The 72,089-nt window shown below is 29.3% G+C and overlaps 1 protein-coding gene and 1 long non-coding RNA gene across 2 annotated transcripts; one reads left to right on the forward strand and one right to left on the reverse strand.

Moving 5' to 3' along the window:
- The first annotated feature begins 646 nt into the window (after window positions 1–646).
- Window positions 647–12,683, forward strand: ppk15 (pickpocket 15). Its single transcript, XM_065498491.1, has 8 exons — window positions 647–650; window positions 7,547–7,649; window positions 7,736–7,960; window positions 11,209–11,371; window positions 11,435–11,571; window positions 11,633–11,717; window positions 11,777–12,240; window positions 12,389–12,683. The coding sequence occupies exons 1-8, from the start codon at window positions 647–649 to the stop codon at window positions 12,681–12,683; spliced, it is 1,476 nt and encodes a 491-aa protein (XP_065354563.1).
- An 11,230-nt stretch (window positions 12,684–23,913) lies between these two features.
- LOC135963547 (uncharacterized) lies at window positions 23,914–24,363 on the reverse strand. Its single transcript, XR_010576850.1, has 2 exons — window positions 24,265–24,363; window positions 23,914–24,185 (listed from the first exon to the last, which is right to left on the reverse strand). It is a non-coding gene; the product is annotated as an uncharacterized LOC135963547 (long non-coding RNA).
- Window positions 24,364–72,089: the final 47,726 nt, after the last annotated feature.

Genomic DNA, 72,089 nt, shown 5'->3' on the forward strand with positions numbered 1-72,089 from the left:
AATCTACAATTATTGTTATAAATAAAAGCAGGCCCACAGTGCACTGTTTGCTTTAATACTATTGCACGAAGCTTCTTACGCTGCTTGTTATTTTCAATGGATTTGAGAGAGTGAATACATATGTATACTGTGTGTGTGCATGGGTGTGTGCATGTAATATTGTTGACAATGTTTGTTTGTTTGTTGTAACTACTAAGAGATTATCATTTCTGGGGCTTTCATCCTTTATTTTATTATGATTTCGTTTCAAATTCTGTAACTATGTTTCCTGTGTTAGTTTCAAATTCACGAACACGCACACGCACATACACATTTCCCCTTCCTTGAATGTTGTTTTATTTTACCAAATAAAAATATGAGAATGATCTAGAAGAAAGACACAAACAAATATTATTTATGAGATTAGTCTGTGTTTTGTTAACATTTGTGTGCTGCTGCTGAAGCTGCTTATTTTTCCTTCATGATGATGGCACATTCTTATTAAAGACATATGTCAGCTTCCTCCAAAGGTCCATAATGTTAAATTTATTTCCATTTAGTTGCAGCAGCTACAGATACCAAAAAATAGTGTTCCAAAATTAAAACCACTGTCATGGTTGAGGTCGGTGGGGTTTTTATGTGACAACTTCACATATAACCCGGTAAAATGAGTAAGTTTTGTTCGAAAATCTCAACAAAATGTTTTATGATGAATCATTAAATTTGTGATTGAGGTGTAAAAAGGTTAGCGCTGTTAATCCAGTGGATTTTGTAGGGTTTATTAGTGGTTATATGCTAATGAAGAGCAGCTGCAAATTGAATATGTTTATGACAGGGATTTACGATTTATTATTTAAAATTCAGCTGCAAACATATGTAATATGTAACAGAATGAAAACATATTTACCTTTAGGTATTTAGCAATTAACATTTGCTGTTTTCCAGTTAAATTTGGCACCCTTTGCTAATGACATTCGAATTTACTCTGAATCGCTTAACAATTTTATGAACATTTTGCACACTTGCACACAAATCTAATGGAAAAATATTTATTATTAATTTCAAATGCATATGCAACCTTAAACACACAGAAACTACTACTTACCAGCGAGAGAATTGAACATAACTATTACATTAACAAACAAACGACTGGCTGGCTGGCTGTGTGTGATTTAATGCATCATGCATGCATGAATTAGTTAGTTATTCGCTGCAGCGATGGATGATGATGACGTTGATAATATTGTGTAGTTGTTGTTGTTGATTGTCTAAATGTAAAATGTTTTAATGAGCTTATAAGATACACATACTCGTTTAACACACACCTGCTTATGCACCATTAAATTTAAACATGCAAACACTTTTATACGTTATTCGTAACAATTTCTCCCTGTGTTTGCACCCTGAGTACTACACTAAGTGCGAGTAATGTCAACAAAAAATGCATTTTTCAATTAGTTTCTAATTGTTTTCGAGTGGTTGTACATGTTTTACACACAGAGTAACAAATAATAACGTTTTAATAGAAATATTAGCCACATACGTGGGTGATTTCAAGAAATTATTGAACTGCAAAGGATTTAAAGGATTGAGAACCTAAAAGGCTCTGGTATCTACAGCGATCTTCAGTTATCCAACGGTTTTTGTAAATATCACCCATTTTACTCACAATAGTTATTTTTGCCAACAAAGCCTGAGTCATATGCGGGAAGTTATGCTTAACTTCTTTAATTTAAAAACAAGTAAGAAAGTATGGTCGGTCAAGCCCGACCATATAATACCCTACACTAAGTAAAAGAGCAAAAAAAATTTCTTTTAAAATTTCAATAATTTATATTTTTGAGTGATTTTCGGAAGTGGGCCTTATATGGGATCTATGACCAATTATAGAGCGATCATCATGAAATTAGGTCGTGTGATTTATGTCTATATTAAAGTTAACCATGTTGAATTTTGTGTGTATACCAAAATGTTTAAGCGATTTATACACGTTAAAGTGATTTTCGGAAGCGGGTCTATATGGGAGCTACGACTAATTATGGACCGACCGTAACAAAATTTGATGACATGAATTTTGTATATATAAAACTTATTTGGAGCGAAAATTGTGGCGATACCTATATAAATTAAACATTTCTGACCGATAAAGTCCAATTTCGGAAGGACATTTATATGGGGGCTTGGTGAAATAATGGACCGATTTCAGCCAGTTTCAATAGGCTTGGTCCTTGAGCCGAAAAAAGAATATGTACTAAAGTTGATCGAAATATCTTCAAAATTGCGATCTGTACTCTGCGCACAAGTTTTAGATGGACAGTCAGACGGACGGACGGACGGACGGACGGACGTACGGACATCGTTTAATCGACTCAGCAAGTGATTCTAAGTCGATCGGTATACTTTAAGGTGTTAGACTAATATTTTTGGGCGTTACAAACATCAGCGCAAATGCATTATACCCTCCCCACTATGGTGGTGTAGGGTATAAAAAAGTGCCGCTTATAGAAGTGTTCCATAGGTTTCAACGTGCGAGAGATGATTTGTTCGGTTCAGAAGTGGTGGCCAGCCAAAAAAGTTTGAAGACCAAGAATTAGAGGCATTAATACATGAAGATTGTTGTCAAACTCAACAAGAGTTTGCAAAATCATTGGGAGCTAGTCAAGCAGCATTTTCAAAACATTTGCGAGCAGCTGGATTCATCCAAAAGCAGGAAAACTGGATACCATACGAATCGAAGCAGAGAGACTTTGAAAGAAGATTTTGCATGCCCGAAGTTATGCCTGAACGCCATAAAAGAAAATCATTTTTGCACCGAATCATTACTTGAAAAAAACATATTTTTTTTGGAAACTTGTGTTATCAATTTAATGGTTATTTAAGATAAACGGTTAATTTTAACTAATCCTCTTATCCTCTTCGACTTTTTGATAAATTCCCAATGCATCCTCCTTTTAAACAAACTTACAACGCTACAATAGTGTAAATATGTATATGCTAGTACATCAAGCACCAGTAACAATTTGAAGTTGTACAAGTGCATGTGTGAATGAATGTAAAAATACATACTCACGCACATAAAATGAAAACAAGCTGCTTGATGTATTGTTTAGTTGCAAGTTGTTTCTCTAGATTTAATTGCATAATTGCATTAAATTGTGTTGTTGCATTTATTTCACTCACTCTCCCTCACTCACACTCTTTGGTTTCATTCTGTATCCTCGAATATGGCAAAGTAATAATTGCACACCCTGACATACAAATATGCATTTGTTTGAACATACCCTGCAGTTTTAAAGGGTTGCATTTGTTAACATTGCGCTGGCTATTTCGCTACTTAGACAGTTATGCAAGTGCATGAAATAGTTACCTCTGCATTACTCTTTTGCTTCTAAATCGCTAAGTGTTTGACCAATAAAGGAAAGGACACCTGTAAAACAGCATTCGGTGGTTGAATGGTTTAAATAACCCACAGCAAACAGCATTCGGATTTCGCTACTCCGATTTTAAAGAAATTTATCACAGTTATTGTGCATTGCAAGTGTTTATCAAATCATAGACTTTTTGTCTCCACACCCTTTTCGCTCCAAAAATAAAAAGTCTTGAAAATATAAAAAAATTTTAAAATTTCACAAAAATTAACAGATATAACTGAACATAACGCTTAAATCATACAATGTCCAACATTAACCCTTGGAGGTATAACCAGGTCTGTGCAGACCTTTTGCATATAAAAGTGTTAGAGACAAATCCTTTCATGACTTCCTGGAGCAACATTCTCCAATCACAATGAGCAAAAAATCAAACCGACTGTGGATCCGGGTTCGGCTTAATCCAGATTTTCCAATGTTTTGGTTCAAACGTCATAAAAAAAGGAAACTATACATACGGTAGCTCTTTTCTATGTATAATGTAAGGGGTTTCACACATTAATAATGCATGTACAGCATTGTGGTTCCAAATAGGATACCTGACTTTGTATTTCCATACAAATCCCATATAGGTCTGCACAGACCTGGTTATACCGTTTAACGCTAAATAATCCCTATACCTCCGAGGGTTAAAGCTACTTTTACAATGATGGACTACTCCACTCTGCAGCAAATTATACTTCTTTCTCTTTTGTATTTATTGGATGTAAAATTTGGCTGCCTAGTGCTACAGGGTATATTCATTAGTACAGGAAAGGCAGAAGAAATAAACCTCATGATTATTTTCATGCAGCTATAATTTGCATTTCTATAGCAATAAAGGATATTACCATCACCAATGAGTTAATCATAAAGTTCTAATAGATTTTCCATTTTTTCCAGGTCACAAAGAAACATTGAAATTATTGTTAACATTTTCCTAATTAGAGAAGAAGTCAAAATTATAACTGGTAATTAGAAAGCAATTAGTAAGAATTTTATTTGATTCGCAAAAGAATGAAGTATAAAGTTTCTTTGACTTTCCCCTAGTTGTTAAATTATTGGGTTAAGGAAAAATTGTATTTTAATTTTTTTCAAAACTGCAGAATTCAAAACATAACATAGTTGTGGTGAACATAAGCGATCCGTGTTATTACATAGGTCAACAGCAAAAAAGGCTTGAAAAACCATTATAAAGATTTGATGCATAAGTACAAAAAATTGCAAAAAAAAAGTAAAATTATAAATTTTGTTAGACGTTTCTTCACATAATTAATGATAACTCAAAATGGATTAATCCGATATTGTTAAAGTAAACTTAGAAAAATTGAGATTTACACAGCCTGAAATCCATTTATATATTATATTTCAATCGGCTCAGTAGTTTCAGAGTTATAATAACAAATTGAAGCTAAAAATATATTTTTTATGTGAAAATAGCAAATTTTTTTGTCATGAATCATGAAAAATCGAAAACGGCAGAAATTGTTTAGATTTATTGCTTTATCGCAAAGCCACATGTAATAGGAACAAAATGAGATATCGATCATAAATATCAATTTATTCTTTTCGAATTTATTCACAATTAAGTGAATTCGCTCATTTTCACAAAATTTTAGTTTTTTTTTTGGTATACAAAATTGATTAGTTAATGTTCTTCTTCCGATTAATTGAATTTTGAAAATATTTTCCCCATGCTATGTACAAATTTTCGGAGTTATAATAACAAATTGAAGAAAAAAAATATATTTTTTATGTGAAAATAAAAATTTTTTTTGTTTTAAAAAAATCATGAAAAATCAAAAATGGCAGAAATTGTTTAGATTTATCACTTTATCGCAAAGACACATGTAATAGGAACAAAATAAGATATCGATCATAAATATCAATTTATTCTTTTCTAATTTATTCAAATTAAGTGAATTCGCTCATTTTCACAAAATTTTATATTTTTGTTTTATATACATAAAATTGAGTAGTTAATGTTCTTCTTTCGATTGATTGAATTTTGAAATCATTTTCCCCATGCTATGTACAAATTTTCATATATATACATATTGCGTTTCAATCGGGTCAGTAGTTTCGGAGTTATAATAACAAGTTGAAGAAAAAAAATATATTTTTTATGTGAAAATAAAAATTTTTTTTGTTGAAAAAAAATCATGAAAAATCGAAAATGGCAGAAATTGTTTAGATTTATTGCTTTATCGCAAAGCCACATGTAATAGGAACAAAATGAGATATCGATCATAAATATCAATTTATTCTTTTCGAATTTATTTACAATTAAGTGAATTCGCTCATTTTCACAAAATTTTAGTTTTTTGTTTTATATACATAAAATTGAGTAGTTAATGTTCTTCTTCCGATTAATTGAATTTTGAAAATATTTTCCCCATACTGTGTTAAAATTTTCACATATATATTACGTTTCAATCGGCTCAGTAGTTGCAGAGTTATAATAACAAATTGAAGCTAAAAATATATTTTTTACGTGAAAATAGCAAATTTTTTTGTTTTAAAAAAAATCATGAAAAATCGAAAACGGCAGAAATTGTTTAGATTTATTGCTTTATCGCAAAGCCACATGTAATAGGAACAAAATAAGATATCGATCATAAATATCAATTTATTCTTTTCGAATTTATTCACAATTAAGTGAATTCGCTCATTTGCAAAATTTTTTTTTTTTTTTTTTTGGTATACATAAAATTGATTAATGTTCTTCTTCCGATTAATTGAATTTTGAAAACATTTTCCCCATACTGTGTAAAAATTTTCACATATATATTGTGTTTCAATCGGCACAGTGGTTTCGGAGTTATAATAACAAATTGAAGAAAAAAAATATATTTTTTATGTGAAAATAACAAATTTTGTTGTTAAAAAAAATCATGAAAAATCGAAGACGGCTGAAATTGTTTAGATTTATTACTTTATCGCAAAGCCGTGTGTAATAGGAACAAAATAAGATATCGGTCATAAAAATCGATGGATTATTTTTGAATTTATTCACAATAAAGTGAATTCGCTCATTTCACAAAATTTTAGTTTTTTGTTTTATATACAGAAAATTGAGTAGTAATGTTTTGGCAGTCATAAATATGTTCATTATACTTTAGCGAAAATCGTGCAACATTTGTCCCAAGTTCCCATACAATATCCCCTCTTGTAATGTGAGTATGATCATGTAATATCATATTGTAGTTATATTATAATTATGTTATCGTTGTAGCACAACCATTATATGATTGAGCACAAACATATTATGATTCCAACTCAACCATATCGTCATGGAAATATATGTTTTTTTTCGTATTATGGTTGTAACATAACTATAATATGATTTAGCCTAACAATATTATCATTTCAGCACAAGCATGTTTAAAGTGAATATTGCACACTTTGCGAATTTTCCCAAAAATCCTTTTCAGTCTGTGTTAAATGAAACGACATTACTTCCTCTCCCAACCAATAATATAACTAAGTGTATGTGAGTGTTTGCAATGTGGTAACTTTGTCAAAAACAGTAATAAAATAAATAAAACAGAAAAAAAAATGAAAAAAACGGCATCAAGTCATTAGTTAATTGTTATTCTTTTCAAACTCTACAGGAGAGAGTTTCATAATTTGTTGTGCTTTTTTGTGGCTCGAGTAAGTATTTTTAGAAATATGTAACTAGTAACTTTTGCCATCTAAGAGTAAGTATAACAAAAACAACAACATCAGCACATACCAAAGGGAAGTAAACAATTTCAGACATTGTGAGTAATTAAGCTCATAAACACTGAGAATTTAGCATCCAAACTCCACATAATGTTGCACATAAACACACACTAACATTAAAGTAAACATGCTAATTGTTTTATCAAAAGTTTATGGAGACGTGTAAAAATATATTTGTATGTATGTATGTAAGTATAAGAGTGAATGAGTTGAGTCCTTGTTTGAGAGAATGTGTGTTTGTCTATAAAATTAAATTAAGAGTAAAAACAAAACTATGTGTAATTATATTATGACACCTGCACTAAAGTAAATACTTATTTAAAAGCCTTTTTAAAGCATACTCATATACAATTAAGTATTTAAGTATTTACTTACTTATAGTATAATTGTGCACGTTTAATATTTAACTGTCCTGTTCGTATTTAATTTTCCAGCAACCAGCAGCATTATGAAGCAAGAAAATAAATATGTTGCCTACTTAAAGGATTATTGTGCTAATTGTACTTTGGCCGGTTTCAGTTATATTGCCAACACAAAGTAAGTACATAGTTATTAGTACTTTCATGTAAAACATGAATAATTTATGTTGGTAAAATTTAATTTGTAATTCTTTCTCTTTGTAGCCTCCACTTTATTGAGCGTATATTTTGGTTTATTTGTGTGGTCATATCGGCTTTTGGTTCGTATGTTTTGATCAGTCAGTATCAGCGAGATTTTAATAGTCGTGCTGTCAGTATTGTCTATGAGAGTCTGCCCTCGACCCAAAAAGTCGTGTTTCCCACTATAGCAGCCTGTGATATGTACAATAAATATGAGGCATTGCCGAATTTGATAGATTTTGTGGAGGAGTAAGTTTGATTTTTAATTTTTGACAATTATGTATTTTAAACACAAGTAAAGATGTAAGATTCTACTTCCAAAATTAAAGAAAAATTTAGATTGGCTGTTATGGGTAAGCTACCGTTATCGAAATAACTGCAATTACCTAAATAAATAACACTGTCCAACAGATTAAGACTTTTTGATCGGAACAGAATAGCGACCCTAATTTAATTTTTTTATCGAAGGAAGTATAAAACTAAATGAAACAAATGTTGTTAGTTAATGTCTGAGAGAATTCTTATAGTTAGAGTTGTATTGTGAAATTTTATGGCGATCATTTTTGTGAAAGATAATAACCATCTAGCTCCTCTCTTAAAGGATCAATTTGACACTTTTTCGAGAAAATCAAAAAAAGTCCTTTCAAAAAGGACATTTAACAATTAAAATATTCTACGAAAATGTTTCAGAGGGGGTCACCCAAGATAATTTGCAAAATTACACGCCACCTTGGGTCACACATTTTTGAAAAAAAATCGGCGAAAATACATTTATGATCCAAATGAGCTGAAATTTAAAATATAAATAGTGAATGAGAAGATCTACAAAAAACCACTTAGGTTTATTTATTTATCGATTTTTTTTCGATAAAAATATTATAACTTTGACCCACTACACTATAGTTCAAAGTATCACTTTTTCCGTGCGAAATTAATTATTATTAAAGTATTCTACTGTTTGATACCAAAATTGAACCACAGGTAGAAATACTTATATTTTCAACAAATTTAAGAAAAAAATAACCCTTTGTCGACCATTAACCCATCAGGAGTAAAATAAAGTAAATTCATTGCTTTTGATTAGAAAAAATGTATTTCATATTAGTTTTCAGTCAAATTAGTTGAATCAGTAATTCATTTTGTAAACAAATTTGATTCAAAATATTAACTGAAGTATCAGATAAAATTTCGCACTGTGGTATAGTAAAAAAAGAGGGAAATAAATCTGTAATTTCTAAATCCTTAGTCCTTAGTTAGATTTGAATGAAATTTGACATGCGCAAAGAAGAAGTGTTGTCGAGTTTAAGTTTTGAATTTTGACCGCATGGGCCGACCAGGGGTGCGGCCAGGGGCCCCCATAGTAGGACACCTTGGGTATGTTCAATTTTTAAAACGATGCTATTTCTTCGTCTGTGTTTTCTATCATCTGCTTCGAATGTATTAATACCTTCTGTACTGTGGATGTCATTGGTAACCAAAGATACAAATCTGAAAGCATATACCACCATTAAGCCATATAGTGTTTTCAATTCGAAAATTATCTTCCTTTCTTCCGCATTTTTGACATTTTACTTTTAAATAATTGTAGACAAAATGGCGGACTTTTTCATCCAATAATTTCTTACAACCCTTAGGAATAACAGGAGCACTAACTTTTTTCACAGTATATTTAATAATAGCATAATACTTTATGTATTTTGGGCGTTCTTTTAGCCAAATTTAAAAAAGTTCATTGTTTTATAGCACAGTAACCTAGAAAAAATTAAATTACTCAGAAAGCGCAAAAATGCGCAGTATGAAATAAAGTGAAATGAATTCACAATATTTCAATATATTTATTTCTTTTTATTTAAAGTTAAAATTTTTTTAAAAGCTTCTATAAATTTAAAGTTTTTTAATTAAAAGAAATTACTTTAAGGTTATGTTTAAAAATTGTAATTTTTAATATAAAGGGAAATATTTTCCAAATATTTGGGAATGAGAAATTAAATACTTAGAAGTCTCGTTGTTTTCCATTTAAAAAAAAAATTATTTAAATTATTTACACACTTTCCACAATTAACGGTTAAAAGTTACAATATTGTACTTATTGATATTGATTCTATTCACAAGTTTTTAAAAATTTATCGAAACTTTGACTTTGAAGGAGTGCTGTGAAGAAGTATTTTGTATTTTACAAAAACCAATTGCGAATTTGATTGCATTGGAGTTTTAATAAAAAATTAATTAAGTAACAACTTCGAAATTTGAATTTCGCACGGAAAAAGTGATACTTTGAACTATAGTGCACTATAAAAAAACAAGTAAGAGAGCTATAATTGGCTGTGCTGAATCTTATATACCCTTCACCAAATTATAATTTGAAATAAAATGTTTAAACATTTCTACGTAATTTCTTTTTTATTTTCGAAATTGTTTTTTAATTTATTTTAAAAAATTTGTTTCCAAATTTTTTTTTAATTTTTAAACATATTGAAAAAAAATGTTTTGGTGAAAAAAAAAATTGGGTTATAAAATATTTTTCCCGATTTTGACCCATCCAACTTACTATAGCCTTATATACATAGTTGCAATTTTCCATATTTTATTTTATTTTATTTTACAAAATTTATCTACTCAACATCATGTTATCAATGGCTTTCAATCACAAACTATATGACACAGCTTGTTCCAATTTAGGCAGTAGTCAACTAACAACTCAACAGATGCTAAGAGGTGGGAAATTAAAAAAGTCACGGAATTATTGACCCGAACACATATGAGACATATAACTTCTTTAAAAGCTTGTTCTAAAAAAGATATTTTTGTGAGACAATAAATTTTTTAATCAACAAAAGATTTTTTAAAAACTCACCAAATTATTCTTTTATATTATAAAAATTTTAAAGGTAAACTAAATTTAAAAAAAATATTGTTTCCAAAATTTTTTTATTTATAAGTGAAAAAATTTTAGGGCCAAAAAAAAACAATTTTTTGAAATTTATTACTGAAAATTGTATGACAAAAAAATCGAGTTAAAACGTATGTTTGATGGTTTTGATCCATTGTAGATCCGACTTACTATGGTCTTATTTACGCCGTTGCAAAGGTCTTTGAAATATGTATCATTAGATATCTGTAATGTTTATATTAATAACTTAATAATCCAGATAAAGATCATAAATATTTAAAAAACCGAGGTTGTCTTGGTTTTTTCTTTTGAAGATTTTTTTTAACAAAAACAGCTTTTTGTGAAATAACGTTTTTTTTAAAAAAATAAACATATTTTAATCGTGATAATTTATTCGAATTCTTGTATTTTCTAACTTTTATTGATTGATTACCAAATACTATTTAATTAAATGAAATATTTAGAAAAGTTACAAACGACACAATTCAGTAAGAGAACAAAAAGCTATTTGTATTTTAATTTTTAACTCTTTTTAAAAACATTTCCTCCTTTGTGTTTATTTTCAGTTAAAAATTCTATTCACTACCAAAATTTCTTTACTTCGCAGATTAGATGGCCCCGATGCCAAGGACTATAGTTATGAGATTGAAAATTTCATAAGCTTCCTGGTTTATCCATATATTTATCGGGAGGGCAACATAAAATCCTGGTGCAAAGTCAAATGTTGTACAGAGTGTCCCAGCGATAATTTACGGGGTTTATATCACAGAGTATGTATTAAAAAAAATGCTCTTGAAATAGTTGTTAATTAAAACAAATGTCCTTTGAAACAGTTTAAAACCAATTGCAGTGACTTTTTTGAATCTTGTGAATTTTCTCTGAAACCCTTTGACTGTTGCAAGCACTTTCTGCCCTTGGTGACACCGCATGGCAATTGTTTTATGCTGAATTCTTTGTTGAACAACAAAAGGTTAATAAATATAAAATAAATTTAAACAAAAAACAGTTTTCTAAGAAATTAAATTTTGCAGAGGCAGCCCAACTTGGTTTAATAGTGAAATAGATCCCATGACAGATACAGCGAAATTAAAAATTGTTACTAAAATGCCAACACAGGTATTACAACTTTTATTATGTATTTCCAAAATACTTTAGTTTATCAATTTAATTTAAAGGTTTCCATTATGAATGAGGAAGATGTGCCTCATGATGCTTTGCCGGGCAATAAAATCGAGGCCAATAAACCCGGCCAAGACAAGACCTTTCAAATCTTCATGCAATCCATGATAAATGATCCCGACGTACGAGATATTGCTCCGGCCTTTCGTCAATGTCGTTTTCCCGATGAACTATTGCCTGATACCTCCTATCGGGCCTATAGTTTTAGCACCTGTTTCGTTGATTGCCTAAGAGTTTATCAAATGAAAGAATGCAATTGTTCGGTGTTCTCTGTGATGCCAGAGCTGAATTCAAACTATAAAGATTGTGATTTGGAGGGTTTTCTGTGTTTGGAAAAACTGATTTTAGTAAGACCGGATGGCAGAAATTTACTACCCTGGGCCAAGAGCAAATACACCTGTGAGTGTTTGCCTTCCTGCACGGAAAGTGATTTTAAGGTGGTATTCGATTATCAGCTAAAGTAAGTTTTCCCTGCTCTTGAGCTTAATTATGAAACTTTCTCTAATTAACATAAAATTGTACGATAACCTGCTCTTATGCAATTTTATATTGTATTATTTATATGTTTAATCTCTACCCTTTCTTGTTTCTTTTTTTGTTGAATTTAGAATTAATGCATCTAATCCTTATCTAACCATCTCTGTAACGATGCCAGAATTTGCTACCGAACGTTATAGACGTCAGGCTTTGCGCACACGTTTGGATGTGGTGGTGACCATTGGTGGCATATTGGGTTTGTTTTTGGGTGCCAGTATTTTAAGTGGCATTGAATTTTTATATTATTTTACCTTAAGATTATGGAATAATTATAAAATGGAAAAACGCCAAAAACGACAACAACAAAAGCAGCAATTGCAGCAGCAACAGCTATACAACAGAACAAGGCAACAACAACGTTATTAAAATATAAAAAAGCAACAAATGAAAAGCTGGTAACAAAACATTTCTAGGGAGTAGAAAAGCCAGTACCTACATACAAGGGAGTTGCTGATTTTATTTATTAAAATGTTTAAATGCTATAAACGTGCAGAAAAAGCTTTTAGTGAAGCAATATATAAAGCTTTTTTCTCCCCATTTTAATCTTTATTGACACTTAAAACAGAAAACCCTTCACCGCCATTTCTTTCTTGTTATTTACCCCCGCAACACACAGACACAGTCACATTACATTTTGTGCTAAACTACCTGTCGTTTACTTTTACGACAAACTGTTGAAATTATCAAATATTTATACGAAGAACATTTAATAAAATTTTAAAATTAAAGTACTGCACCATAAAATGAAATCTGTGTCAATTGCTAAAGGAACACAAAACCCAAACAAATTTATTAGGCGCTGGACATTTTGCTGGAGTTGGAGTTTAAAGTTTTAAACAACAAACGTATTTGGTTAAAACTTTGACATTTTTTCGTATGATAATTCCCAATAGGTTATGATATAAAGTAACAACAACAAATATAGGAATATTTGTGTCTCCTTGTTTTTCTAGAACAATTCGTTTCAGCTTCTTCAGAAAAGGATTTTTTTGCACCACATCAAAAGTACAACAAAAAGTCAAACTCTTCCGAAATTTCTGGGTTTATAGTTATTTAGTAATTAACTTGAGAAGAAATTGGAAAAAAGTGAATTTCTTCTGTTCATTAAGCCTTATTTTTTGTTGAAAAAACTGTCTATGTTAATCTGCACCATTTATTTCAATGGTAAAAAGTGGGTTAATTTCGGTGTAGCTGTACAAGCATGGAAGATACCGAACGTTCTATAAGCCCAGTTTAGGTCTCTACAGCTGAAACAATTGAAACAAATTACGATATGGTCTTGAACGATGGGAGATTGCGAGAGATTGTGGAAGCCATAGGCATCTCACATGGCTCAATGGATTTTCAATGATCACTTGGGTATGATAAAGCTTTCCGCAAGATGGCTGTTGCGTTTGCTCACAATCGGCTCACACATGGGCAGTTTTGATGACAAAAATCCATAAATTAGGCTACGAAATGCTGCCTCTTCTGTCATATTCTTCGGATTTAGGCCCGAAATATAATAGAAAGTTCCAATTCGGCCTTTCAATGAGTGTATGACTTAAAAATGCGGGATGGCGTATTTTTTCAACGCGGTTTTTGTTTTTAATATCTTCATCTCACTTAGTTATTGAACATTATAGTGTAAACAACAACATTTTGTTTACTTTGAAAATGTCGAATTTTATACCAACAAAGTTGTATGTGTGGTAAGTTTTGCTTTAATTCTTCAACCCATTTCGCTCCTAGATACAATTATTATTTATTTAAAAAAAAAAAATAACTTTTTTAGGGTAATTATAACCTCCTGATTGCAAATATCTGGTCAAACAAATTTTTCCGATTTTTCGTTTTCCCAGAAAAGCCAGTTCAAAATTTCGAACAGTTAAGTTTAAACATATGTGATGTCCCGCATTTGCATGTAAATCATGGTTTTTATGTTTTATGAAACAGTTACATATGTTGGCAATAATTCCTCATGTTTATTATTTTAATTTTATTTTGTTTACTATTTTTAAAAATTATTTTAAAAAATGTTTAGACACTTTTTTTTATTTAATGTAATTGACGAAATTTGCCCCTAGCAATGAGGGGGAGGGTAATGGTCACGTCGGTATATAGTTTTTTTTATTAGCTAGAAGATGAGACTTAACATTCATACCAAAATTTTTCAGAAATTCCACCTTTTTCACATATAAAAATTTTTTTTTAAATTTTATTTTTACTGTTCGAAAAATCGAACAGCGCACACTGTGGTAAATCACAAATCTAGCTGGACAAAATTAAAAAATAAATGTCTGGCAACATTCCTTCTGATCATTTAATGAGTTTCTCAATACAATAGGGAACTGTAATTCATATTTTGTTTTTTTGGTTTTTAGCTCCGATTAGGAAAAACTAAGCTTTAAAGTCAGTTGTTGTCAACAGGTACATTAAGATTTCAAAGAGAAGAGTATTTTTTGTGTGACTTTGGTTTATGATTAAAAAGGCTACGGTGATTTTATTTTCATAATTTCTCTATTTCAAGGAAATATGCAACAATTTTCATTTAATTATTTCCATTGTAACTATTAAAAAACTAATTTTTGTGAGAAGATCAGAAATTGGAAAAAAATTAAATATTTCCTTTTTTCAAGTAGAGTTAAAGCTGTTTATTCCGCATAGTTCCGCTGTAAAACTATATTTGGGTTAATCTGTCAAGTGTTCACTTTAAGGTAAATCAAAAACATCTTGCGCATTTCTGCGACCGCCATACATTTTTTTTCACTTTTCCAGTATGACCTACACAAAGAAAATATAAAATATTTCCTTTTTTCAAGTAGAGTTAAAGCGGTTTATTCCGGATAGTTCCGGTGTAAAACTATATTTGAGTTAATCTTTCAAGTGTTCACTTCAAGGTAAATCAAAAACATCTTGCGCATTCTTGCGACCGCCATAAATTTTTTCACTTTTCCAGTATGACTTCTACTTTTTCACGAAAGAAAATTTTTGAAGAATGGGTAAAAACTCCCAAAATACATCGCGAAAAAAAATGTTTTTTTATAATCGTTTATAATCGTTTTATAATCGTTTATTTGAACTAATTTTTTATATGATTCATAAGTGAGAAGTGAACCCAACGTGATTTATTAATTTGTCAAGTTAGATTTGCGATCTACCACACTGTGCAGCGGAGCGAAATGGGTTAATTTGAAGAAAAGTGCCGCTAGCTTATTGTGAATATGTTTCATCAGTTTGTTCGGTTCAGTAGTAGTTCAGTAGTAGATTGTCCAGGCCAGCCAAAATAGTGTGAAGATCAAGAACTGAACACATTACTCCATGAAGGTTGTTGTCAAACTCAACAACAGCTTGCAAAATTATTGGGAGCTACTCAGTCATCAATTTCAAAAAATTTGCAAACACCTGGATTCATCCAAAAGCAAGGATATTGGGAACCATATCAAATTGAAGCCGAGCGATAAGGTATTTCGGCATTGGACGAAAACGCCCAGAATATGCGGCCAGACATGAAACCGTAATATTCCATCATGACAACAGTGGCCGAAATTTTTAAATACCTATTAAAAACTATTGATAATGAAGAGGTCTAGACCGTGTTCCGACCGACTACTATTTGTTTCGATCAATGTAGAAAGCTTTCTCTGGGATACGCTTAACTTTGGAACAGAGTATCCGAAATTGGCTTGATTCGTTCTTGGCCTCAAATGATGAAGAGTTCTTTTGGCTCGGAATCCATATGTTGCCAGGAAGATGGGAAAAGGTCATAACTAATACTTTGAATAAATTTATATTGTACAAATGTTGCAAAATAAAAGCTAAACATTTGAAAAAATCTCGCATTTTTAAGACGGCAATCTGTGAACACTTATATTTTCATCCCAAAATTGATTTTTATACCCATCACCTTCGTGAGAAGGGTATATATTAGCTTGCCATTCCGTTTGTAATTTCCACAATAAAATTTTCCGACCCTATAAAGTCCTGGAACCTTATAGATAGCGGAATCGATTAACCCATGTTCGTCTGTCGATGCGTCTGTCTGTCTGTTGAAATCAACTTTCCGAAGCCCTCAAATAACTTACATACACGATTCATACATCAATATCTCCGTAATTCTTCCGGCTCGGTTCCCATTTAAAATCGAGAAAATCGATCCACAAATGGCTGAGGTATAAGGAAAACCAGGACAACCTCGATTTTTGACCTATATCTTGATTAGTCAAGATATAGACAATATGGATATCTAATGATAGATAGTTCAAAGATCTTTCCAACGACGTATATGAGACCTATATAGTAAGTTGGACCTACAATGTGTCAAAATCGGAAAAAATATTTTTTAACCCGAATTTTTTTTTTCACCAAGAGTTTTTTTCGCAAAATTTAAAAAAAAAATTAAAAAAAAAAAAATTCGAAAAAAAAAAATTTTACAAAAAATGAAAAAACGACAAAAATTTTTGTTTACATAAAAATTTTTAGGTCAAAAAATTTTTTTTTTTTAAATTTAAAAAAAAAAATCGAAAAAAAAATTTTTACAAAAAAAAAAAATTAAAATTTTTATTTTGAACTATAATTTGGTGAAGGGTATATAAGATTCGGCACAGCCGAATATAGCTCTCTTGCCTGTTCATATTCAAATTAACTAAAACATTATTGTGGTGTGTAAGTTAGTTAATAGTGGTTAAAACGTAAGGAGGATGATCATTTATTTTTTCCATACAAAATTGATTTGTAGAATCATGCTGATTCAGAAATAATACTGACACTAAACGTAATTGTTGCATTTGTAAGGTTAAAAGTACTAAATTATAGCTGACATAGTGGATTTACTGTTTCCATTGTTTACTAAATCATTGTAAAAGTGTACAACCAATCAATTACTTTAAATCGAAATTTAATGACAAATTCAACTAAAGTTTAGGCTATGAGAATACGTGTTAATGCCACCATGTCCTATCTATCTGCTCTATAAATTCTCTTGACCATTAGTCTACTTTGGCCATTAGTTTCCAAACCCATTGCTAATTTGTTTAAATATTTAATGAGCTCAATGTCTTGCCAAAAGATTTAGTTTTTATTTTGTGGGCTGTTCACAAATGCACAGGTCATTTGATGTTTTTATTTTCTCTTGTTGGCACCGCCATTTCATTGTTCCTTTGAAAAGCCACTAAAGTTTGTTCTTTTAACATTTTCATTTTTATCTTTTGATGTCCTGGTTGTTGTATTTGTGTTGATGCCACATCAAGAAATTGAATGGTGTTGGAAGGGGTGAAAGGGTGAGAGGCTGCAGAAAAAAGTCTGCTGCAGTAAGTTGGATTTTTAATTCAATATTGCTTTCGATTCAAGCCATCCAACTGTAATCTGCCGAGTGTCTAAAGTCTTGCCAGCCATTAATTATTTATGTTAATTTCTTTTGATGCTCATAAAAGTGGATTTTGTTATGCGAAGGTAGTTTGTGTATATAAAGTAATGGGTAATCGAGTAAACCAAGTAATGTTAGACATAAAAGTAATCGGTTAACGAAAACTGCAGAATCAAAGGTTTTGCAGGGAGTACACCCAGAAAAAAAATATTATTGTACATGTTTACTGTAACCATTTGATCATTTTTACAATTTGTTTAACAATATTATGATCAATGTAATTATTTTTATGATGGTGGTAACCATAATATGGTAAATTTGCCATCCACATGATTATCACAATTATATAAATGATTGTATATGCTTATGGTAATCATGTTCATGAATAAGCCGAGAACAACATAATATGGCAAATTCTTCATCATAAAAATGGTTGCCACAAACATATACTTATACACAATCATATATATGATTGCTACAATCATAGGAATTGTAACTTTACAATATTATGGTTATTATTGTAAGAAATCTGGCAAAAATGTTGAAATGGCTACAGTAACCATGTACAACTATATTTTTTCTCTGCGTGTAGTTAAGTATTTTATCGGAAAAATATTATTAAGTTTTCCCCAGGCTTGATACTTGGTATCGAATACTCTGTTTAGTAGCTACTTTTAACATATAGTTGATTTGCTTTTTGAAGTTATTAGCAGAAATAAAATAAAAATTGCATCATATCTAAACCTCATGCCACCGGTTCAATGGTCGTTAGAGAATATCTTTACGTAATTGTCTTGCTTTCTTCTAAAATATTTATCTTTCGTTAGAGGTTTGTAATAATTTTTGTTATTTTCAGCTCCTCTTGCAATGAAATGAAACAATTATAAGAGGAGTGCAAACAAAACGTGACCTCATTGGTAAATGGTAGCAGAGTTATAAGAATGAATCCTTGCTGTTTTGTTTTGTGTATTTTTTTTCACTTCAACATTAATTTACAGAAAATAAAATACGAAAAACAAACAGACAACAAACAAACGTACATTAAAAGAAATAAAATGTGAAATGTTTTCTTAAAAACTCCACCACACAATAAACGTAATAATGTGTGCATGTTTATGGTGTTGATTTAATGAAATCACTGAACAAATCGGAAAATTCTTTGTAAAATGTTTCACACATGAACAACTGGAATTTACAATAAAACAAAAGCGGCGAAATTCAGTTTTAAGAAAATTATAAAAAACAAGTAAGAGTGCTATATTCGGCTGTGCCGAATCTTATATACCCTTCAACAAATTATACTTCAAAATTTTAAATATTTTTAGGTAAACAAAATTTTTTTTTTTTTTTAAATTTAAAATTTTTTTTTTTTTAATTTTTAAAAAAAATTTTTTTTGTTTTTTCAATTTTTTTTATGGAAAAAAATTTGTGTTAAAAATTTTTTTCCGATTTTGACCCATTGTAGGTCCAACTTACTATGGTCTTATATACGTCGTTGCAAATGTCTTTGAAATATCTATCATTAGATATCCATATTGTCTATATTAATGTCTTAGTAATCCAGATAGAGGTCAAAAATAGGTCAAAAATCGAGGTTGTCCTAGTTTTTTCCTTATATCTCAGCCATTTGTAGACCGATTTTGCTGATTTTAAATAGCAAAATTCTGGAAAGCATGTCTGACAGAATTATTGAATATTTGGTTCCCGAAGATATCTCGGGTCTTCAGAAAATTGATTTCAACAGACAGACTGACATGGCTTAATCGACTCCGCTATCTATAAGGATCCAGAATATATATACTTTATAGGGTCGGAAATGAAAAATGTAGAAATTACAAACGGAATGACAAACTTATATATACCCTTCTCACGAAGGTGAAGGGTATAAAAATCATGAAAAGATTGTAATGAAAAAAATGGCTTTTTAAAATTACAAAGTTGAAGTGTGTAGATGCCTCAAAATTAATCGTTTAAGTAGTCTTTATGATTGTTTTATATTATCATAACTTTTAGTTACAAAGGAAATCAAATTTGCTAAAGTATGCTAAAAGCAGTGGTCGGCATATAGAGATCATGGATTATATTAACATGTTATGCAGTCGTTCTCTCTGCTGGCGAGCTACTAATGTTTCATAATTTGTATGAACTTCGTAGACAATTGAAGAGTTTACACGTAAATAACCGATCCTGATCGACACTTGTTGGCTGTGATCGCCGGTCATGTGTTTATAGTTGGAAGTGCGTTGCTAAGAATATTAATATTAATTACCAGTGTATTATACTTAAATCCATATTTTTAATATAGAAAATAAAAATATTAAAAATGTTTATTTAACAAATTGTTGCCAACTTTTAGGTTGTTATATAGTTTGCTGGTCATAATTTATAAGATTTATATTTAATACGTTTTACATTAACTTAAATTTCTTAGTGCAATTAAGTGACTTAAAATTCTAACATAAAATAAAACCAACCTTTAAAGCTGTCAACAAAATGAACAAGAACTAAATTAGTCTCCAATCAAATAATGATGTTGTCGTCTGGTCTCAATTACAACATTAGAATTACAACAAAATAACAAAAACAGCAACAACAACAGGCCGACTCAGTCATTAGCATAGGCTTTTTGGCTACATGCTGCTACTATAATACGTACTACTTACTTATTTAATACTCATAGTACTACAGCAACAACTACAAGTACAAATACATGACATGCTACTTGACAAAGACTAAATTGTAAGGTAGAGTAGTCGTAGTATTACTACAAGTAGTATGTAAGGTAAGTGACTTTATTTAACACTTGTTCAAAAAAAAAACATTCTAAATTACCAAAAAAATATATTGTAAATATATATGTACAACAACAAGCCATGTAACAACAGACACTTCAGACAAATACAAACGTACCAAAATAGATACACCACCCAGCGAACATTTCAATGACAATTTATTTCAAAATGTTATTTTCAGAAAAAAAAACCTTTTAATTGATATACATATTGTCTAGGGACAGCAGATAGTATCCAGGATATACATTAAAGAATAGAGGTAGTAGGGATTGTTGATGATATCTCTCACATTTAAGTAAAGATCTTGCCCATTTTCAATATTTTCAAAAGTGCACATGCATTTCTAAAGAAAAGTCCAACGGCACGGAAAATGTAAATGTTAATAAATGTGTATTTGTGTATTTTTAAATAATCTTAGTTGTTACCATGAGATAATGGCCTGAAAACAGAAAATATATTTTTTCAGGCTCTTATCTGCTTATCATGAAATTTAAGTATTTATTGTTAACATAAGCTTTGTTTGAATATAATTCTACACCATTTCCAAATGTATTTCAGAATTTTCTAATTAAATTTCAGTTATTCTGAATTTTCCATGTGTATTTCAGATATTTCTAATTGTATTTTAGAAACTTCCATTTGTATTTCAGAATTTTCTCTTTATATTTCAGAAAATTCTAATAGCAAGCACAATTCTGATTAGAAAAATTTAAGTACAAAATTTAATCTCACTTTAACGAAAATCCGATTTAACGCACGGTCAAATTCGTAACATTGACTACCTTATATAACGAACGTTTCAAAAATTGTATGCTCGATATAACGAATGATGAGAAAAAACAAACAAAATCAAACTAACGACAAATTTTTTAACATTTATAATCTTATATAGCGAACATTTCGAATATTGTACGTTCAATATAACGAACAGAAAGTATAAAAAACAAAAGTAGTAAAAATGTAAAAATAAGTCGTTACATTACCATTTAATTATAGGTGCTGTAATTTTTTCTATAGTGGTTTTAATTGCTTGTTTCACAATATCGAATGAAAGATTTCGTTCGCATTCTAAGCGTTAACATAAACATCAGTTAGGGAATCCAAAATCAGCTTTCTTTCGCTTATAATTCAAACGAAATCTTTCATTCGATATTGTGAAACAGGCTGTAATTGTGTAAGTATTCACGTGAATTAAATATGGGGAACCGTAGAAGTATTTCATTGAAAGAAAAAGTAAAAAAAATTAAGATGAATGAATGAAATATGGAATAACAAAATTCTCAACATTTTGAAGAAAAGAAAAACAAACATTTTATCGTTTCCTGTAAATTATCTTCACACAAATTAACTGGAATCTAGAATCTTTAGAATTTGTTTTTTTAAATGTTTATCCCTGAGTTTAAATTTCTAAGTTGAATCATTTTCAGAATCGAAATCCCTTACAATGAAGGATTTATTAATCGTGGATAATGCACCAAGCAAGCATCCACAACAATTAGTAAAAACTACTAAAGATATACAAATTTGGACGATATTCATTCCTCCTAATGTCACACGGCTCATCCAACCTAGGGATCAAAACTCAATACGTTTAATTAAATTCCAATACAGAAAAAGTTGTCCAAAATTAAAAAAAAAAAAAACATCTCGATATTACGAATTTTTTAGTTTAACGAATGGGCCTTTTTTATTTTAATATTTTGTACTAGGAAAATTTTTTCATGTACAAAGTAGTAAAGAGAAAAATATTTTCTCATGAAATACCTGCTAGATTTTACTATTTTTTGTGCGCGAAAGCGAAAATTTTAAAAAACTAGTAAACATGTAAGATGTCTATATTCGGCTGTGCCGAATCTTATATACCCTTCACCAAATTACACTTTAAAATAAAAAATTTAAATGATTTTAGTTAAGAAATTTATTAGCGAAAAAAATTTTATATTAAAAAAATTTTTTTTTTAATTAAAAAAAAATATATATTTATTTGTTAAAAAAAAAATTATATTACAAAAAAAATTTTTAGTGAAAAAAAAAATTCGGGGTAAAAAATATTTTCTCCGATTTTGAACAATTCTAGGTGCGACTTACTATGGTCTTATATACGTCGTTGCAAAGGTATTTGAAATATCTATTATTGGATATCCATATTGTCTATATTAATGACTTAGTAATCCAGATATTCATAGATCAAAAATCGAAGTTGTCCTGGATTTTTCCTTGTATTTCAGCCATTTGTGGGCCGATTGTCTCCCGAGCCGGAAGAATTCCCGATATATTCATGTATAAATCATGTATGTAAGTTATTTGAGGTCTACGGAAAGTTGATTTCGACATACAGACGGACATCCCAATATCGACTTCGCTATCTATAACGATCCAGAATATACTTTGTGGAGTCGCAAATGAGAAATGTAGAAATTACCAAAGGAATGACAAACTTATATATACCCTTGCACTCATGGTGAAAATATTACGCAAAGGGACACACCAATTTTTATATCATGATTCTTTACAAGTCCTATTAACAGTAAATTTTATTTAGTTCATGTTCCAATGTCGCGTTCTTGTATCTTATTTATCGTTTGTTATCAGTACTCCGATATCAAGTTGCTGAAAATGTCAATAAATCTAAATTTTGTGGCTTTAATTTAAAAAAAATTATTACATATAATTAGCACACTAAATAATTTATTAATTGTGTCGCGTTCGCTATGAAAAGTGTTTGTTTTTTAAATAACGAACGATTTTATTATTTTAACTACCATATTTACATGGATAAGATCTATAGGAGAAGGAAAGCAACTTAGAAAAAATTTAAACGAGATGCACTGAAGTTTTTGCATTTTTTTAATCTTTATGCAGATATTATCTTCTAACGAAATATCAACAAGTAGAGAATTATAAACCAACTATCTTAGAAATCTGAAAAACTATATTTTATCATAATTTTTCCTATCTAATCTAAGCATCGCAAAGTTTGTATTCTCAAAGAAATGTTTTACAAATTTAGTTTAGCAGTTTCTCAATTATTCTAAATTGGGTACTTGAATATTACGATTCACATATGAAATATAAAAATTTGCAAAATTATTTTTATCCAGCTGACTTGAAGACTGGGAATTGAACCTGAAACCCTTACACTGACTGACTAACATACCACAAATTAGCTGTAATGAGATTAATATATTTCAAAGATTCCTTTCACGCTCCTTGCAATGTCCGCTGGTTGATAAAAATGTTGTTAACATGAACAGGCCTGTAAACAAGTTTGAAACACACAAAGTTGTTGTACTACATACTCACTGTGCATGGTTTCAATGTAAAACGTAATACTACACACTTTATTTAACACAAAAGGTCTACACAATTTAATGCGCCTATAACTACATTGAAAAATGTACAATTTTTGGGTAATTGCTGGGAAATATTTCCATTTCAAACAAAACAAAAAAATAACATATTCTTTTCTAATTAAATACAAAATTTACTCATTTAATCATTATTTAAAAATTTATCACAAAATTCATTAGTTTATCTTAAAGCGTAGACACATTTGTTAATGTTGAGGTTGTATTTGAATTGTGCAGGGCATTCACCATGAATAGGACGCTCAGCGACGCACAAGTTGGAGGCCTTATCCAATTTCGAGTTGTGTGGGCAGTTTTGGCCGGAAACAAGGGCGAACAAAGCGCAGATGACGGCAAAGAACCAGGTGAATTGCATAATGATGGACTAAACAAAGAATTAAAATTTTAATAATTTTTTTTTTATAAATTTAACCACAGGATTTGAATTATTATAAAACACTCACTTTTCTGTTTGAAATTGAAAGATCAACTAAATTGTGTTGGTTCTATGTCGAAATACTTATATGAATCTAAAAAGATTAAATAACATCTTTTGAAAAGACACAAACAAATACATATACACAATATAATAATAATAAAAAAATGATTCTTATGAATTTAGAACTTATCAATTTTGAATAAACTAAATGACCTTTTTGGTTAATCAACAATGATCGACAAACCGTCAATGGTGATGAATCTTAGAGCGAAATGGTGAGGGGCTAAAATATATTTCGTAAATAGATTAATTTAAGAAGAAATTTTCTTATTAAAATAAGAAAAATATTAGATTTACTTATTTGGTTAGTTGTTGCAAAAAAAAGCAAAAGTTTTACATTTTCTTAAACATTTTAGTGTTACTTATGAAAATATAGAAAATTTGTAAAATTTTTGTAAAAAGTAGTATTTCTACTACTATTTTGAAAAATGATTAATTCACAGTTTTTAACGATTTTTCTTGATATAGTTAAAAAATACAAATTTATACTACATTTTTAAAAAGTAGTATATCTACTACTATTTTTAAAAATAGTATTTTTCAGTTTTTTGCTACTAAAAGTGCAAGTAATTCATTTAATATGTGTGTTTGTTCGTATGAGAAATAAAAAAAAATACTATTTTAAAAAATATTTGAGAACTTAAAACAAAATTTTATATTTTTTTAAATTTTTATGTTAATTAAATTAATTTAAACTTTATTTTTCTGTTCTATAATGAAAGTATGTAAAATTATACTTTTTGTAGATTAATTGGAGTAATAAAGTTTTTCGTGCAGTTTTTTTTACATAAACTTGTAGTTTATTTAATTAATAAGGTATAAGTCAATATTTTTCAAAAAAGTATTATTTTGATATTTTTTTAAAAACAACCTCTTTAATGGTTATTCTTTCTTAAAATATCAGTAAGCTTATTTTCCTCTTTGAAGCTCTTTTGTAAAAAGTAGTATTTTTACTACTTTTTAAAAAAGAGGATTTTAACAATTGTTGTTGCTTAAAATTAGAGTTAACATATTTTGAAATGTTAACCGATAATTTCTGCAATAATTTAGTACTTTTGTAAAAAGTAGTATTTTTACGACTTTTTTAAAATTTTTTTTTTTTTAGTTTTTCATACTAATTAGAGTAGTAAGGTACTTCTTAGATGCAGTAGTAACAAAAAACGCTTTTGCAACAAGTGCTATTTTTAGTTTTGCTTACTAATTTGATGCAATAGTGTAAGAAAATAAATAATAATTTATTTTTAGGAATAAAGCAATAATTAAAGAAACTATAATGAAATCACAGACGAAGATATTTATTTTTCTGAGTTCCACCTCCGATAAATCTGTCACATCAAACAAAATGAAGCCATCGATCATTTCGAATTCTCTAGAGTCGAATAGTAGCAGAGAAGTTGTACAACAGTCTACTCATTTTGACAACTTCTGGAAAAGTCAATAAATTGTACGCTATTAGAGAAACCAACCAATGACAACTATATTCAGGTCATATCATTCTTGCTGTCATACAAGTAGTCTCTGCGGTTATTCTGCGCAGTCGTAGATTCTTCCCTGAATCTTACGTTTACACCATTAAAGAAGGTTAATTTCCACTTCTAAGAAACCATCTTACATATTTAACATGTAAGAGAGCTATATTCGGCTCTGCCGAATCTTATATACACTTCAGCAAATTATACTCTAAAATAAAAATTTTAAATATTTTTAGGTAAACTAAATTTAAAAAAAAAAAAAAAAAATTTTTGTATTAAAATTTTTTTTTTATTTTTTTTAAAAAAATTTGTTTTAATTTTTAAATTTTTGTATTTAAAATTTATTAGTAAAAATTTTTTTTTTGTTGAAAAAAAATTCGAATTAATAAATATTTTTCCCGATTTTGACCCATTATGTACGTCGTACATATATCTGGATTACTAAGTCATTAATATCGACGATATGAATATCTAATGATAGATATTTCAAAGATCTTTGCAACGACGTATATCGTCCCCTTAATAAAACAATTATTGGCCATTTCGAAATAATTGCGTTTAAAATTTTTGTGTTAGTAGACATCTAGAACAAAAGTAATATTTCAATTGATATAATGGTATATGTATCTATATAATATCTATCATTAAATATCCATATAGTCGATATTAATGACTTAATAATCCAGATATATATATGTACCACGTACATTGTACATATATCAAAAATAGACTAAAAATCGAGGTTGTCCTGTTTTTCTCGATTTTTTTTATAGCAACCGAACCGAGTCTATAGCTGATATATTGATGTATGAATCATGTATGTAAGTTATTCAAGGGCTTCGGAAAGTTGATTTCAACATGCAGACGGACAGGAAATACTATGTGCAAGCCTGTGTATATATTAATAAATTTATTTTGATAACACAATAAAATAACAGCTAATGGAATTTCTTTAATCTATTTTTCTATAAAGAAAATATCTTTGAATACCTTCAAAAAATAATAAAGTTTTTCACCTCTCCAATAGTTCATTATATGTGCATACGATTCCATTCATTTTTCGATTTTTGTGTTTTCAATGACAATTTCTTATATTTATAACTAATACACTGGAATTGAAAAATTCTAGAGAAGTTTTATTTTCAATTAATTTTAATTTTTAATCACTGCATTTTGTGTGATTTTTATTTGGAAAACAACAACAATACACTGTTGTTATCACTAATAAGTCAGACAGCTAAAAATATTGGGCTTAGCCGAATCATTTAAACTCTTCAGCTAGACTAGAATTATACTAAACCGATTTAGCTGATTTTCAATACCAATGTTTCTAAATCAATAGTAAATATTTTGGGGAAGAATCTTATTAAGTGGGTTGTGTAATTTTGAAGTGATCATGATTTAAACACACACACATAGCTAAATCTTAGACTAATATTATTGCTTTTCATGGTGAAGGGTATACAAACGGGCGTATGTTTGTATTTTCAATAGAAATCTAAGAATACTGATTTATTATGTTTTATTTTCTTATAATAAATAATGGAAAACAAAACAAATTCCAATGAAATTCTAAATATGTAGTTTATGACAGTGACATTGGCTATCATTTCTGAAATATAAAGTTCTATTGAAAGTAAATAGCATAATTACAGAAAATAGAAAACTGGGTTAATTAAAAATTTATAAGAATGGTCTAGTTGTAGACCTGTATTTACAAATATAGCAACATCATCAAAACATTTAAAAATTCACAACATGTTGTTTATAACAAGTATTTTTTAAACATGATACCACAGAATCTATAATTAGAATTTAATTATATTAAACGCCTGGAAAAAAGTACCTAAAAAAACATAAATATTAAGCACGAGTTTTTTTTATTTTTTTTTTTATATATTTTTTGATAAGCTTCTAAACTATAACATTAACTTTTTATATAATTAATCTCATAAATAACCAAGCAACATAATAATAATAATATTTATGAAACAAAAACTAAAAACATGAAACTAGCTCATATCTACAAAATACACACACTTAAGGAACCATGTCGCACCACTAATGAAAAATAGAGCTGCAAGCCGAAAATATAATAAAAAAAAGATTGAAATAAAACAAATTAAAAAAACAAGACTAGAAGAGTAGAAGAGTAAAACAAAATATCAGTTGTGCATATTAAATTAGTTAATAAATGGTAAAAGCGTATGAAAAGTCACCTTACAAAGCAATAAATTGCATACAATTAGCTACAAACACAACAACTACATGAACGAACGAACATACATTCACAATACAGAATACAACATATAACAGCAACAGCAACATCAGTTGTGACAACATTGTGCAGCAAACGTTAGCAGCAACAGCAAAACTAAAATAGTAATGAATAATTCTCTTGTTGTAGTTTGTTTTTGCATTTTTATTTTTTTTTTTTAATTTTTTGTTACAAGTTTATTTTACAACATGGCCAAGTTTATACGGAACTTATTCACAATTTATTTTTATTATTTTTTTTTTTGCTTTTCATATAAAAATTACAGGAGTAAAATTAAACAGTAACAAGAGTAAAAATTCTGCAACAGAAAATAAAAGTAACTACAAAAAAAAATACAAAAAAATTAAAGAGTTGTGTACCACAAATGTTATGTTCAAGGAATAAGTTAATATTTTATATTTTATTTAACAAAACTTCTTTAAACTGCAACAAAATCTACTAGGTTCCTGGGCTGCATGTAATCAGGGGACAAGGGTTGTAATGCTGGACCATATTTTGTATTTAAAGCCCGCCCACTCTTAACCAAAAGCAGTAGAACGAAAAATACCACAAACCCATAATTTCTCAGCTTGTTGCTGCTGTTGCCGTTATTGTAGCTGTAGTTTAAATCATACTCGCACACTCGTTGTCGCATAAACCATCAGACAGACAGACATTCATACACATTTATATAGATACATTTGAGTTTTACTTTAACACCCTCTACAGAAATAATTAAAAAGTTTTAAAAGCTCGCCTCACTATCAGGCAAAATAGTTACTGAGTCTTAAACTTTCTACCCGACATCAGGGAACGAACGAACGTACGTACGAACGGCACAACAGCAGCAGTTCCATTTGCTTTAAATTGTAACCCGCCTTTGCCGCCATTGCTGGCAAACGTTTGTACTAAATGGTCGTTTGTTGCAAAACTTTCTTGCTTCTCCTTTTTTTTATAGCAATTTTTGCACAAACCACATTTAACATTGAGATAGATCTACGTAACACAACTCACACCTCAGATAATGAAAAATAAAATATTGTGTATAATAGAAAAATACAAGGAACAAAAAAAAAGAACATTAAACCAAAACTAAGAACTAGAAAAAAAGTTTTTTTTAAAGTCCTTGCAGTACGTTTTTTTTGTTTTTGGTTTTTTCATACTGCTTGTCTTGATAAAAGTTTGCGTGTAGACTCCTCTATAGTGGTATCAATAAATATAACAGAGATGGACGCATGAAAGTAGGCACAGGGCATGAAGTGATAATTCTTTGTTTGCTTTGAATTTGTAAAATATTTAAAAAAAAATGTTTCTTCTTTAAACATTTTTTGTTTAATTAGACGAAAAATACTTTAGTTGGTGAAATTTTTGTTGGAATAAAAATCTCTTTTTTTTAATTTTTTGTGGGAAAACCTTAATATCCAGCTCTCGTATTAAATGAGAAAAAAGTATTCATATGACTTAAAAATGCGGGATCTGGACTATAAGGTGGGTAGGCGAAACTTTTCAACCACTTCATTCTAAATACTTTTTAACAGGTATTGCAACATGATGGAATATTACGGTTACATGTGTGGCCGAATATTCTGGAATTTCTCAAACGAATCAGTTGCATTCGGTACAGGTTTCCTGTGATGGTCTGGCTAGATTTCAGCATTACCTTAACGCCATGGACTACAATTCTTGGTCATCAAACATGTTTGGCTGTCTTCAGTCTGAAAATCACCACTTCTAAACCGCATAAACCATCTTTCGCACATTGAAACCGATGTAACACATTCACCATTAAAATACCGCATTTTTAAGTCAACAGTAATAAATACATATTTGATCTTAGCTTGGAAATATTATAACTATGATCATGCCAAATTGGGAGTGTCCTTAATATGGATCATATTGTTGATTTAGCAATATCGGAATCCGTTTTATCTCCAAACGAATATACCGGATTCATCAGACTATAAAAACGGTCTCCACCTTCCGCAGAATGTCATCAAGATAATCATGGTCGGATCAATATCACATAAATACTAGAATGTGCTACAATTCGGACCAGTGTCTCTCAGGCTAATGCATTATTGTAATGTATTTCAGGCTGAAATCAATTTCAGTATCAAGGAATATCGTGCTGATATCATACTCATACTCGTTATAAATAGCCAATACCGTAATGCATCTTGTAGGATAAAACATGGCAAATTGTTGAGTGCTACAGTGAGAGTTTGGATAGGTGTACGACAAAGATGTGTCATGTCACCACTTCTATTTAATATAGTTCTGAACATGATCCTTGGAAGAGCAGGGAGCAGTGTGATGATTCCAGGGTCAGCATGTTTGAACATAAATGTCATGAAGACAAAAACATTACGAATTAATTCAACCTCCCGAGATTTATTTGCAATTGGTTCAAGCGAATATAAAGATAATAATATCTACGTACGGGGAATCGGGTTAGGACATCGATCAGTTGAAAAAGGCTCGTCAAACATTTGGTCGTCTAAAAAATATTTGTTAATCACCCTCTTTATCTCTGCGTAGTAAAATTGTAATCTTCAATGCCAATGTAGACTCAGCCCTTCTGTGTGGCTGCGAAACTTGGAACGCTGCCACTCGTAATATACGAACAATGCAAGTATTTGTGAACCGCTGTCTTTGCAAGATCCTACGTGTATTCTGACCCAGAAGCATATCTAATCATACGATCTGGGAAAGAACAAGCCAACAAATCCTATCGATAGAAATTAGGAAAATGGCCACACCCTTAGAAGACGGACTAACGATATCACTAGAACTGTTTTAGACTGGAAACAGCAAGGGTACATAGGAAGGGGGAGTCACCTTCTTCTCATACATGAAGAAGATAGATTATAGCCGACGTAAATATCAGTGGCAAGATTTGGGGAGAAGTGAAGGCGTTAGCATAAAATAGAGATTTCTGTAAGACGAAGCCGTTGCTACTAAGCTTCTACTCTGATTTTTTTAAATGTGGCTTTTACGGCAATATTCAAATTTGCTCAAAGGAAAGTGAAATAAAACAAGTAAGAGTGCTATATTCGGCTGTGCCGAATCTTATATACCCTTCACCAAATTATACTTCAAAATTTTAAATATTTTGTAGGTTAACAAAATTTAATTTTTTTTCCAGTTGTTTTTTTAATTTTTTGTAAAAAAAAATTTTTTTGATTGTTATTTTAAATTTTTAAAATATTTTTTTTTAAATTTTAAAATTTTTTTTGTTGTTTTTTCATTTTTTTTTTGTGAAAAAGAAAATTCGGGTTAAAATTTTTTTTTTCCGATTTTGACCCATTGTAGGTCTAACTTACTATGGTCTTATATACGTCGTTGCAAATGTCTTTGAAATATCTATCATTAGATATCCATATTGCCTATATTAATGTCTTAGTAATCCAGATATAGGTCAAAAATAGTTAAAAAATCGAGGTTGTCTTGGTTTTTTCCTCATATCTCAACCATTTGTGGACCGATTTTGCTGATTTTAAATAGCAAAATTCTCGAAAGCATGTCTGACAGAATTATTGAAGATTTGGATCCCGAAGATATCTAGGGTCTTCAGAAAATTGATTTCAACAGACAGACACACGGACATGGCTTAATCGACTCCGCTGTCTATAAGGATCCAGAATATATATACTTTATAGGGTCGGAAATGAACAATGTAGAAATTACAAACGGAATGACAAACTTATACATATATACCCTTCTCACGAAGGTGAAGGGTATAAAATTGCAATTTTTAAGTAAATATTTAAGCAAGTAAATTAGTAAATTTTAACTTCGAAGCTGTGGTCGAATAAGGGCAAATAAATTGCAGATTGTACATCAAAAACGCGATCGAAAAATACCTTTTATGCATCATTATAATACAGTTTCTCGTTTGGCATGATTTGATTGAGCCGACCTGTTTGTGCCTTTCTTTAAATTCATCAGACAGTGAGGTTCTGGGTTCATAAATGTCTAGCAATTTCAAATGGAAATCACTTGAGTTTTCAAAGTTATTCGTTTACCCAACTCTGTTTTTAAATACAACATGCAATCTTACCACCATGACAATTGTGTATGATAAGAGTTTTGCTGGAAATGGTTTAGGGTTTCTATTCAATAATGAAAAAACATTTAAATTTTTTCCATTTAATTTAATTCGATATTGAAATTTTAAATAAAACACTATCTGTATACTATTACTATTTATTGTTTTTGATACAATTTTAATATAACTGTTATTAACATTGCACAAAATCCCTGCACTACTAATAATATTCATCATTCTGCATCCGGTATGACTCTTTTAACAATTTCCTGTTTCTTTTCACACCCTTCACCATGTATGAGAAAAAGGTATAAAGATAAGTTTCACATTCCGTTTGTGATTTCTACAATATTTATTTGAAATATTTGAATGTATACAAGTATATATTAGATGGTAGAGGGGTCGATTAAATAATTTTTATTGAAATAAATTTTCCTTAACCTTCCAATAACATAGTTATATATATTGTTATTGCATCGAAAGCTCTAGAATTCGAATGTGCTAGTTTTGTTCGTTAAGGTCATTGTAGAAGATTCACGAAAGATGGCGCTATAAATAGTGGCAGAGGTTGCAGTCTTTAGTGAGTTTATCATAGGTGGGGTTAGAGTGAACATTAACTGTCTTGTACATTATAAAGTGTAATTTAAGTGTGTGCATTTTAAACTGTTGTTGTAAAAGCAACAACATACCCAGCAATCTACTGACATGAATGTAAAAGCAAGTGTAATAATTTAAATTTCTGTTTTCGTACAGTGCTGCTTTTTTAAAGAATTCCTATCGAAATTTTAGCTGGTGTAGTGTCCATAAGATGCGGCTCTCATAAATATATAATTTGAACTAGTATTTTTTTAAATGCTGCTAACGTTGGTAAAGTTGTCATCACAGCTAGCTTTTACATAGTCACTGTTGCTGCTGCTGCTGTTGTTGTCTTTGTCCATGTTGTTGCCTGAACATTAGTTGAAATATTTGTCACACTTGCGACACTTATCAGTCACTGCAACGACGACTACGATGACGACGAGTACAACGTGTTTTACACACTCACATTTATTACATTGTCTTTCCTTTTAAATTTTACATTATTTTATTTTTTCATTTTACATTTTTGTCAAACTTTAATTTTATATTTGGAAAGTCTTTGGATGTGTGTGTACAAAAAAAAAAGAAAGTGTTTTGGGTAAATGTGTACGTGAACGTACATAAGTGTACAAAGTGCAATTTTTATTTAAAAACATTATTTTCACCACATTTTTTATTTTTAATTTTTTTTTGCTCTGCTACACCCTTTTTTACATTTTGTCAAAATGAAAAATTAAAAAAGAAAATGAGAAAATAAACGCAGCAAAACTTTTAGGGTGAAACAAAAACGAAACTAAAAGTATGCTACATATATTTTATCAATAAACTGTTCATATATTTGTTTAAAGCAGGGACCGAAAATAATAATTATTCTTGAAATTTCTAAGGAAAAACAGAGAATCAAGTCAAGCATACCATTTTGATCGTTTTCAATTATATTTTCATAAAATAACACGCTTTTTCAATTCTTGATTTTTATATTTTTGGTCAGAAATATTTTTTTTTTGTCATAAATATTTGTCAGACTTTGATTTTTATTTTTTTGTCAGAAATATTTGTCATTTTATTGTCTGCCAAAAAAATAAAAATCAAAGTCTGACAAATATTTCTAACAAAAAAAAATAAAAACCAGAATCTAACAAGTATAGGGCACTGATCGGCATTCAGAGTCATCAGGTGCCGAACAAGATCTTCTATTCAGCTGTATCACGAATGTGAGCGAAGCTCGTGCGAAGTTTATACATTACAATAGTAATGTTACATGTTCTGTATAAATATTTAATTTAATTAATATTTGCTGAAAATAGTGGTTTTATTTTATGAAATATTTGAAATTTGCTAAATATTACTAAATGTTTCCTTGTTACTATTAAGTTTATTCTCTAATTATTGTATATTTTAAACATATTTGTTTTTATCTTGTCACAAAAATTTTCATTTCATGATTGATTTTTAGTTAAAAAAAAATTTAAACAAAATTTGCAAACATCAGCTTAAATCTATTGTGAAGTTTGTAGGGCATGAAATGAAAAACTTTTTTTTTACTTACTCTGCGAAAAGTAAGTGTTTGGCTATTTTATTTAATCTTCTTCAATGTACTTTTTTTTTCGTACATCATGTTCATGCAACATATAACAAACTGACACTAGCTGCTACATACCGATATATTTATATACATTTTATACACATGTATACTAAACGAGTACTGACATACAAATATATATATGTAGTTGCTAACAGACTTTTGAAAGGCTGTTTTTAAACATAATCAGATGTATAATTAGAAATACTGGAGCAGTGATCGGCACTTTTAGGCCAGGAGTCTAACATAATCGTTAAGTTCTATAAAATACATGAATATCAACGAATTACATATGTCAATAGTTTATCAATAAGCAGCAGTTGTGCAAGTATTCAGTGTATTCCTTATAGACAGTAATTGTCACTAAGGTCTGATCACTTGGCTAACTTCAATTAATATATTTTAGGCTATTTGTCTTTCTACTGCAAATATAAGTTAATTGGTTACATTATACATCCTAAGTAGGGTTTTTATACCGGGAATTCCCGGTACAAATTTCTCGGGAATTTTGCCAATTTTTCACTACCCGATTCCCGGGTTTTTTAGTCGGGAATCCCGGGAATTAAAAACTGACGAAAATACATAGAAAACAAGTTAGAATTAAATTTTTTTAACAAAAAAACAGTGAAAAGTTGTTTACAGTTTTTCATTATTTATATAGGGTTTTTCGTATGAAAATTAAAAAAGTGAATTCATTATTTATAGAATTTATTTCTTATTGAATCATTCCAATTTCTTTAAATTTCTTCTTCAAATCCATAACAAAATAGCTTCAAAATTGTATTAAATGATTAAATTTTTCTTCAATTCAAATCTAGTACAAAAAGGCTTAAGACAATTATTTCAATTAATTTTGGAAATGATTTGATTTAACAAAAAATTAATTATTCAAAGTTTGAATAAACTCTGTTATTAATTAACTTTAAAATTACTTCAGTTTTGGAATGAATCTAAAAAATTAAATATTAGGAATGGATTTATGGAATCCACATTCTTTAATTACGGATTAATTCGAAGCTCTGATATTTAATAATTATAACACTAATTTTTTATATGAAATTTGTCTATAATATTCCTAATTTACAGTATCATTATATATTTCGGGAATAGCCGGGTACCCGGGAATGTAGAGAAAAATTTTACCGATTCCCGGGAATCAAAAACGGTTGGGAAATTTAAAACCCTAATCCTAAGTAATCTAGCGTGAAGACAATTGTCGCTTTAGTGTCTCTAAGTAGCCTATAATGTAGTCATTTGAAACGTATACTTTGTATACTGCACTTTAGAAAGTGATTATTTTACCCACCAGAAGAAATATATTGGAGAGTTGTCATAGGAAGGTTTGTTTACTGGCAATCGGTTATTGAACCGTCTATGAGATGTCTTTTTAACTGACTATATGAGGTCAATTAGTTTCCGCTTGCAACCGTACATGTTAAAATAACTGTTTATGTAGCTGATCAATTAACCACTTAGGTAACTAGTAAGGTAACTAAATCTATGTAGCCGGTATGTGAATCCAATGTGTTGACTACTTTGCACCAACAGATAGTCTCATTATAATCCAATAGGGTCAAAATAACTAGTCACGTAGCTACAGAAAAAACTATTTCTTAAACCGTTTCAATTCAAATATTTGTCACATATTGAACTGGTTTCAATTATTTCATAATTAAATCAAGTATTCATTTGCTCAAAAACAAAATTTCTTGATATTTTCTATTGAATTTTGAGTTTTGAATTTGATTATTTTGACAATTGTCGTTATTGGTTGAATTTCAAATACAAAAATTATTGAATAGATCATTTTCGTAATTGAAAACACATTTTTGTTATTTTTTGTGTTTCAATTATGAAAATTATCTATTCAATAATTTTTGTATTTGAAATTCAACCAATAACGACAATTGTCAAAATAATCAAATTCAAAACTCAAAATTCAATAGAAAATATCAAGAAATTTTGTTTTTGAGCAAATGAATACTTGATTTAATTATGAAATAATTGAAACCAGTTCAATATGGGATAAATGTTTGAATTGAAATATAATTTTTTCTGTGTAGGTGAAATCACTAGTTCAGGACAATCTCCTGTTGGGTAGCTATTGATTACAACATAGACGGAAAATGCTTAACATGTTATTTTAATGCATTTTCATGTTCTCTTTATGCCGACCACTGATATAGAGTAAAAACAAGCAAGGGAGCTATATTCGGCTGTGCCGAAACTTATATACCCTTCGACAAATTATACTTCAAAATAAGAATTTTAAATATTTTTAGGTAAACATAATTTATTTCTTTTTCCAAAGTTGTTTTTTTAATTTTTTGGAAAAAAAAAATTTTCGAATTGTTTTTTAATATTTTTTTTTAAATTTTTTTATTTAAAATTTTTTAAATTAAATTTTTTTTTTTAATATTTAGGAAAAAAACTTTTGGTGAAAAAAAAATTCGGGTTAAAAAATATTTTTTCCGATATTGACCCATTGCAGGTCCAACTTACTATCTTACGATCTTATATACGTCGTTGCAAAGTTCTTTGAAATATCTATCATTAGATATCCATGTTGTCTATATTAATGACTTAGTAATCCAGATATAGGTCAAAAATCGAGGTTGTCCTGGTTTTTTCCTTATACCGGTAGAATTCCGGAGATATTGATGTACACGCAGAGAAAAAATATAATTGGGCATGGTTACTGTAACCATTTAAATAGTGTTACAAGATTTTTAACAATATTATAGTCACAGTAACTATTTACATGATTGTGGTAACCATAATATGGTTAATTTATGATTCACATGATTGTATCAATCATATATATGGTTACAGTAAGCAAATATATGTTTGTGACAACCATATTTATGATGAATAATTTTATCATAATATGTTGTTCTCAGATTATGATAAGCCTTAAGCCGAGAGCAACATAATATGATAAGTCCTTCATCATATGAATGGTTGTCACAAACATATATTTGTTTACTGTAACCATATATATGGTTGATACAATCATGTGAATCGTAAATTTACCATATTATGGTTACCACAATCATGTAAATGGTTACTGTGACTATAATATAGTTAAAAAACTTGTAACAATATTGAAATGGTTACAGTAACCATACCCAACTATATTTTTTCTCTGCGTGTATGAATTGTGGATGTAAGTTATTTGGGGGCTTCGTTGATTTCAACAGACAGAAGGATAGACAGACAGACGTACATGGCTTAATCGACTCCGCTATCTATAAGGATCCAGAATATACATATATACATTATAGGGTCGGAAAATTATATTGTGGAAATTAGACCCCTGTCACACAAGGCAATTTAAAATTTTCTTCTCCTTAACTCGACATTATCTCTGGAATCCACAAACACATTCCTTGTGGAGAAGTTAAGGAGAAGAAAATGTTACATGCTGTTTTGTTGTTGGGCAAGAGACTTGCGCAACTAAATTGCCTAGTGTGAAAGGGGTCTTAGAAATGGAATGACAAACTTATATATACCCTTCTCACGATGGTGAAGGGTATAATAAATTAAATATGATCACTTATATTCATAATTTTTTTTAAATAAAATAAGATTGTCAATATTTTAAACTAAAAGCTATAAACTATATAGTGGAATTACACGTTGTTTCTCTTTTTTTGTCCTAACTTTCAAGAATACATTCTTTTTTATGTTTGCCTGTGTTTTATTATTGGCCAACAAAGCGTAATTCTTCTATTTCTCTTCTATTTTTTTTTTTTGTTGTTTTTTTAGCTTTTACTGTAGTTTTATTTTCTTGTTTAAGAAACTTTAAAACTTTTAAATGCCTTAAAGCGATCATCAGGAATAAATAATTTTCTTTTTCTTGTTCTTGTCCAAGTTTTCTCATACTAAGATTTTATACAAGTGTTTGAGGATGCTGTTGTGTGTTATTTCAATGAAAAAGCAAAACAAAACAAAATCATACAAGTTCTGAATTCTCAGCCTAAAACTATGCTTGGCATTAAGTTGATATTTTAGCTGTGCGTTCGTTCTAAATAAGTTTTATTTGCATTTAAATTGTTTTGCTTGAAATTGTTATTGTATGGGTGCGTAAATATGACAGCAAAGAATGATGTATTGCGGTTATTTTAAGAAGTTAGGAAATGTTTTTTAAGAAATTTTTTATATTTAAACAAGAACATTTTTTAATTGCAATTTTTTCATGATTTAATGTGTACAATTATTGTTTTTTAAATAAAATGCTACTTTGGTCCAAATTCGAAACATGAAATAAATTGAGTAACCTCTAAACATTATCAGCTTTTGCCCAAATGTTCAGCATTTGGTTTTAAGATGACGGAGAACATTTTTTGACCTTGGGAGCATCGAAAACCCAAAATCTTATTTATTACGCAAATATTTTTCTTGGACTTCTGTTTTGCATTTATTTTTGCATTTTCTTAATTTTTGTTACTGAACTGACCATTTTTCTTTTAGTTTTTTTTGTATTTTTTTTCATGTCTCACGTTCGTTGTTCATTCTCCTCAATATTAATTTCTTCGTTTTCCAACTAACTCTTCTTCTGGTTTTCCATTCCGTTGTAAGGATTTTTCTTGTAGAAGACAAGACTATGAAGGAAACTTTCCACAAACTATGTTTGTGTAAATACCCGTTATTTCTTTATAAGCCAATGTTTCGGCTTTTGCCAGAAATTTACTTTTAACTAGTTCCCTACCAGTTCCATGAACTACTGGGTAGTGAGTGTATTTTACTCGTAACTTGGGTTGGATGCATTTCAGGAATGTTTTTTACTTCACTTTTGCCACTTGGGAAGTACGTTACGTTGAGAAAAAGGACTACATTTAAAAGGACACACATACGCTTCATTATACAGGCTCATGTATTCAATGATAAGCAGAGCACAAACAAAATATTGTCGATGTTCGTTTGTATTAAAATAAGCAACATCAGTAGTTGGCATAAAGTTACTACATATGTATTTCAAATTTTATTTGATTTTTCTCGAATTTGTTTCAGAAAAATATCGAACTGCATAAGAAAATTTTCAAGCTAACTGAATTCTTATAAATCATAAGAAAATATTTATTGTAGCAGCACCTTTCATACAAAATTTGTGGTATAAACCTTTCATAAAAAAAACAATTTTATTATGAAATATAAATCCGAAAAACCTTTATTATTGAATATGAATTTTTAATTATTTTGCAAAATATTACTACTCAAATATCTATAAATACATGCCACAGTGCACCATAAAGAACTAAATAACTTTCTTGCCATTGTTCATATTTGTTTTATGTTAGTTTTTCTTTAATTTTCAGTTTGCTATATACACAAACTCTTGCATTTTTCTGGTATCCATATCAATGGCAGAAATATTTACAGGCAGTTGAACATTTTTTGTTTTTAGTAAAAACTTTATTTTTTATGCTGGCAGCTCCTATGTTGCTTTTGGTCAGCATCGTGTAACCATATTTTTTGGTTTCACACAATGAAATCGGATAAAATAAAATGCAAGAGAATTTATGCTAATTTTAATTTATTACAGATTTAGTTTTGGAGAAATTTCTTATAACTTTTGTTAAAGTTTTAAAAAAACATTAAAATTGATTTTATTCAAAGAGTTGTTACAAGATTCGGTAATTTGAACCAATTAAATGAACTAAACAAAATGCAAAAGCTACCAAAAGAATATATTTATTTAGAAAAATGAAAAATAGGCTTTTTACTTAAAAAAAGGAACTTTTATTAAAATTTTAGTAAGTTAATAGTAAAAATGGTACTATTTTAAATGTATTGTTATAAAAATAGCAGTTATGTATATAAAAATAGTACTTTTATTAAAATAATACTTTATTTTTTTATTTTAAAGGTATTCAAAAGGTACTTTTATTCAAAAAAGTACTTTTATTCAAAAAGGTACTTTTATTCAAAAATTTACTTTTATTCAAAAAGGTACTTTTATTCAAAAAGGTACTTTTATTCAAAAAGGTACTTTTATTTAAAAAGGTACTTTTATTCAAAAATGTACTTTTATTCAAAAATGTACTTTTATTCAAAAAGGTACTTTTATTCAAAAAGGTACTTTTATTCAAAAAGGTACTTTTATTCAAAAAGGTACTTTTATTCAAAAAAGTACTTTTATTCAAAAAAGTACTTTTATTCAAAAAAGTACTTTTATTCAAAAATGTACTTTTATTCAAAAAGTTAGTTTTATTCAAAAAGGTACTTTTATTCAAAAAGGTACCTTTATTCAAAAAGGTACTTTTATTCAAAAAGGTACTTTTATTCAAAAAGGTACTTTTATTCAAAAAGGTACTTTTATTCAAAAAGGTACTTTTATTCAAAAAGATACTTTTATTCAAAAAGATACTTTTATTCAAAAAGGTACTTTTATTCAAAAAGGTACTTTTATTCAAAAATATACTTTTATTTAAAAAGATACTTTTATTCAAAAAGGTACTTTTATTCAAAAAGGTACTTTTATTCAAAAAGGTACTTTTATTCAAAAAGGTACTTTTATTCAAAAAGGTACTTTTATTCAAAAAGGTACTTTTATTCAAAAAGGTACTTTTATTCAAAAAGGTACTTTTATTCAAAAAGATACTTTTATTCAATCGAGAAAATTGGCCCACAAATGGCTGAGATATAAGGAAAAAAACCAGGAAAACCTGGATATCCAACCAGACAATATGGATATCCAATAATAGATATTTCAAAGACTTTTGCAATGGCGTATGTATATAAGGTCAATATCAGTCGGACCTACAATTGGTCAAAATCGGGAAAAATATTAGTTACCCCGAATTTTTTTTCACCAAAAAAAAATTGTGTTATAATTTTTATTTTAAATTTAGTACTTTAAACAAATTACTAGGTAATGAAAGTTTTTGCTGGGTAGGAATCAGATTTTTAAAATATTATTTTTTACAGATATTATGCTGTTGATTATTTTGTTATGCCACTATGTAAAGTAGCCTCATTTATAATTTACCTAATTGTATTTGTTCTCCTAACCAATAATAATTTACTTATAATTTTATCTACTAAATTACGTTTTCTTTCTTTTTTTTTTGAAAATGTTTTATGGTTTTATTAGCGATACGACGATAAGACAAAAATTTATAGCTTAACAGGAAGGCCGTGTAATATGAGAATTATGTTTGTTTGCATATAGTTTTCACAAAACTATTTGGAACATATTTTCTTTTAAATTTATCTAAAACAAAAACAACACAATTCTTTTGTCTCAGGCAGTTGTGCAGCAAGATGTTTTGTTAGTTGATTTTCTTTTTTTTTTAATTTTTCTCTAAGACTTTTGTTCATTATCCTTTTAAAAGAAGATAAGCAAATGGCGTTATAACTTTTTTTTATAATTTTTATATCTTTTCTTCATTTGGACTTTTTTTAAATGAATCTTATTTTTAAGGTTTTTGTTTTTTTTTTTTTCTTAAACTAAAGTAGCGTTAAATTTTGTTTTAAGTATGTAGGAAGAGGAGTATGAAAAAGCAAAATTACAAATGTAAACCAAATGCTGTGACATACAGACAAACACACGCTGCACTTATAAATAAATACTCAAAGTTTCTGTTCATGCTACAACTTTAACTCACACATTTATTATATTTTTGTTGTTGTTGTTGTAAAGAGGCACATAAAACATTGTGTTGTTGTTGCTTCAGCTGTATTAAGAGTCTGTGTGTGTGTAATTTGTGTCCTTGTGATGAAACTTCCGTTTTAGTGTATGAGTTTGTAAGTATGTGTAGGAAGATGTGTGTGTTTGTGTGTGAAAAATATAACAATTGAAATTATGTACGCATTTTCTGGCATCCGCCAAAAGGAAAAAGTTTAATTTGAATTATTTTTGCATGGGCAACAAAAAATTATATTTGTGCAATTTTCCGACGACTTGCCTTAAGCGGTATTTTCTTAGCAACAGCAGCAACAACAAAAAAACCCATTTAGAGTATTATACTTTTCGTTGTTTTTTTTTTTTTGTATAATTTTTTCTTCTTAAACACTTTTTGTGAGAGGGTATGTGTTTGTGCCACAAAATGACAATGAGAAATGCTGCTACACATTCGTCCATTCATACAAACAAACAAACACCAACACTTTGGCTGATGAGAATGACAAAAAAAAGTATTCAGCAACAATATGATTTTATACAAGAAAAAAATATATATTTTATTACTACCACACTTACAAATATGTTTTCACTCCTCGTATATGCACACAAACTGCCATCAAAATTTTACTACTAAATATATTCTTTGGCACGGTTCCGGCTTAAGATGATATTAAAGCGGTGCTTATAAAGTTAGTGGAAGTTCTCAGTTAAGTGAGATGTCGTAGTTTTTGGGTCACTTATTTTAAAAGTTCTTCTACTTAACTGAAAAATTTTCTTAGAAATTGCAGAAAACTATGTATCCGACATACATTTCCAAACAATCCTACATTAATTTCAATGGAGATTATTATCCGACATAAATTTTCAAAGAAATATTGTCAGCATTACATTTTCAGAAGAATTAATTTAAGTAGATAAAGTTTCCCCAGAAAATTGTATACGAAATAAAGTTTTCTATAGAAAATTATTGAAAGTTACAGAACAAAGTTGATGATATAAATTTCTAGAGGAATTTTTTATACGACATAAAATAGTTTGTAGGATATTTCCTCCAACATAAAATTTTTTACAGAATATTTTAATCGATAAACATTTTCTATAGAAAGATTTATCCGGATTTTTTAACATTTTTAGCTTTTGTTTTGAAACTTCTGTTCAATAAAAATTTATTCAAAGTACAAGAATAAATCAAGGGGCACGGTCTGGACTATAAATCAAAAATTACACGTGCCCCTTAAAAATACTGAATACAGGAAATTGTCCAACGATTTCAAATATGCTAATATTACTATAATTAAATTTTTCGTTCTGAAGATACAGCCCTCCAAATTGACTGAATTGCAGTGTTCAAAAAACATACCATTTTTAATGTAATTTGGCCCGCTTTCAGATAAAGTATCTCGAAAACTAGCTAATGTATTGTAATTTTTTTTTCATTCTATAGACGGATCTATTTAGTAAGAAAATAATAAAAAAAATTGTACTGTTTGCTTTGTGGTTGTCCAGGTAAATCGATATTTACCAACTATCCATTTCTTCAATATTTCTCAACTTTGCACTGTGGTTCCAAATCAAAATCTAGGTGGACAAAATTATAAAAATCGGTATGTTCAGAATTAGGAAAAACGAAATTTTTTCGGAAGCTGACAATCTGCTCTCCTCCAATATAAATGGGTTTTTCAATTGGACATTTCGTTTTCTCGACAGAAGAGCCAGAAGTTCAAACAATTTTGAATCATATTTTCGTTAATTTTTTTTAATATTTTACTGCTTTACTAAATTAGATATATCTCAATTGTTTTACCATATAGAAATTCATACTTCAAAACATAGATAAATATTCATATAAGCTTTTATTAAGTGTATATCTTATATTTATGGGCCTCTCTATTTTCCTGTTATAGTCCTTTAAACTTTGGTCTCAAATGTACTGATATTTTTTATACCCTTCACCATGAGTGACAAGGGTATTTATAAGTTTATCATTCCGTTTGTAATTTCCACATTTTTCATTTGCGACCACATAAAGTATATATATTCTGGATCGTTATAGATAGCGGAATCGATATAGCCATGTCCGTCTGTCCGTCTGTGTGTTTAAATCAACTTTCCGAAGCCCCCAAATAACTTACATACACGATTCAAAAACTAGGACAACCTCGATTTTTTACCTATTTTTGACCTATATCTGGATTACTAAGTCATTAATATAGACAATATGGATATCTAATGATAGATATTTCAAAGACCTTTGCATCGACGTATATAAGACCATAGTAAGTTGGACATACAAAATCGGAAAAAATATTTTTTAACCCGAATTTTTTTCATCAAAATTTTTTTTTGTCATAAATTCTTTTTCCAAAAAAATTAATTAAAGAAATTTAAAAAAAAAATGTTGAAAAAACTTTTTTAAAAAAAAATTTAAAAACAATTTGGAACAAAAAAATTTTAAAACTTAAAAAACAAATTTTGATTTTGTTTAAATAAAAAATTTAAAAAAAAAATATTTTTAAGTATAACTTGTTTTTTTCTATGAATGTTATATAGCTTTCCAAAAAAAAGACCGTCGAAGCCCGTCCAATGACTATATACATCATTTAAAGAAACTTCTGGGGAATGTCTTTGTAAAAAAATTGTAGCCGCCAGCACCCGCCGAAATATTTTTTTTTTAATTTTTATGGAATGGAATTTTTAGAAATATTTTTTTTTATTATTAATTAACTTTTTATTATTACTGTAACTTGAAATAAAGTAAATACTGATCTTTTTAAAAATTTAGTTTCAGAAACACATGACAACGTGTTTTTTTTAATTTACTTTATTAATGATTTTTATATATCTAGACCCTACTGTAACTTAAAACAAATTTATGTTGATCTTTTAAACATTTTTTTTGTTGGAATCGAAGACACCAATTCTATATAAAAAGAGCGCCAAATAATTTTGTCTACCTAGATTTTGATTTGGAACCACAGTGCTTTGATGGAAAATAAAAATAAACTATAAATTTCTATATTTGACATACATATTTTCAAAAAAGTTCTTTGATTATTCCTTTACCTAATTTTGAAGAGAGACATGGTTACATAACTGTGTTGAGTGTATTTTTGGGCAATTTATGACATTTAACCGTGAAAACCTAAAAACAAAAAAAATTAAAATTAAGTTTAAAAAAACAATTTTAAATCTTTTCTGGAATATTTAAAAAAATTTAAGGTTTTTCTGGAAATCATAAAAGCCTTTAAGCGTTTAACTACAACTTATTGGCTACGACTAGCTAATGAGTACAATCCGACGAGATACATGCTTCGGTTCTCGGTCGTCTAACTGCGGTATTTGTATGAAGTAAGAATTAAGGCCTCGTCGAATTATGCTTTGTTACCCGGGAGCAAAGTATAAGTAGATCGGGGCATTGATTCTAGCCTTTCCTGTTCATGTTTTTCTTAGACAACAATGGAATATTATATAAGGCATACAATTTTATAAAGAAACTTTTATCTGATATGCAATTATCTATATAAATTTTTATCCTACATAATTTTTTTTATAGAAAATTCTATCCGACATACACTTTTTTATAGAAATTTTGATCAGACATAAAATTTTCTAATTCAGACAAAAGTTTCTTTATAAAATTCTACGTCGGATTAAAGTTTCTAAAGTAAATTTTTCTGACATAAAACTTTCTATACATACACAGAGAAAACAGATTCGTGATAGCAACCGAATTTGTTGCCAATCGAATGATTCTATCTTAGTGACCGAATTTTACAGCTGTGACTACAATATTTTGGAATGCGTAACTAAAGTTTGGTTGCCTCAACTGAAATTCTTATTTGTCAACTGACTTTCTGTTGTTAGAACTGAAAAATTCTATGTATGCGATTCTTTTTTCCGACAGAAAATTTTCCAGAAAAATTTTTATCCGACAACAGATGAAGAAACTTTCATTTGACATACAACTTTTTGAGAGAAATTTTTATCCTACATAACCTTTTCTATTAAAATTTGTATTCCACTTAACATTTTGTATAGAAATATTTATTCTACATAAAATTATATCCATACGTATAGAAATATTTATAATTTTGAAGAGGAATTTTTATCCTACACTTTTACTGCCTCAAATTGTTTGTTTCGTTTACTGCTGCCATTTCGTTGCTCTCAACTGTATTTGACTACAACTGTTGTATGTGTATTAAAATGAACTGTTCAACATTATCAGCACATTTATAGTGACAAAAAGAAATTAAAATAACGCCGTTGTTTCAAGCTTCACTCTTGCAACATCTACAAACAGACACAGGCACAACCACACCCACAAATACATTCAAAGTTTGCATATACTTATGTATGTATGTAAGTATGTTTTAGATGGTGAGACGAATTATTGTTTGTCTTAGTATTGGTTGGTGTTTAGTTGGTTGCTGGCGCACTCACCATGTTATTGTTGATGTTGTTACTGGCATTTGGGGTATAATATGGCAGTGGCAATATCAGTGTGTTGCTGCAACAGCTGTCATCTAAAATTGAGTTTTCATGTACAAATTTTGTCAAGTGTCGTCGTTCTTTTGCCATGCATTGCCATTTGCCATGTTGTTGGATTATAAACAGCTGTTTTTAATTGCTTTAGTTACAATTTTTTACTTTATTATTTTTTATTTTTATATAAAATTTATTGTTGTTGTTGTTTTTACGTTTCGTACTTAAACTCCCACCCAAAACCAAAAAAAAAATCACAGAAACTTTTTTCCAAAAAAAAGGAAACTACATGTGCAAGTATGTGTTTGTCATTTTATAAAGTTTTATTTGCACACACACACTCACTCATGCAATAACTACACTTTATTTTATTATTTTCCTTGTTTTTTTTTTTTTTGTTCAAAGATAACAAAGTTTATACTTATTTCAGTTTGGAAATAAAAAAAAAATTAAAGAAAACTATAGATAAAATATCTATTTCATTTGGTTTTGGTTGCATGTGTGTGTGGCTTTATTTTATTTTTCCTGCAACTTCCATTTTTCTCTTTTCTTAACCAAATTAGTTTTTATTCTGCTAGTTTTTTCTCATTTCAAGTGATTTTTATTGTATTTTAAACCAAAAACGAAATTACGGTTTTATAAGGGTTTTAGAGTGTCTTATTTTCCTGTTTATTTTTTGGGGTCTTCTTAAAGAGACAGTTTTTTTTTTTGTTTTGTTGGTTAAATATATAAAGATGTGTTTTTAATGTGAATGTGAACAAAAGTTTGCGTTGTAAACAAATTACATTTGTGGGTAATGTTAATAAATATTTTTCGGGTTTTTGGGAATATCTTTTTGATTACATTTAATAAAACTGTTTAGTATATAATTGTTTGGGATGACATTTTTTTATGGCAAATGTTTGTATGAGAGACTGTTGGCATTAGTCTATCAAATACCTATTAATTTTTATTAAGTAATTATTTCTGTGATGCACTAACCAGCAAAATCTTAACTTAACAAATACATAATATTGATTTTTATTATATTACACATTTTAAGAAACATGTCTAATTGCAACAGAAAAAAAATGTTTTATATGTAAAGTTTGGGATAAAATTTTCTATAGAAAATTTTATGTTGGATAAAAATTTCCATAGTTGGGGGTAGTGCTCTAAATGTTGATTGAAATCTGCATTGCACTATCACTCACTAAAATTGCAAAAAATTTAGTTTGCACTATTTTTTATCAGCTTTAGTGATAATCAGGGCAACCAAAAATATGCTCTAAAAAAAATGTTTTATGCGCATTAAATATGCACTTAAAAACGAAAAATATGCTATTAAAATATAAAAAATATGCACTTTAAAATAGTTGGTTATTGTTTGATTTCAAAATTTCATTAAAAAAATATATATGAAGTAAATAAATTATTGAGCTCATAAATTAAAATTGTTTATTATAGGATTAAATTTCGATTTTAGTGAATTTGGCACTACATGAAAATAGTTCGATTCAATTAATTTTATTATATTTAGCAATAAATTACTATGGCCCATAATCATAGTCAAACACTAAAGTCGGTTCTTTTTAAAAAAAACTTTAAAATAAAAACCAGCTTTTTATTAATTTGCAACCATAGTCAAAATTAAAGTATGTTTTAAATTGAACCGACTTTAACTGGGTGCCACCGCAAATGTAGAAAATGTTTTCATACAATATACAACAAAAAACAGACAAAATTAAAAAAAATCCAAAAAACGTAAACAATAAAAGTAACCGGGACATCTAAAGAAAGAAAGTTGTTTGTTGTGGAAAAGTGGAAAAGATAAGATTAATATCATAATTACGATATTTTGGTACTAATTTTATTGATAACTGTTCAATAATTGCAAAATCTCTACCAATATCTTGTAACTTAAACATTTTTTACTTTGTGACGAACTTTTTTACTCGGCGTAGAACAGCTGATGCTCTTGTTAAACGAGTTAAAAACAACTTCAGCTAGTTTTATATTTAGAGTCGACTTCAGCGTCAGAAGTATACTTTAACTTGTCTATGATAGACCTAAAGTCCACTCTTAAGTAAAGTCGAGTTTAATTCTCTTAAAATGTACTTTATTTTTGACTATGATTATGGGCCTATGTGTTTACTTAAGTTTTAAACTTTTAAACTAAATCTTTCTTTTAGATTTCCGAGTTTCTTAGACAATCTTAATCAATTGATTTGTCTCATCTTTTAAACTGCCTAATACTTAAACTTTTTTTTGGTAATTAGTGGCATAATATTTTACTTTCTCAATCCATGTGTCCCAATGTTTATAGGATCCCTACTGAGGATGTACCCAATCAGTTTCTCGAAATGTTTCTATTCTATATGAAGCTTTAAAAACTTTTTTGCCATTTAAATAATGTTTTAAAAACTCTATGAATAGCCTGTTGGATTTTGGAGCATTCATCATGTATCTAGATTAATATCTGAATACGGCTTCTAAAATTTAAATAGAATTATAAAAAAACCATACAATAGTGGAATGACTGCAATTAAAAAAATATAAAAAAAAAACTTTTTATTCAAGTTTTATCATTGGGACTCAAAATTCCCATGTTTCTCCCTTTCTTATCCACGTATATTGTTTTTTAATGATTTCTTAATAACTTTTTTTTACAAGTTAAGTAAATACATATATCAATGGGTTTTGAACGCGAAATTTTCGATGGATCTTAATATTCTGAACATCTGTTGAAAACTTATTCAATTTTACATTAATGGTAAACTATTAATGCCCAACCATAACTGTCTCAAGCTGCCTTAAATTCCTTCTTTTAAATGTATCCAAAAATTTGTTATGAAGTTGGCCATAATAACATACAATTTTGGAATTTTTTACGTATTTTTACTATTTGTTAAATTTTAATATTTGTGTGTGTATATTTTTAATTTAATTGAAATATATGGAAACTAAGCACCCTTAAGTCAACGAAAATTCTGTGAAGATAAGTCGATTATGGGTACTCTATTTTTGTATTTAAGTAGCTTAGACCAATTATCATTGGACCTCAACAGAATAGTAAAATATAGAAATGAAAAATTACAATACAAACAATAAAATTATATCAGGAAAATAAAATAATGAAAAATAAAAGAAAATATGCAACAAAAATATGCAGTTATGAGTTAAATATGCAAAAATATGCTATAAAACGCAAAATATGCTAAAATATGCAGTAAAGAGCAAAATATGCACTAACAAATCGATGCCAAAATTCTTAAAATTTTCTGAAACGGATATATAACTAACACATATGTTTATACGACGCACAGCAAAAAATATGATACCGCATATTTTTCGTTGCCCTGGTGATAATGCTTATTTCTTAACTAGCACTAAAAAAAATAGTGATAGTGATAATTTTTTAACTATCACTAAACGAAGATTTAGTGCAAAAATCTGCACTACAATTAATTAGTGCAAAATATTAACCTGCTATCAAAAAAAGCTGCATTAAAAATACTATCACTAAATTTTCAAAAATAAGTAGTCATGAATTGTTGAATCTAAATTCGAAAAATAAAAATTTTAAATATTTTTTGTTATTTTTAATTATTTAAGTTTTAAATTAGTGTACAGGAATAAACTTAAACCATTTTGAACTTAAAAATTTAGTGCACAATTTGAAGTTGCACTCAAATTAGTGCATACAAAAAAGTTGCATTTTTTTAAATCAACTAATTTAATTTTGAGTGCAAAATTTTTTAACTCACTATCACTAATGTTTAGTGAGGCTGCTAATTTTCAACTCATCACTAAATATGAACAAAATGATTGCACTAATTTTGCACTATCACTAAGTATTAGTGCAAACTGCAAAATTAGTGCATCTATGGAAAATTAGTTCCCATCTATGGAAATGTTTATGTCGGATAAAAGTTTATACGTAGCCTAAATCTGTTGGGATGAACAGTTTAAGGCTGCATTGTTAAAAATAATAATAACAGTTTCTATAGAAAATTTAATGTCGGATAAAAGAATTTATAGATTATTTTACGTCCCACAGTGGTATGAGAAAAAAAAAAGAGGGAAATAAATCTGTAACTTTTAAACCCTTAGTCCGATTTGAATGAAATTTTACATGCGCAAAGGGGAAGTGTTGTCGAGCTTAAGTTTTGAAACTGAACCTCATGATGGGCCAGAAAAGTAGACAAAATCTTCTATCCATTGATATATAACATGTCTACCTTATGTTTTATTCGTGGCAAATTAATTAGGGAAAACTTAACAACACGCAGAGAATTCACCTATCACTGTTATTTACATATTCATAAAAATACTGTTACGTAGACAACATACTTTTTTATGAATTTCTATGTTATGTAAATTCTCTGCGAGTTGTTAAGTTTTCCCTAATTAATTTGGCACGAAAAAAACATAAGGTAGACATGTTATATATCAATGGATAGAAGATTTATGTCTACTTTTCAATAATGTATATAACTTTTGACAATTAAAAAATTCATGGAATACTTTTTTGAAAAATATGACAAAAAATGCTTTTTATTGAGTTTTTGCATAGATACAAATTTTTCAAATAGAAATATTGAAATAAAATTTTTATTTATGAAAATTTTTTAATGAAATTTTACACTTATATAGATTTTTTCATTGAAAATGGAAAAATAGAAACCAATTTTCAAATTTGTAATCAGAAATCCCGCAATTCCCAAAAAAGTGCTGAAAAATCCCAAAAATGGACTTTTTTAGTTTTTAGGCTATAATATCCATACCAAGGGCGGAGTTATCGAAACCCTTTACAAAATAATTAAGAACATATTGGGCCATCCAAAATGGGTTACTATATTTTGATGTCGACTATGCGAATTGAGAATTTTTGCCCTAAAGTTGAATTTTACAGAAAAAATAGGCGTTTTTGAATGGTAGCAAAAACGTAGCAAAAATTAAAATTTTTTTTCATTTCGAATATTTGATGTAAAGATAGCTTTTAAAAAAGTACAAATTCATTATACATCGTTTTAGAAATTTTTTAGATAACTTAAAAAGAATAAAAGTATTTTTTTCACAAAAAAAACTTTGGACTCAGTCATGATTTTTAAACAATTCTTACTTAATTTGATATATACACCTGTTGTTAATCCTATAAAAGAAAAATGGAGAATATTTGAAAATATTTGAAACCGCGGTCATCAAAAAACTGGAGTAGGGTGGGTAAAAATGTTGAAAATTTAATTTTCAAATGCGGATATCTCCTAAGCTATAAGAGCTAATTTTGTAAATTTAGGTTTTATGTAGTGCTCGATGAGAAGATTATATATATGTAATTTTGTTTAAAACGGAACACAAACGAAAAAATATGATCATTTTTAAAATTGACCATACCCGAGGTTTCCTACTTTGGGTTCCCCTGACCCAGATCCTGGTGGGCTCATGAGGTACAGATTCAAAACTTAAACTCGACAACGCTTCTTCTTTGTGCATGTTTTCACATCGGACTAAGGATTTAGAAGTTACAGATTTATTTCCCTCTTTATTTTTCTCATACCACTGTGCGTCCGATAAAAATTTCTGTAGAAAATTTTGTCAGATAAAAAAAATTTTCTGCATGGACATTAAACAAAACATAATTTTAAACAATTTTAACGATTTCTGGTTACATTGACCTAATTTTTGGACATTAAAACCGAAAATCGATGTCAGTTACCCTGTTTTTTCGAAAAATGAAGTTACCTCGTTTTTCCAAAAAAAACTTATTTTTTTTCAATTTATATATATATAAATAAAAAAAATTTATATATATATAATATATATTAGATTTTGTTTGTGACCAGGTCACTTCATTTGTTTTTCGGTATCATAATTTTTCTTAAGATTTTTGCGTAAATAAAAATAATGGCGTCCTTTTTTTGGAAAATGTTTACTCCTTGTGGTGGTTTAATGCACCTAAAGACGCGGATTTTGAGCACATTTTTCTGTAGAGCAAAAACAGTTGAATATATGGCAAATCTGATTTCAACAGTGGATTCTACATAAAAAATTAATACAACTGATGTTTTTTGAATCTTCAAAAAAAAATCTAAAAAAAATTTAGATTTTTTAAACATGAACGATGAAAATAAATTTTAAGATTATCAAAACGGTACCAATATTAAATTATTAAAACGGTACAAACTTAAAATTTTTCTGTTTTTTAAGAAACTATGGATTTACCTTGTATTTTTAAAAAAAGCTTGGAGTTAGCTAGTTTTTACATGAAAAAAAACATTTAAATAACAACAGATTTCGATCTGACAGAGTGATTGTAAATGAAATGCACTTTATATTTTTGGTGTTATCTCAATTTGCTCAAAAAGTGGAGTTACATAGTTTTTCCAAACTACCACAGATTTCATGGCGGATAAACATTTTTCCGTAAAATATTCCATAGAAATCTATTTTCATTATTTGTTTTAATTACCTTCTTTAATATTTCTTTACATAGTTTGTGAAATTTGTTATACAAGACCCTCTAGCAATATTATAAGCAACATTATTTAAAAAGTTTCTTATTTGTGATCAAGTCACTTTATCAGACACCAATTTATTGAGATATTTACATTCACGTATTGACCTAATTTAAATATATTTTAAAAACATTACACAAACATGATTTATTAACCTTTAACCCTATATTTTCCAAACATTAAAAAAACCAACATTAAATTTTTTGTAACAGAACACGAACAAAACTCGTACAGCTCAATATTCAATAGTTCGTAAAACATGTCATTATAAACAATATTGACATTAATAATACAACTTGTAAGTACGAGTGAGTATCTATGAAATACTTATTTACACCAACAACAAATGACAGCAATGTATGTACCTGTGTAAATCCCGGCATTACCATTCGGAATACACAAAACATTTCCTTAAATTTCTGCAATCGAGTTGGTCTAAATGTGCTTGAATGAAAGTATGGTTGTGTTTGTATGGCTGAAAGTGTGATTGTTTATCTGATTATTGAAACACAAGTTAATGCTCACGTTTAAACGATAAAAAGTAAGTAAAAATTTTTTGAAATGAACCAAACAAAATAAAAAATAAGCAGTCAAAGCCACCAACAAACCAACGAAAAGCAGCCAGTGAACCAAACCCAACTTCATGTCTGTGACTATAAATCACAGTCAAATAAATCAATATTATTTACTAGGTAGCTGCTGAGGCTTTTTTTTAACAGTTCAGTTTGTTTGTTTCTGTAACATATCGATGTTGTTGCTGCCGTTGTTGGTCTTAGCTATTGTTACGGGTTTTCCCCCTAGAAAGATGTTGTTGGGGAAAATATTGTGTGTTTTTTTTTGTTTGGTCTTCAATTCTCCTACTTGTCCACATTTATAGATATTCCTACATTTATTTAAGTATAAATAAGAGAGTGTGTATGTGGTTATGTGCGTGAACCTTATTGTCAATGGCAGTGGCCGCCAGTAAGTAGTAAATCTCTAATGAGAAATGACAGTGAAAAGTACAATACATTCAAAAAGATATGGATACAAATACAGACGTAAAGATACTTGTGCACCACCCACACAGTAACACACAAACACACGCACTGACTCGTGAACCGTGTACCCCTGTAGATACTTCTCATACAACCAACAACAACAAATAATAGTTGGTGACAAAATACTGACTGACATTATTAATTGCAACAAATTTATTGGGTTGTTAAGTTCCTGTGCTTGTTCGACTGCTGCTTCTTTTTTTGTTTTTATTGTTGCTGCTGTTTCGTCTGCCTCCTGTGTAGCGATATTTTATCGCTGCTGCTGTTGTTTCTCCGGTTGTCGTTCGTTCGTTTTTATTTATTTTTTTTTTATTTTATTTTGTGATAAAAGACCATCTTTCTACCATATTGACCAATTAGTTATCAACAACATACTCGTAGCAACAGCAAAAAAACACACATACATCACACTCTATGTTGCAGGGTTGTGGGAGCCAAACAAACAAAAATAAAATAAATAAAAAATAAGCAAAAACAAAAACTAAATAAAAATGAATAAATATTTATTGTGAATGTTGAAAATAATCGTATGAGTACTACTACACACTGTATTGTGTATGAGTATAATGAATGTTTATTCTTCGTACGATGAGTTTGTCTGTGCGAGCACCTCTGAATGTCTGAAATAGTGGACAATACTCGTAAATGTTGTACGTTTTATGTTTTTTTTTTTGTTTGTCGTTATTGTTGTAGATAAGTTTTGTCATACATGCTGTCCTTTTTTTGTCTGTTAAAATAGAGTTGCCAGTCTGAAGCTTTAAACTAATATAATTAGGAATAATAATAAATAATTTAATGTCGGATAAATATTTCTACAGAAAATTGTATGACGGATAAAATATATTCTCGAAAAAATATTACCTTGAACATTTTATGTTGGATCTCTCGAAAACTTTACTTCGGATAAACATTTGTATAGACAATTCTACGCCGGATAAAAATGTCTATAAGAAAAATCTATCAAAAATTGTATGTCGCATACAAATTTCTCTCCAAAATTTGATGTCCATTTCCGTTTGTAATTTCTACATTTTTCATTTGCAATCATACAGTATATATATATTCTGGATCGTTATAGATAGCGAAGTCGATATAGCCATGTCCGTCTGTCCGTATGTCCGCCTGTATGTTGAAATCAACTTTCCGTAGCCCCTAAATAACTTACAAACATGATTGATACATCAATAATATAAAGTCATTAATATAGACAATATGGATATCTAATTATAGACATTTCAAAGTTCATTGCAACGATGTGTATAAGGCTATATATAGTAAGTTGGACCTACAATGGTTCAAAATTGAGAAAAACATTTTGTAACCCGATTTTTTTTTATCAAAAATATATTTTTGTCATACATTTCACTAATAAATTAAAAAAAATGTTTTAAAAACTTTTGAAAAAAAAATTTATGGGAGGGAGGATAGAGGGAATAGTTTTTGTGTACATTTGATTTAAATTTTCCTATATTGAAAGTGATAGGAAAAATTAAAGGATGACGCTTATTCCACATACGGACAGTACGGGAAAGAATTTTCCCTGTAATGTGTTGTGCAATCCACTGTCCAGCCAACAACGAATTGAAAAACCCTTGCCAAAGAACGTGTGTTGCGTAAAAATCTAGTGGTTTCGGGAACAAATGTTGGGTCGGATAGATCAAATGGAGTAAAATATTTCCTACACTGTTTTTGAAAACCAAGGCACTTGAATGCTTCTTTCGACACTTGAAAAATGCGTTTTGACTAGAACATCAAGAGCTTCCGATTCTTTAACACCATTCATAAAATCAAAATCATTAAAATCGACTCTATTCGCACAAACTCATTCAGAGATTGTCATAAAAAACAAACACAAACTGCGAAGCGTTTTGCTTGTTTGCACAAACACCCAGAGTCTCTGGCAGGAATCGTACCCGCATTGGATTGATAGTCCAGTACACTATCGTCTAGTCTATCGGGCACCCGACAGGCTTGGTCTATAATTTAATTAAAATGAATGGCAAATGATGCTGTCATCTGCAAAAGAATAGATAGAGTTGGAAGTTTGACGTAGAAGGTCGTTTAGAAAAATAAGAAATAGAGTAGAGGAAAGGACGGAGGATAAATTACATACAATTTGTATAAATGGAAAATTGTATGTCTGACAGATATTGACATGGACAGCTTTATGTCGTACACAAATTTACATACACAATTCTATGTCGGATAAAAATTTCCATAAAACATTTTAGGTACTTGTCTGCTTTTATACACAGCAAGTTTCCTTGGACCAAGTGTGTACCCCTCTTATTTCTTCTTGCCTCTCTCTCCTATAAAGTCAGACTTGCGGCAAGAAAACTTGCCCTGTGTAAAAGCAGACTTAGGCTTAAAATGTCTATAGAATTATGTATGTCGGATATAAATTTCAATAGACAGAATTGTTTTCATAGAACATTTATAATACGGATAAGAATTTCTCAAGACAATGTCGATTAAGAATATCTCTGGGAAATGTACAATTAAATAAATTTTTCTATAGAAAATTGTATGTCGAATAAGAATTTCTATAGAAAACTCTGAAACTCTAAAATTCCACTAGAAAATTTTATGTCTGATAAAAGTCCTGAGAATAAATTTTTTTTCGAAATGATGCACAGTGGGTTGAATGGTACCCAAAGTGGCGATTAATTCATAGAAGCCGTAGTTTTAAAATATTATATTTTTTTATTGATGAGTTATTATAAAATCCAATTTTTGTTTTACACAAAATTGTATAAATTTACAATTTTTTTCAAAAAAGTCATAAAAGAGAATATTATAATTTTTTAGTACTGAATAATCATAAATCCATAAAAACACAGCACTTTAGAAAAAAAAAAAGTTTAAAAAAATTTTTTTTTAACCCGTTAAATGCATTATTGTTTTTTGGAAAAAAAGACCTTAGTTCACAATTTATGCTGTAACATTGGAATGGAATGCGATAAATTAATGAATTAAATTGGAAATAAAAGCATACTTAATATGCTATTAAAAAATTCAAAACATAAATTTATTATATGTATTTACATTAGCATAAATTTAATTTAAAATCTAATTTTTGTATTTACAAAATTTTATAAATGTACAAATTTTTTAAAAAAAAGCCACAAAAGACAATATTATAAATGTTTGTAATGAACAATCATAAATACATAAAAACACAACTTTAAAAAAAATTTAAGAAAAAAATGTTTTAACCTATTTTGTATCAGAATATGTTTTTTAGCAAGAGGAGTTCTTTCACTATAACTTAAATAAGTAAAAAACCTCAATAAACCCGCACGATTTTTTTTCTGTATATAGAATCTGAAAGTTCATATTTTAAGAGCATTTAATGGAATTTACCCGATCTTGCCCTGATTTTTTTTAAACTCAATCTATATATCGAAAAAAAAACCCAATAATGGAGAACTTTAAAAAAATCTTAAAAAATATTTTCAAAACATTTATCTAATCAAAAATTATTTATTTATGTTCTCAAATACCTGAAGTTGATGGTTCCATTTTAATATTTCTACTTTTAACAGATTTAACAAAAAATATAAGCAATTTTCAATTTTAACCACAGCACGCAAAATTTGTAAAAATTATTTGACTTTGACCACTCACTGCCAATAAAGTAAGTTACTCACAACTGTAATTTTAGCAGTTTGTGATGTATTATTTAATGCACTTTAACCCAATACCAAACATGACTGAAACAGATAAAGTTCAGCTTTTGAATTAATCGCTTTTGATACATTTCAACCCTCTGTGTGATGTGAGGAAAAAAAATTTTTCAACAAATTAAAATTTTCGGATAAAAATGTCTGTCGGATAATTTCTATAACAAATTATATAATGTTGGCTTAACATTTCTGTACAAAAATCTATGTCGGATAAAGAAGTCTCTCAAAAATTGATGTTGGATAAATATGTATCTCGAAAATTGAGTGTCGGAAAAAAATTTATCAAAGATTTTATGTCAAATTAAAATTACTAAAAAATTATAGAAATTTCTCTCAAAAATCTTATGTTTTTATGTTGGATAAATGTTTTCGAAAAAAGTTTCCAAGAAGTTTTCAAAAATTAATGGATAAGAGTTTCTACGGAAAATAATCGAATAATTTTCCATAGAAAATTTTATTTGGAATAAATGTTGGGTACAAGATTCGATGAAAAAGTAGCCATTACCGCTAAGCTAATGTTACCCGTATAGTATCCATTCTGGTCTATTCTCCTTACCGAAATAACAGCAGTTACAATTAACGATCAAATGTCGTTACAACATCCAGAAAAAAGTATAGTTGTGCTGTAACCATTCAATGTTATGGTGGCCTTAATTATGTATATGATTGTGGTAACTATAATATGGTAAAGCTAAGATTCATATACATATTATATGATTGTAGTAAATGAATATAAGTTTATGGCAATCATGTTCATTATGAATCAATTTATCATAATATGTTGTTGTCAGATTATGACAACTATAAGCCGATAACAACATATTGTGGTAAATACTTCATAATAAAAATGGTTGTCACAAACATATACTTATATACTACAATCATATGAATCGTAACTTTAACTTATTATCGTTACCGCAATCATATACCTAACTACGGTGACAATAATATTGTTAAAAAACTACTTATATTTTAAATCAAACTTACTTATATTTTAAATCAGACTAAAATTACCATTATCTGTAAAATACTGTTACCGAAATATCATCAAATACCCTTGCCAGAAAAACACCATTACCAAAATAATCGATAGACATCTATTCAATTCTGAGACAGTAACAAATTTAATTTTTAGTTTAGCAGGTAACTCTATTAAATGCTCATTTACACTTACATACATATACCGCATTAAATGAGCATATTTTCATTGCTTAAATGAGAGCGTCCGTCTGTGGATGTGTGAACATGTGATTTTTTTAAAAGGCCTTTTAATGGCGACACGTTTGTTAAAGCTGTGATTTCTGCTGCTTTCGCAACGCAACGCAATACAAAAACATTTCATAGAAAATATGTTTATTATTATGCAACAAAAAAAGTTGTGCCATAATATTGTGTTTCCTGTTGCATTATCAGAGCTCACATGCATGTGAATGCATAAGTATGTATGAATGTATGTAAATGTTTGATATGTAGAAAGGAGCAAAATAGTATGATGAGGTGTGAGAGTATGTGCATAACTATGTTCATATATTGAAATGTTTTAAACACAATTTTATTTTAAATAATAATCATGCTCATCATCATTATCGCCATGATGTGCATTAAAATTATCGGAAATAAAATAGTGCACCTGCAGGCAGAAAATGCACACTTACGAGAACATGAATTTGCCACATGCAACACAACCACAGGCAATTTTATTTCTTTTTTTTAAACATTTTGACCATATTTAAATGTATATATGTATATTAGAGTGTCCCAAAATTATTTTTTTTTGGAATTTCGGAACGCTTACTTAAATATGAAATTTTGTCTTTCTATCATGATTGCAACCCGTGCCGACTTGTGATTTAGTTTTGTGGTGCATTTACAAGGGGAAAAAATACAATTTTTTCAGTTTTTGTAAAAATTTTGCCATTAAATTATTACTTTTGCAATTTAATTTAAAAGAATCGATATGTGTACGTAAATGTCGTTCTAATAAGACATAAAACACTCAACACTCAACTTTTAAAATCACGAAAAACACATTCGATATGAATGGTGCTAACTTTAAGGTTTTTCAGAGATAAATAAACTCAATCATTCAAATTATTTTTTAAATTTAATAAATCAAAAGTACACTAAAGTTTTAAAATCAATTTTGTTGTTCAAAAATCCTCAATAAAATATTAATTACGTTATTAAAGCAAAAATCTGGTATAAATACAATATTTTGCCGTTTGAAAAATGTGTTGTCAAAATTGAACAAAATTGTGAACATTTTTCAAAATGGCTTCGTAATACTATTCTATAATACACAACACAGTATTTTAAAGTTTGTTTCCTATAAAAATCAAATTTTCATCAGCACTATTGAAATGGACTATTTTTTAATGGTTTTAGAAGTTTGGGGTAATTTTAACTCCAAGTGATATTAAGGGTTAATTTTAATTTTTGTGCTGTTATTATAAATACTAGACTTTATGTTATATTTTTCTTAAGTTTCATCAAAATCGGCCCAAAAATATATAACATTTCGCTATTTTTCCATGAAAAATTCCAAATATTGAAAAATTTGACCTTTGACCTTCTCGATTTAAGGGTTGACGTTTTCCAATTTTAGTAAAACTTTCAGACTATATTTAAAATTATATGGAATATAATATTCTGAATAGCTTTTACTTAAAAATCATAACAGTAAGGAAATTCGGCTCATTCGCCAAAATATGGCCAAAAAATTAGTTTTTCTCGAAAATCGAAAAATTTAAATCGCAGGTACGGATAAACTATAGGAGGTATTGACATAATATTTTCACATTTTTATTCCCTATTATGTTGACAATAAATTCCCAAGTGATGATCAAAAAATTCTGAAATTTGTTTAACAAAATGTTTAAACATTTTAAATTAGAGTTTTGAAACTGCCGTTAAAAAAAATAATTCTTTTTGGTCATACCTGGGAATAGGTTAACGGTGTCCTACGAAGACAAAAACTCATATACAAGTAAATATGTATATATTTTAAGTAAAAATAAGCTCTTATTTTAATATTTCTCAAAATATGTTAATTTTGTTCATACGTTTCTTGTTCTAGTGGCCTGAGACACATTAATGGCCTGGCGATTTTTTAATAACTTTAACATTTTTTATCCAATTTTTGTGTTTTATGTCTTATTAGAACGATAATTACGTATACATATCGATTCTTTTAAATTAAATTGCAATGGTAATAATTTAGTGGCAAAATTTTTACAAAAACTGAAAAAAATTGAATTTTTTCCCATTGTAAATGCACCACAGAACTAAACCGCAAGTCGGCACGGGTTGCAATCATGATAGAAAGACAAAATTTCATATTTAACTATAGTTTTATATATATAAAAAAATTAGAGGGTAGGCGTTCCGAAATTCCAAAAAAAACATTTTTTGGGACACACTAATGTATATGTATTAGACCGACTCACACTAAAAATCATTGTAAAATCGTATAAATTATGGAATATCTCTATATGAGGTTCAATCTTGGACATGACAAATATGCGGTTGGTAAACCCCTTTCAAAGATACCCCATTTTATATGTATTGTTTTGGGAAAGAATAAAAATATTTTCAAAAAAGATTTTTTGTAAAATGGTTTATTTTTTTCCAGGTTTATTTTGACGGTGGTAACAAATTCATACGAAGTGAGTCGCTCTAATGTTGTGTTTATGTAGTATATTTATGTATTTATACAATATTATATACTTAACATATACAAATGCATAAATTATAATACATGTAGTATGTATGTCCTTACATATAAATCTATAAATAAATATTTAGTTGGATGTAGGTATATTAGAGTCCTGTGGTCATACAAGTGGGATTTTATTAGGAACTGCAAGCGTTTTAGTATAAATTATGATGTCTGTTCTACAAATTGCAAATTAAGCAAACAAAAGAAACCCTCATAATTCTGAGACATCAGACAACAGAGATGAGATTTATTCAAAGTAATACTTTGCTTAATTAAAACAACGTTTCCTTAAAGGGTCAGAGTTAATTAAGTATTAATCTTACTTAATCTTTTACTTAAGTTTGCAAAACTTCATATGAAATAGAATCACAACTGTTACAATTTGTTAAATAATTACATAGTAATATTGCTGTTAAGTTAAATCCCTCTGCAGTTTATCGCCTAACGCTGTAATTGTAAATTTTATTGTATTTATTTTCAGATATTCTGTATTTTTCGCTCATAGATTTTTGTAATTTTTAATGCTGAATATTTAATGATTTTATATCATCATCAATCACACACACACACAAATGGATGATAACATTTTAAATTGGAAAATCAAAAAATCTCATCTAAAACAGTTGAAACGTGAATTTATATGAAAGTATTTACAATATGTGGGTGTAGGATAGATAATGTTTGAATTTGAATGTGTATTTTCAGCATATGTATGAGTTTTGATGATTAAACGATAAATGTCACAGCCTTATAGAGATCCATACAGATGTGCATAACCATTCATTTAACAGTGTTACTGATTGTTTTTCTCCCCTGGCTACTGGCTGTTTTATCGCCTCTTTTTTTTAACTGTTTTATCTTTTTCGTTTGGGATTTGGCATTCAAATAATTCATAGTTGGGATTATTTTTATTTTCAATTTTTAAAGTTTATTTTTCATTTGTTTATTTTCTGTGCTATTTCAAATCTAAGTTCAATGATTTCTGTGCAGTTATTTTATATTATTGTTTTTTTTTTCTCATTGTTTTTTCCCAGTTTCAATATTCTCATGCTGCGTTCGACTGCCTGTCATTGTCTGCATTTATTCATTGGTTCATTTATTCGTCCATTGTTTCCATGCGATACATTCATTGTTTGTCAGGTCATTCAATTTAGTCAGAGTTTTATCAAGTTCTATTTGTTGATGGATTTTGTTTCCCTTTACATTCTTCCTTTAAGGCTTTAAGGCATGACATGTATTGGGTTTGAATTGTGTTTATACTGGTATAAACAAGTAAATGAGCTATATTCGGTGCGTCACGAATTTCATAGAACTTTTTTGAATTAGAGGGTTTTTTCTGAAATAAACTTTTGCTTGTGAAATCATTCTATGTTATTATTTTGAAGTAATACATTTTTTGCTAAATCCCAATTTTTCTGCTGGAATTAGCGATTTTTTAAAATAGCAATTTTTTCTCATATTAGCGATTTTTATATTATAGTGTTTTTAAAGTAAAAGAATTTTTTATACTATTGACAATTTATAAAATTAGGATTTTTTTCGGAAATTAAATAAAAAAAATTATTTTAAATTATAGATTTTTTTTAGCAAAAAATCCATTTTTTTGTGAATTTCATTATACATATCGACATCTAAATTGCAAAAGGATTTATCAACACTTTTTTTAAACTTTACAGGAGAAACAAAGAACATAATAAAAATTTATATATAATTGTCGCAGACCCACATTAGTATATGAGTATATCCTATAACCTAAATCATTGAACCTACTTCTGTGAGGATCGGTACATAATTGACCCCTGTGTGTTGAAATCAACATAATTCATACATCAATATATAGGGAATTCTATATTTAAAATCGAGACAATGATCCCATAAATGGCTTATATATAAGAAAAAACCAGGACAACATATATTTTTGATATATTTTTTATCTATATCTGGGTTATTAAGTCATTAATATAGACAATAACAAGTAAGAGACCTATATTCGGCTGTGCCGAATCTTATATACCCTTCATCAATTTATACTTTAAAATACAAATTTTAAATATTTTTAAAATTTTTCGCAAATTGTTTTTTAATTTTTTTTGGAAAAATTTGTTTCCAAATCTTTTAATTTTTTTTTTTAAATTTTAAAAAAATTTTTTTATGAAAAAAAAATTCGGGTTAAAAAATATTTTTACCGATTTTGACCTATTGTAGGTCCAACTTACTATAGCGTTATATACATCCTTGCAATGGTCTTTGAAATATCTATCATTACATAAAAATATTGTCTATATTAATGACTTGTAATCCAAAGGTTTCCTCGGTTTTTTCCTTATATCTCAGCTATTTGTGGGCCGATTTTGTCGATTTTAAATAGCAACCGAAGAGCAATGTATGTTTATTTAGGGGCTAATGAATGTTGATTTCAACATACAGACGGACAGATGGATAGACGGACAGTTGGACATGGCTATGTCGACATCGCTATCTATAACGATCCAGAATATGTAGATGTAGAAATTACAAACGGAATGACAAACTTCCCTTCCAGTCATGGTGAAGGGTAGAATAATAGATATTTCAAAGACCTTTACAACCTTTACAAGGCCAAAGTAAGTCGGACCTACAATGGGTCAAAAAAATATTATTTACCCCGAATTTTTTTTTTCACCGAAAAGATTTTTTTGTTATACAATTTTTTCTCTAATTAATTTATAAAAAGTTGTTTTGGTAAAAATTAAAAAATAAATTAAAAATAAAAATTTTGCGATAAAGTTTCTTTTGGTAATAAATTAAAAAACAAAAAAAATATTTTGTTGAGCTAAAAATACTCGTAATAAAATTTTTATTTTAAAATATAATTTATAATAAGATTCGGCACAGTCGAATGTAGCTCTCTTCCTTGTTTTAAATTAACGTTTTTTAAACAAAAAACAAGTAAGAAAGTATGGTCGGTCAAGCCCGACCATAAATACCCTACACTAAGTAAAAGAGCAAAAAAAAATTTTCTTTTAAAATTTCAATAATTTATATTTTTGAGTGATTTTTGGAAGTGGACCTTATATGGGGGCTATGACCAATTATGGACCGATCACCATGAAATTAGGTCGTGTGATTTATGTCTATATTAAAGTTAGCTATGTTGAATTTTGTGTGTTTACCAACATTTTTAAGCGATATATGCACGTTAAAGTGATTTTCGTAAGCGGGTCTATATGGGAGCTATGACTAATTATGGACCGATCGTAACAAAATTTGGTGACATGAATTTTGTGTATATAAAACTTATTTGGAGCGGAATTTGTGGAGATACATATATAAATTAAACATTTATGACCGATAAAGTCCAATTTCGGGAGGACATTTGTATGGGGTCTAGGTGAAATAATGGACCGATTTCAGCCAGTTTCAATAGGCTTGGTCCTTGAGCCGGAAAAAATAATATGTATCAAATTTCATCGAAATATCTTCAAAATTTCGACCTGTACTCTGCGCACAAGGTTTACATGGACAGCCAGCCAGCCGACCAGACGGACAGACGGACATCGCTTAATCGACTCAGAAAGTGATTCTAAGTCGATCGGTATACTTTAAGGTGGGTGTCGTTATTTATCGTTTTTATTTGTACCGCAGTAACTATCCTTACACTCCGAAATTTAGTAATTCCTTGCAATCAATGTACAGGCAAATCCCGGTATAAAGAAAGATATGTTGTCAGGCCCATTAAATTGAAAAATTCGTTATATCGAGATGATTTTTTTTTTAATTTTGGACAACTTTTTCTATTTTGGAATTTAACTAAACCTATGTCGTTTTGATCCCTAGGTTGGATGAACGGTGTGACATTAGGAAGCAAGAATATCTTTCAAATTTGTATATCTTTAGTAGTTTTTACTAATTGTTCTTCTGGAGGATGGCTTGGTGTATTTTCCACGATTAATAAAACCTTCATTGTAAGGGATTTCGATTCTGAAAATGATTCAACCTGTAGAAAACATTTGAAAAAAAAAACAGATTTTGAAGATTCTATTTAATTTGTGTAAAGATAATTTACAGAAAAAACTTAGTCACGATAAAATGTTTGTTTTTATTTTTTTCAAAATACATGTTGAGAATTTTGTTATTCCATATTTCATTCATTCATCTAAATTTTTAGTTTTTCGTTCAATGAAATTCTTTTACGGTTTTCCATATTTAATTCACGTGAATTATAGCCTGTTTCACAACATCGAATGAAAGATTTCGTTCGCATTCTAAGCTGAAGAAATCTTATTTTGGATTCCTTAACTTCATGTTAATGTGAACGAATCAGTTTTCTTTTGCTTAGAATGCGAACGAAATCTTTCATTCGATATTGTGAAAACAAGCAATTAAAACCATTATAGAAAGAAAACCCGCACCTATTATTAAAGAAAGTAACCATTGAAAACGGTACTGTAACGACTTATTTTCTTATTTTTACATTCATTACTACTTTTGTTTTTTATACTTTCTGTTCGTTATATTGAGCGTACAATTTTCGAAATATTCGCTATATAAGGTTGTTAATGTTAAAAATTTAGAGGTTTGTTTGATTTTTTTTTTGTTTTTTCTCATCATTCGTTATATCGAGCATACAATTTTTGAAACGTTCATTATATAAGGTGGTCAATGTTACGAATTTGAGATTTGCCTGTATTATTATATTCGTTATATGTAAGATAATTTGTGAAGTTATAATTTTTTAAAATCACTTTGAGATCAAGTTGGCTAATTTTTTGTTAAACATTTTAGTCTGTAAGTTAGCTGGAAGCTTTTAATAAATGATTTTAAGTAAGAAATAGAATTTAGTTATTAACTGACCGATTTATGTTAGGTGACTTTGATATTTTTAAGAAATTTGAATATATATGCAGTTTATAGGGCCACAAATTAATATTGTAGAAATAACAAACGCTATGACAAACTAAACCTATAAAGAAAACCTAAAAAAAACTACAAGGAAAAACAGTTTTGCTTCCATATTTAGTTTAGTTTAGCTCAATACGCCCCTGACCATCCCAATCATATTAAAATAATATTACATAGAAAAATTGTTTTCGTATTTTTTTGCACAAAAAGGCCAGCAGAAAGAAAAAAAACTGCTCGTATTTCAATTTAAATAAATTGTGGAAAAATACGAAAAAAAAATTTACATTATGTGGGTATTTGTTCTACTCCCCACACTGTGGGAACAGCTGATCATCTGGTATTATTTTCCCATTTAGAAAAATAGCCTTCTCTGGCAGTTGTTGATTTTTTTCTTTTAGTTTATATTCAATGTGTTTTGGTTTAATTCAACAATTTTTCTTATTTCTACTTTATTTTTATATTTAGCTACGGGGCAAATAAGATTTCCATGCTAAACAAGATTTATACATTAGAAAATATTGTTTGAATATTTTGTTAGAATTAGGATGTTTTTTCTTTTGATTTTCTTTTTGAATATTTGCAATTAGCAATATTAAGTATTAGTTTTTTTAGTTAAAAGAAAAGAATATCAATGCTGGAAGCTTAGTAAGGATAAGGATTTAATGCAGTTTTTGTTCGCAAATAAAAAGTGTTACGAATTTTCTAAACAGAATTCTACAATAAGGCAGATATTTTTAATATATTTAATTTGTTAAGTCTTTAAAACTTTATTCTTTAACAGCACAATTTATATCTGAAAAATAGCTTTAATAAATTATCGAAATGTGTTTTCTATGTTCATATGTTGGTATGTTTTTCTCTTCAATTCAAATTCCAAAAATCACTTAAAAACCTTTTTAGTCTTTTCTGTGCGTTTCCTCTGCCAAAGTCAGGTCACCAAAGTCATTTAACTCAATAAATCCACAAAAGGCAAAGAATTGTCCAACATTTCCTGCCTTAATAAAATTTCTTTCTCCACGCTATTATGCGTTGGTTTTCATGTAAAATTTAAACATTTTTTGCACGTTCTTCCAAAAAGTTGCTTCTTATTGTGGGAGTCCTTGCGGATTTTCTTTACATTTTACATTTTTTTTTGTATTGTGAATTTTACTTTTAAGCTTATAAAAAGTGACAAGCATTTGACAGGACAAACATGTAGAGTAAACGGTAAAATTAACAATAAATCATACATTCATGTACTTGATGCTGCTGTTGCTGCTGTTGCCTGCCATTTATCATTGGTCTCGTACGTTTTGATTGTAATTCAAGGTTTAAATGTATGAAATCTTTTCCTTTTGTTGCTTGTATTCAGTGCATTTCTTTTTGATTGGTAAGAATTCTTCAGATTAGCTCAGATGACAGACAAAACAATTGACATTTCTTATTATACAATATTTTCGAGATTTGTTTTTTTCATTTCGTTTTTTAGCTCTATAGTGACCATACAGAAAGATATACTTACATACTTACAGCCAGGGAACCACGCATGAAATTGTGCTTTTATATAAGTTTGGCAGCGGTAGCAACAAACTTTTTTCGTCCTCCAAAGTTTTTACTTGAACAACAATGAAACAACAAATAAATGTTGCGTATTCAATTGTTTTTAAAGTAACGAATTCTATAATGTACAATACAAGTTTGATTACAATGTGCGTTAGTCTGTACTGTGAATATATTGAGTAAAGGAGAAGACTGAATACAGACGATGGGATATGTGAAAGAAATATTCTGTGAATTTCATTTTTATGCTTTAATATGTCACACTGGGCCAGGAAAGACAAATTTTGTAAATAATATTGCAAAACTACAAAATGCTCTTCATCTAAAAAAGGCCAGCTCATAATCATAGATTAATTTATATGATACTTTTTATGCTTACTGATCTTGTATTCGATGAGTACTAGATCCAACCTGTGGCATTCAGGTATTCAATATGATATTGTTGTTGTAGCAGCATAAACAATTTTACAATAATCAATCTGGATGTTCTGGGGGTTCTGCATGTTGTTCAAGTCCAAGAAATTGTGCTACTTCAACAGGATGAGTCCATAAATCTATAGGGTTGGCTGAACGGTTAAATATGTGGAGGGTGTCATGAGGACCCTGACCACATGCTGGGCACAAGACCAAAAGGCATTTAGTCAGTTGCTCCATCCTGATCTAAGTTGTGCCAAATCGATTCTTCCCGGCGTCTATCGACCTCCAAGTACGACATTCATACGGTATCCTGCTGCCGCGGAATTGATGGCGTCTCTGTGAATGTTGTGCAAAGCTGTCTATCAAATCTGCACAATCCTCTGTATGCTATCCTCGTATTTCCGTAGGTCCTGTCTGACATGCCTCGGGGGAGATTACAACTGTGTGATGTTGAAGTTTGGATGACACCTCCAGTGACATCCCAGAACAAAGTGTTGCATCAACATGACGTTGTGTTCCTTGACCGGTAGAACCTTGGTTTCCTCGTGAAGGTTGCTGTTGTAGCAGCAGTGTTTGCTGAGTTGACAGCCCTTGGCCGACTGAACTCGGGTCATTCCGGTGCGTAGAACCGGCTGCCGTGGGAATGTGTAGCCGAATGTACCTAATGTAGCCGAACACTACCTCGTGAAGGTAGTGTTCGGAGGTCATTTGAAAGCAGCCTGTGACGGTCCTTAAGGATGCGTTTTGACAACTCTGAATATTTCTCCACTGGGTATCACTCAACGAAGGCAACCACAACGACAACAACTATCCAATATGATCTATCTATCTGGTTTCCGATACCTTAAATAGATCGTTCAGCATATGTCTTAACAAATGAAGAGCCGAACATTCACAGACATGGTAAGTTTTTTCGCTACTTTGACAATAACTTTTGAAAGCAAATCCAAGACTGTTTACATACTAAAAGATCACTTAACAGCCTCGAAATGATCTTTAGGTTCATATTTAGGCCACATTTTCCTGTCAATACTGCATGTTTCCATTTTGCGTCAGCCTTCTGATGTCTCATGGTCTTCCCAGCCTGGGCAGCTATTCCTTGCACTATCTGAGTAAATTAGAAGATAGGGTATACGATTTAATTGACTTAAGTTCCGCCTGACTGTCGACAAAGATGCCAGGGTTCCAATAAAGTTTATTTCACGTAAAACCTTGCATGCCAGGGTCCCAATAAAGTTTATTTCACGTAAAACCTTGCATGCCTCCCATATCATCAATACCTAGGAAGATAGAAGCATTGGAGGCTATGAAGTTTATGTGATTTTGATATGAGAATATATCCATATTCTGATGTCATTTAGACGCGTTTGTATCAAGCTTGGAATCTTCTTTGTGGTAAATATAACCACTTCAGTTTTGCTCAAGTTTACTCCTGGTTCCTACTATATTAGCCAGATACTGAGAATTCCAAAGGCACTAATCCCATAGAGATTTCTAGTTTTTCTAGTTTACTTCGTGGACGTACTATAAGGGTAGTAATAGATGGGGTTTGCTCCGATAACTTTATATTGAGCACTGAAGTCCCCCGGGGCTCTGTTCTATCTTCGACCGTTTTTTAATTTTCTTGAACGATTTACTAACAATCACTTCAAATCCGATTTACTCTTTCGCGAATGACAGTAATATCTGTCACTCATATTCATTCCACCATAGCCCAACTCTTTCTGAGATTACACTCTCAATAATGAATATGGATGACTCGATAAATCGTGACCTTATAACAATCTCCAGATGAGGTGAACTGAACCGAGTTAATTTCAACGTACTCAAAACTCAGTGCTGCCTATTGACACACAAACGCCTTGAGATTTCACCACAATCAATTCTTCGTATGGGTAACACAACTGTTGGAGTTTCAGATAACCTTTTGATTCTAGGTACGAGAATACAGTGTGACGTCCGTTGGAATCGTCATATATTCGATGTTGCGAAGGAAACTGTTATGGAATATAATTCCCAATATAATTCCCGGAGCTGCAAGGTCAAATCTGTAGCTGTTGGACCGGGTTCAAAGAAGGGCGGTTGATCTTATAGGTGATGAAACTGTTACCCGGTTTATCGATACTTTAGAACATCGTCGGAATGTAGGCAGCTTATCCTTACCACTATCACACAGATGGCACCCATTTGCTATAAATTTGACCACACGACAAATTATAGGGAAAACTCTTTCTGCAGAGCTCACTGAGTTCAACTAACTGTTACATTGTTGAAAAACCCTTTGTAAAACAGCCATCTGATCTCTCGTACTCTCGCCCGAAAGTGAATAAATTTATGTATGATAATGCCATGATCCAAGTCAGACACAATGGAAACAAAAGTGAAACAGTTGGTGTGAAACAATAATGCCCTTTATCGCCATTACTATTTGCGTTTACCTTGGACAATATAATGGTTGAGATTTCGTGGACGACATATTTCTACTCTCCCACAAATACGGCGATATGCAAAGCAAATTGAATGATCTTGCAGTTCTCTCCAAAGCTGTAGGACTTGAAGATGTCCGTTCCAAAGTAGATAAAGCGAGATCAGTGTTTGGAAGATTAAAACACATATGGCGCTCATAGCAATTATCTATCCACTCCAAGTTGCTCATTTTCAATGCATGTGTAAAATCACCGCTGCTTTATGGAAGTAAGATTTGGCGGAAAGTACAAACACAAATTCCTAAGAATTATATGCCATATATTCTGGACAAATACAATTTCCAATGCAGACCGTTGGAGGAAAACCAAAGAAAAACCCATCGAAAATAAAATCAAGAGAAGAAAATGGAAATGGATTGAGCATACACTCCGTAAACCCATCGAAAAGTATATCCAGAGCTGCTCAGGACTAGAACCCGCAAGACAGCAGAAGAAGAGAACGGCCTGCAAACACTTGACCAAGATCAATACTAACGGACGCAACAAAGCTAAAGAAAACATGACATGAAATCAAAACATATAGAAACGACAGAGTAAGATGGAATAATCTTGTCGAAGACATACATATTTTCCCTAAAATAAAGGAAAAGGAAAAAAAATCTGATCTCTCAATGGTATTTACAACCTCATGCAGAGCAGTCTTCGTTAATCGACTATTAGGTAAGCTCTCCGAGAGTAGAGATGAGATTTCCAGCTATTGCCTTACAAAAGAATTGTTTAGTTTTTAAAAAATTTTCAATAGAAAAGAATATGAGCTTATTCTCGTAACTTCTCTTGTCATTATTATGAATAATAATAACATTTACCCTTTTCCAACCAAATGGAAGATAGTTGAGAGAGAGGCAGAGTTTATATATTCTAGGCAGCCAGAGAATGATGGATATCTTTGCACTCTCCGGTTACAGAATACCTTAAGATCCCAGCTAGGATAAAAAATCCGAATATATGTATGTAAGTGATATTTGAATTAAATATCATATTTATGGCTATGGATAGAAACAAGATACTTAAACAATTTCCTGCATATAATTGTCTACTCCTGGCGATTGTGTTTCTCTACTTGCATACTGAACTCATATGATGCAAGTTTTCTATATAGAATGCGTCAGAAAATGTAAGTATGCAACATGAACTAACAGACAGAGAGACAGACGGACAGACAGTGAGTGTGTATCGTATCCAGCAGTGAAGAATTACTCTTAGCATATTTTGCTGCTTAGTTTTTGGCAGGAATGTCAGTATTTCGACAAATTCTTGTTGGAAAATTTGAAATTTAAATTGGAAATTTTTAATGTTATTGATGTTAAAAAAAAAATAAAAAAATAAACGAAAATGAACAAGAAGAAGGAGATGATGATGGAAAACGCAACACAAAAATCCAAGCAAAACATTTCAAATTCAAATCCTATAATGCCAACAACCATCGTTAATGTTGAAGGCGATGATGTTCAAGATAATAATAATAATGACGACAAT

The sequence above is a fragment of the Calliphora vicina genome, chromosome 1, assembly GCF_958450345.1.
Source record: "Calliphora vicina chromosome 1, idCalVici1.1, whole genome shotgun sequence".
In the NCBI taxonomy this organism is placed as follows: domain Eukaryota; kingdom Metazoa; phylum Arthropoda; class Insecta; order Diptera; family Calliphoridae; genus Calliphora; species Calliphora vicina.

Bases quoted from the DNA above. Each gene is read 5' to 3' on its own strand.
- ppk15 (XM_065498491.1), top strand. The intron at 7,650-7,735 runs GTAAGTACATAG...TTCTCTTTGTAG, and splicing joins AGTTATATTGCCAACACAAA to CCTCCACTTTATTGAGCGTA. The intron at 11,572-11,632 runs GTTAATAAATAT...TAAATTTTGCAG, and splicing joins TCTTTGTTGAACAACAAAAG to AGGCAGCCCAACTTGGTTTA.